Source organism: Carex rostrata, chromosome 18 (assembly GCF_964058835.1).
Source record: "Carex rostrata chromosome 18, lpCarRost1.2, whole genome shotgun sequence".
Classification (NCBI taxonomy): Eukaryota; Viridiplantae; Streptophyta; class Magnoliopsida; order Poales; family Cyperaceae; genus Carex; species Carex rostrata.
Window position 1 is genome coordinate 3807630 of NC_135935.1, and position 72089 is coordinate 3879718.

Sequence of the window (72089 nt, forward strand, 5' to 3'; positions counted from 1 at the left end):
ACGCACATCCAGTATCACGCTTTCACATAATCTGTACCGAAAAATGGAGACATTTTTTACCTCCATCCAGTATCATGCATTCACATTTCGGGATCTGCTGCGCCAGATACCAAATCCCAAACTCACATTGCAACATCTCAGTGCTATTGTCAATTTTTGCTTTGTTCTATGATTAGATTGTGGTATATATATAGCGATATGCAACGGCTCATATTTTGTCCAGTGCTGGTTGATCACATTTACTTATTTTCTTTTCTTGATACAATTTTGCTTGAGGCTTATTCTATGGATAAACATGAAGATAGGGCCCAATAGCACCAACTAAACTTTAATATCAGTATAATATTGCACCCTTCATTGATGGTCTGAAGTTTGCCTATTTCGTCCTAGATTAAAATCTGGGTATATTGGAAATGGATTTTTGGTGGATAATAAGAGGAACTGCTATATTTGCAATTCTTTGTTGAGTTAAAATTACTATATCACTACTTATGAACTGTGCTTTGACATTGTTTAATTGTGAAATTTTTGTTTCAAGCTAAGCACCGGCCTTTCTTATGCCAGAAGGAGATTTTCATTTTCATATCAACAAACAATTGCAATTACTAACTCCGGAGGATAAGCATGAAAATAGAGTTAGAAATGCATTAGAAATATTCTTCACAAATAAAAACTATTTTTCTTTTATTGAGACTACCACCAAGGTTGCAATTTCTGCTTAGGGACACTAGTTACTTAATCCCTAGTTAACATTCAACAATGCGTTGATTTGACCTGATTTAAAAATAGAATAAAATAACAATCACCACATCCCCCAAAGTACCAAGTTTTCAAAATTCGCCTCTGTAGCTAACCCCTGGTATACAAAATATGTATGAAAGCCCCCTTGCATTCCAAAATTACATCTACACCAACAAAATTACTCTCTGCAAAACACATCCCCAAAAGTACATAATCCACAGCAAGGTTCAAAGTTTGCCATAACATCCACACCATATTACATATTTGATAATAATAATAATAATAATAATACAACTGAGTCATCATGAAAGATCTCCTACGTTATCAAGAATATCCGAACATTAAACAAGATGAAAGACATAATTTAAACAATAATTTCACCAATGGTCTTAACATGGGTAAGCAACTTGTTGATTAGCCAATCAACTAATTCATTATCATTTTCAAATCTTACAATTCTAACAGTCTTGAGGAACTCCCGCTGGACAAATTTATCTCTCAGTCCATCCTGAGTCTCCTCCCCTAAAGATTCCCTGACATAACACTTCAGTAAAACAAAACAAGTTACATCTGTTTCATAGATCATATACATCCTTCTACAAGGGCTTAATTGAGGTGGCTAATATTACACGGCCTTTACTATATTGTTAACTTCCTAATCTAGTTCATTTATAGTATATCTATTGACCATAAATACTAAGGTGAGCTCCTGCTAATCTACTTCATTTACTATATTATTTAACTATATTTTTATACAAAATTGAATTTTTCGACCATCTCATTAATTGAATTTGTTTTTGTCCGCCTCTCTTAATCGAGGCATGGAAAAATAACAAGTACCAATACCGAGAGAGAGAGAGAGAGAGAGAGAGATTACAATGGAGGGTCCTAAGGTGAGTTCCTGTAGTTTAGGTGAGTGATGAAGGAAATATGGAGCAAGATCGAAGACAAAGAAACGTGAATTCAAAAGTTCCAGGCGCTTCAAGTTGTTGAAGAATGGGCAATAAGAAAAATTCTTATCTACCTATTTTCATTATAAAGTAATATTAAAACTATGTTAAAAGAACAAAAAGGAGAATCACAAAGCTAAATACCAATGACAACTTTGGATGGTTATTATAGGCTTATATCCATAGGATGTGTTTACTCTAAGAACCACAAACAAATATCATGTGCACTTAAGACTCTGAATTGTATCTGAAGTACTGTTGAAAACAAAAATAAACAGGTATTTATGACGGACAACATCAAGAACCAATTAATTTAAAACAATGCTATTTTAATATATTTATTTATTTTGCATGTGAAAAGCCCTGACGAGTTTGTAATAAATGCCCTAGTAAACGATTAGAGCTTGGATAGACATTGGAGTGCATATTAAAGGAGCAAGGTTTTGTTTAATTTCAAGTACCTAAAATAAGAACAAAGAGTACATGTAACAGCAAAAGCATCGCCAATTTTTGTATCAAATATATTGCAAAGAGAAAGTACCTTTTCCCTGGAGAAATCCAAATCAAGCCGTAAGCTTTCGACATTTGAAAGGCTATGAATAAGCTTAGGTACCCTACTAACATATTTATCCATACCATCCCAACCAGGAATATATATGGAGGCATCAACTAGCGATGACATATTTTGTAATATAATTTCCTCCATACAAATATCCAAATATAGATACAGGAGATTAGGCATGGAAATCTGTAATCTCATTCCCATATAATCACTACGAAGAACCAACTTCTTCAAAGTGCTGGAACATATCTCAATGTTGTAGATATAACAATTTTCTAGAACTAATTCTTCAAGCACCCGACACCCCAACAAAAGCTTCTGGAAAGAGTCATCACTCATTGTAAAACCATCAAGGTTAAGGGTTTTAAGGTAGGGAAGGTTTACTAAGTTGGGTTCTAAATTCAACTTTTCCGATGAACACAGTTTGATTAAGCACTCTCGAGGCTCCAACTTCATCACATCACCAATACAATTGGCAAAAGCTTGAGTCCAAGGCAAGCGAAAATCCGAATCTAACAAAAGGTGAAATCTGTTAACACATGATATCTCTCGTTTCTGCAACAAACTTCTCACAAGTAGTTCGAATTTGGTCACAAATTGTACACCCCTTTCATCATCAACAATCTCTGGCAATCCAAACTCTTTAATGTCAAATTTCAGATCCGGCACATAAGCCCATGTTTTTATCCATCTTTTGGACAAGATGCATGTCTGCACGGCCTCTCTTGTACTAAGAAACGATAGGATATGCGTATGAGCATCATTAGGTAAGCTACTGATCCTATCAATGCCAAAATTCTTATCACTACTGCATCTATTGATATTCGCCATCTTTCACCTTCACAAAAGCAACAGACTTTAGTGAGTTGCATAGAGTTAATTGCTTTTCAAATTTCAAGAATTAAGATGAACATATCTTAATTTGAAGAAAGAAGCTACAGATCTCTCAAGTGTTACAAGTACAACAGTGATCCAGCTTCCCAACGGAACAACCACAATCATAGTTACGATTTAAGAAAATATCCCAAATAAGAAAACAAAAATAATATTTGCGATCTAAGTTTGTTCTATTAGTTGCTTTTCACACCAACTATGCACTAAGCAAATTGACATTTGCAACAGCTTAGCAATAGATTGTTGGACTGCAGATATTTTTTTTTCCAGTGGCAAGTTGCAGGGTTCCAGTAATACCAGTACAAAATTGGTCAGAAATTATCAGACCACACTATGCAAATAAGTTTAATGCCTTGACAATTTTTATTGCTGATTTGAAACACAATTTATGGTCAGTTATATGGTTTGAGTCATAACCCAAAATATCCAACAAATTATTCACAACAGTACTATCCATTAACATCAGTTCACAATGTATGAAAACATTTATTGAGCATATGCATTATGCAACTAGCAAATTTGTGTTTCTAACAAATTAGAATAAAAAATACCAGCAATGGCAGAGTGAGAAAAGAAAAACAAATTAGAACAATAATACCAGCAATCAGCAGTCAAACCAGCAATGGCAGAGTGAGAAAAGAAAAACAAATTAGAATAAAAAATACCAGTATCAAGAGAATCGAGCAAAGGAAGGTCTTGATCTAGCACCTCTCCCTATGCAATACCTCGGTCCGACGACTGCACCATTCACCATTAAGTTTAGTTTTCTTTTGCGACAAAAAAAGTTTAAGAAGATTGGATGGAGAGATAAGAGTTTACCTACTAGAGAGACGCGGCACACGGGAACGGGAAGGTGAATAGAGAGAGGCGGTGAAGAGGAAGGGAGAGTTTATGGTTTAGGGTTAGAGAGAGACGGGGCAAAGAGGACCCAGGGTAGCTGCGGCGAATAGAATGGTCCTTTTCTACTATTCTATGACATTCTTCTCTGGGGAAATTTCACGTATACTCCTCAAAAACTTACAAATTACGTATGCCCCGTCTAAACTTTGAAATTACGTACTCCCCTCTAAACTTCAAAAACTCACAAATTTACTCATTTTATTAGTCTTTTATATTAAAACACATTCTAAATTTATAAAATACCCATTTTACTCTTTCATTAAACGCATAAAACGCCCATCTGACTCAAATTTGAATTTGAAGGATTACTCTATATGAACTGCTTAAAGACCCGTACCCGTTATATCAGCACGAATCTTGAAGCGAACACACAGAGATATTGAAGAAACGTGCACATATTTTAATGCAATGTGCGTGGATTGGGAATGCTTTATGATCCGTGCATACTAGATCATCACATATCTTGAAGCGAACATGTATAGATATTGAAACGATACGCACAGATCGGACGGTAGAGGAACCATTCAAATTCAAATTTGAGTCTGATGGGGCAAAGGGTAAAATGGATATTTTACAAATTTAGAATAAGTTTTAATATAAAAGACAATAAAATATGTAAATTTGTAAGTTTTTGAAGTTTAGAGTGAGGGAATACGTAATTTTAAAGTTTAGAGGAGGAAATACGTAATTTTGAAGTTTTTGAGGGGTATATGTGAAATTCGCCCTTCTTTATTTTAGCCACGAGAAATTTAGAACAATAATTGAAAAATTAATATAGAATCTAACATTAATTAACTTCTAATGTAATCTCTTTTTAGATTTATTGTTTTAATTGTAAAAACAAAAAACATATTATTTAGAAGTTAGCCTTTTTTAGATTGTTTATAAAATCATACTCATAATTTTCTCTAGCACAATTTTGAAATCAAATTAAACGATCATAATTTAAGAGAGAATATACAAAATACGTGGAATAGAGAGAGAGGCGGTGTGAATTTAAAATAGTTCGGATAAAAATAAATAATAATAAGAGGAGGATCCAATTACATCCTTTTATATATATAAAAAAAAAGTGACATACTTGACATTAAAGGAGTTCATGTTCCTAAGACCAATCTAATTAACCAAGTAATACTTATACAATTTGATTAATTGCTTTTATCAAGGTTCTAAATAGCGATTATTGCGTGTGAAATTATCTCGTCTTTATTTTAGCTACATAAAAGTTAGAACAATAATTAAAAACATCAATATAGAATCCAACATTGGTTAACTTCTAAAGTAATCTGTTTTTAGATGTCTCTTTTTAATCATAAATAGAGAAATCTAAAAACATGTTACTTTAGAAGTTAACTTGTTTTTAGATTGTTTATAGAATTAATTTTTCATGTACCCTTCAAAAATAATAACCAGCGATGTACCAGTAACGTACCAGGAACTACAAATCACCTTCTGTGTTGATTTTTTTTTGTACCAGTACCGCCGGTACCATCTGCTGACCCTTACATCGTGATATCCCACAACCTTCTATCTTGAAATATCCTCGCTGACAACCTCATGGTGATAGTACCGCCTGTCCAAAAACTCTCTCATTTTGGTGCTTCGAAAGGTGCCAACAGGTGCAACCAAATAGAGAAGTCCATTTAGAGCCTTTCATTTTGCCTTCCCTACTCGATTTATCACGTGAAGCTATCCATATTCCTTTTACCTATATGTCCGGTACAATGCACTGGTACCCAAATACTTTTGAGATCTTGCTCCATACAGAGACAGCGCAAGGAGCATAGAAAAATTAGGTGTAGTGCCCATTCTCTTAGACAATTATCAAACATGAGGCCACTCATTTTGACATTCATCCTTCTATTCTCCATAACATAACATCGTGCGTAAGAATTTTTTTCTCCAAGCAATAGGAACAAAAAAAATCCTTACTGTCGGAGGTGCCTTGCTGGTCCAGATTTCCTAAGAAGGCCAATCCAGTTTTCCACCTCCAACCGTAGTATCATAGGCTAAAACGTGAATAAATATGTTCTTTTTATGTTATCGTAACATGAAGAGATGAATTTTTGAATGTTTACCGGATTCTTGATAACTAACATGGAGGCTCGATTAACAAGAAAAGAATTTGACAATTTCCATCTCAAATATACCTGCAGTCTAGATTTGAATAGAATGTGATATTAACGTAAACCTAACAAAACAATGCAATAAATTACTGGTACCATTTGTTGCATCTATGCAAAGATAATTGAAGTACTTAACAAGTTGGGTGTTTCTGTACTTCAGGTGAAGATACATTTTTTTTTAGAGGTAATTTAAGAATCCATGACTTATTGCATGTGCCCAATGCAGAATACCATTAACGGACACAACAGAGATAAGATCATAAGAGAGTTACATTCTTAGGATATTTTCGTCCATTTCTTTTAAACCAAAATAAATTATGATTTTTTATATCATTTGACTAAAATAATTCTTTTTTATTCATATAAGGGACAAATAAGAAATAGATGGAAGAGTTGCAGGATATGTATGATATATTGAACTTAATAATTCTTTTTTATTCATACAAGGGACAAATAAGAAATAGATGGAAGAGTTGCAGGATATATATGATATATTGAACTTTAGAGGGAGAAATAAGAAAGTCAAGCTCAGTTGAGGGCAATATGAACCCTTAATTAAATGGTTAATAGCAGGGTTGTAAAAAACAGCCGTTTAGGTCGCTTAATCGACTGATTATTCATTGGCGATGATCAAACTGTCACAAATTTTCTCTACTAGTCGGCTGATTATTTTTTATTATGGCCAATTATTTCGGATTATTCTCAATTAATTGCTTGGCGATACCTTATCTATCCGTATCTGCCAATTTTTCACCATATGCAAAAATTATATGTATCTGTATCCGTTTAATCCGGATTCGGTTAATCTCCAGATATAAAGCGAATACGGAGCGGATTATCCGTATCCATTTAGACCCGTAGTTACCCATCACGTTTTATATCTCTAACGTTGGCTTTTAAGTTTTAATTCGTAATAAGCGCATAAGAAAATGGCGACGTTTGCGCACATGTAACGCGCTTCCCCTTTTTGAGAAACGATACAAATGTGATGTGTTGAAATTTGGTTTCTATAATTTGTACGTCCTTAAAAATAGCATCTAGAATAAAGATAATTTTTTTTACTATAGAAAATATAAAATATATAAAAAAACATAAAAAGAGAAAGAGTATCAACATATTTTTATGAGTAAAAAAATCAGTAGGAATTTTAGTGATTCAATTTGAATTAGTTTGAATTGGTAGGAATCAAACTAGTTATTGTTGTTGTTATTTTTTTTCATTATTAAAATATAAAAGGTTTTCTAGAAAAATAGATGAAGTCCTTAATAGAGAAATTATTATACTTTAATATAAAAAAAAAAAAAACTGATTTGGATCGAAAGAATTCTATCAATTTAAATTTTTTGATAAATAAAATTATTACCGATCCTTCTACATATAAAATATAGATAAAATTCTTACTGATCATTCTACCTATGAGAATCTATAAAAATTTGCTAGTACTCTTTTTATTTCTCGCTATTCATTTTCTAATTTTTCTATAGATAAAAAAAAATTGTGTAATAAATAGTAAACCACTTTGTGCTAACTTGATGAATTAGAATAGATTACAACATTAAACTTCGTAGTACATGCGGCTGAAATAATGGGATCGCAAGAAAACAGAAGTCATAACTTGATGAGATGCCAATGACCGTTTGTGCATATCATGTTTGTGTTATTGACTGTCCCACGTGATCGAAAATTTTCTAGTTAACACCACATAAAATAAAAATTAATTGATTATCACTCTAATGGTCGTATCTCAATTTATATCATCCATGCAAATTTAGCCGGCATACCAAATTGATTAGTGCACGGACTGAAAGCGCGCATTATTTTAGTGCGCCGATTGGAGACACGTACGGATTAGTCTGCCAACTGGGGGTGCACACCAATCTGAATTTTTTGGATTTTGTTTTGTTTGTGTTTTAGATTTTTGGAATTATGAATTTTACTTGAAATTTTAAAAAAATGTTTAAATTTTGTTTTAATTTGTTTTACAATTTTATTTGTTTTGAATGGTGAATCTTGAAAACTAAAAAAAATAATACAAATAAAACTACTAAAAATAAATCTAACATAAATTTTACTACAATAATATCATTATAACTAATAAATTATAATTGTACAGAGAAATTGGTGCGCACGTCCCGTCGGCACACCGATCCGTGTGTATCCTCAGTTTGTATGGGTGTTAACATTTCAAATATCGCTTGGTAATAATTGCTTAATTACGAATTATTAAGGTGTTAATTAAAAAAATTTTGGCCCACGTGACAATAGTGTTTTTTTTTTTTTTTCTAAAATAATAGCAGGGAGGGGCCAACATAACAATGACAGCAAGGGAATTTGTTATAATTTTGTGGTCCCAACTCCCAAGTAGACCAGAATCCAGTGAGTACGTGCTAGAGCAGTGGAGCAGCTGTGAAGTTTAATACTGTCCAGTTCCGTGTATTGTCAAATAAAAAAATTGAATGTCCCATTGTAAATGCATGCACTTGTCCCAATCAGGGGTGGCAACAAATCGAACCGAATCAAACTTATTCTGGATTTGAGTTTGGTTTGAATAAGATTCGAACTGAACCTGGTTTGATTCGTTTCGAATCAAATCAATTTCGAATTGAATTAATTGCGAAGTACACATTTTTCAAATCGAACCTGAATCGAATTACGAACTAAATTATTTTTTAGCAGCCCTAGTTATATCGGTAGCTTATACATTAATTTTTTCTTGCGGGACGAACTGCACATGGCTTCCTTTTACCGATATGAAATGAGTGTTTTTAAGTTGAAAAATTATTCATGAAAAAATACATCACAACAAATAATCGTAAAAAATGAATTAAGTACAAGAACTGAAATATGCAGTCAAACAAGTAATCGTACCTCGATTGCTCACTCGATCGAACCATCTAATGAAGTGAGAATTCAAAAAGTAGAGAAGGCAGAGGAAAGACAGTCGAAGAGTGAGAACCCAATGTGCGCTTTTCTCACGTCCCACCAAGGGCGGTTGATTATGTGCATTTTGATTAGGGAGTATAGTGCTCTTGAGTCGGTTAACGGGGCTAATTTGATAACATGCCATCATTTTTTTCTTCAACTAGAGTGCATTACAGAAATTAGTTTGTGAAAGAAATACCCAAATTTTTTATTACAATATCAAAGTATTATCTTGATTTTAAAATTTTCAATTTATACTAAAATAGTTTGTATAATGCAGATGGATTCATACTATCTTCGTTTAAGAAGTTCAAATAGTTAATATTAACCATTCAATATGATATTTATATGAAAATATATTTACTGACTAAATTTTATATTAATAAAATTATTTTACTATTTTTCAAGTGTTTTCTACCTATTTAAAAAAAAATTCAAACAAATATAAAAATGTAAAATTTAATCTACAACTACATTTTTATATAATAATCATGTTGAATGATTCAAATCAACTGTTGATCTTTGAAAATGAAAATATTATTCTTAGTGCGGATCAATCCATACATATTGCATAATACTATAACCTCAGTATATAATGTTGATTTTGTTGCACAAGAATGCAAAGGATGTGGATACTAATATATTATTATTATTCTCCTCCATTATGTATTACTTTAACGAATACGAGCATCATAAATTTGTTAAAAGTGATATTGATATGCATCCTCTTTTTTGAAAAGTCTAATCGAGACTATCAGAGCCGAGTTTTTTAAAAATATCCAAATTTATAAATATTTTATTATAAATAACTATATTTTTGTCAAAATTTTATTTTTGCCCAAACCGTGCAGATTATTTACGGTTTCAATTAAAAATTCAAACCGTAAATATTTATTACGGTTTGAATTTTTTTTTGATTTAAAAATTCGGACCGTATATATTCCTTACGGTTTGATTTTTTTTTTTAGCCCAACTTTGCACCTCTGGTTAATATATCAAAACACCTTCAAAAATCATGAAAATTTACCGACATATATTTTTGACTTCATAAAATAAGACTGTGAAGTTTCATACAAAATCTCAAAACAAATCGTGAGATATCGGCTCTCAAAAATTGTCCGAACTGCTGAAGGAGTGCTTCTGAGCCCAAATTTGCACCTCTGATTAACATATCAAAACACCTTCAAAAATCATGAAAATTTACTGACATGCATTTTTGACTTCATAAAACAAGACTGTGAAGTTTCATACAAAATTACAAAACATATCGTGAGATATAGGATCTCAAAAATTGCCCGAACTGCTAAAGGAGTGCTTCTGAGCCCAAATTTTCACCTCTGATTAATATATCAAAACACCTTCAACAATCATGAAAATTTACCGACATATATTCTTGACTTCATAGAATAAGACTGTGAAGTTTCATACAAAATCTCAAAACAGATCGTGAGATATCGACTCTCAAAAATTACCCGAACTGCTGAAGGAGTGCTTCTGAGCCCAAATTTGCACATCTGATTAACATATCACCTTCAAAAATCATGAAAATTTATTAACATGCATTCTTGACTTCATAGAACAAGACTGTGAAGCTCATACAAAATCTCAAAACAGATCGTGAGATATCGGCTCTCAAAAATTGCCCGAACTACTGAAGGAGTGCTTCTGAGCCCAAATTTGCACCTCTGATTAACATATCAAAACACCTTGAATAATTATGAAATGCAAGGTAGGCGACAGGGCCACCGTCCTCTCCGTTCCACTACTGACAAGTAGAGTCGAGGTATGTAACATTCAACCCTAATTATATTTCATTCCAATATTGAACAAGTCGTATTGTTGTTCCTAATTTTCTTGTTTTAGTGTAGTGTTTTTTTGTTGTATAAATACTTTCCAAGAACGATTACAATATATAATATAGCTCAACTCAAAGCATAATAAAATATAACGAAACTAATTGGTATCCTTGCAGGGTCCTGCCTACATGCCTCCACTCTGCCTGTCAAGCACCTTACCGATATAGCCCTTCGGATTACCATTGATAGAGAGTTTTTTTTTATAGTTTTAGTTCAGTTTAGCTATGTTATATTTTATTATGTTTGAGTTTTAGTTCAGTTTAGATATGTTATGTTTTATTATGTTTGAGTTTTAGTTCAGTTTAGCTATATTATGTTTTATTATGTTTCAGTTTTCAGTTTTGTTATGTTTCATTATCTCACGATCTGTTATGAGATATTGTATGAAACTTCACAATCTTGTTATATGAAGTCAAAAATGCATGTCAGTAAATTTTCATGATTTTTGAAGGTGTTTTGATATGTTAATCAGAGGTGCAAATTTGGGCTCATAAGTACTCCTTCAACAGTTCGGACAATTTTTGAGAGTCGATATCTCACGATCTGTTTTGAGATTTTGTATGAAACTTCACAGTCTTATTCTATGAAATCAAAATGCATGTCAGTAACTGTTCATGATTTTTGAAGGTGTTTTGATATGTTAACCAGTGGTGCAAAGTTGGGCTAAAAAAAAAAAAAAAACTCAAACCGTAAGGAATATATATGGTCCGAATTTTTAAATAAAAAAAAAATTCAAACCGGAAGGAATATTTACGGTTTGAATTTTTAACTGAAACTGTAAATAATATGTACGGTTTGGGCAAAAATAAAATTTTGACAAAAATGTGGTTATTTATAATAAAATATTTATAAATTCGGGTATTTTTTAAAAAACTCGGCTATCAGAGTGTTACAACAGTACATTCAGTCCACTGAAATTGGTAAATAACAGCAATACAACAGTACATACAGACCACTGAAATTGATATGCATCCTCATATTGTATTATCATGATATAGATGCTAATATGAATTTCATCTAATTTATTTTTGGCAGCAATAGTGATGCAATCAAATTGGTAAAAGTACAAAACTTAATTTTTAGTCTTGAATATGTTTAGTTGCAAAATAAGAATAGTTAGAAATTTTTTTTTGTCATTTATCTTATTAGAATAATTAAATCAAACTTTTTTATAAAAATATAATATTTTAATAAGACAAACAAATTGGCTTTCCTATTCTAGCTATTTAAACCCAATCAAACACAAAATATACTATTTTGAATAGTCTAACTCTAAAAAATAATCTAGTTTCAACCAACCAAACATACTGATAGAAAACAATAGAATTATAAGAACATAAATTTTCATTATCATTTCCGTTGGATTGGTTTGCCTAGTCAATAACTTTTTTTTTTTTTTTTTATTGTGAAAATGCCCGTAGGCCTTACAAGTCTTACCTGCGACATTAAAAATATTGTTAAAACAACAAGTTGAATTTTAAACTATGCATTCCTAAACATTGGATATGTAAATCCTCTGATATCCCATCCATGAATTCTTCCACTTTTTGCCAACAGATCCGCCAACTCATTGTGACTTATGTTTACATGTTTGCATGAGAATCCATTATGTTTTTTCATCAGCTGCCATGTTTGGTGCACTTCATGATAAGCCCTCCAGTCAGCTTCAAGAGGTGGTTGTGCATTTGATATCAAGTCTACAAGGTTTTTGCAATCAGAATAGAAACAACAATCTTGTATCCCCCATTCTACTGCCATTTGTACCGCCTCCTTAAGTGCCATGGACTCTGCTTGTTGAGGGCAGCATGCCTCCACAGCTTTGGACTTATAAACCAACAATTCATCACCCTTTGTGAGTATCATTCCAATTCCAGCTTGCCATCCATAAATCCAGGAACCATCAACAAAACAATCATGTGAACTAGTATTATCTGTGTCATTTGCAACAGTCTGTACCCCTTGCTTGAACTTTTGAGTCGATATAGTTGTCTCTCGTGTGATTATCTCAAGATATGTTTTAAAGTGCTCTATGCTTGGTTATTTCCCTCCATATGCCACTTCATTTCGGCATCTCCAAATGGCCCATGTTAAATTTGCAAAACTAGTCCACTGCTTCTCAGTTAGATGATCTATTACCTCTGTGAGTACCTGAGATAGAGTTCCACCAATACAATCTGACCTTATGTTTAGAGAACAAGAAAACCAACATGCCCTTGAGAAAGGACAAGTGAATAGCAGATGAGGTACCTGTTCATCCCCGAAGCCACATGTTGCACAAGTCGGGTCAATTGTATGGATTTTTGATGCAAGAATTCCTGCTAGTGGTAGAGCATTGCGCATTAATTTCCAGAGAAATATGCGCACACGTGGTACAATTGTTCCCTTCTGCCATATTAGCTCCCACACCTTCTTGAGTGACACATCAACAGTTGGACCCGTTCCTTTTAGCACATCATAAGCCTTTTTAACCGAGTAACCTCCATTCGAAGCTGGTTTAAAAATCAGCTCATCTATATAGTGGTTTGCTAACGGGTTACCCGTTAGGGGTAACGGGTAGGACGGATAAAGGGGTAGGTCGGGTACGGGTAAAACCCGTAACGGGTAGACGGGTAATTTTTCCAAAACCTCTATCCGGTCCGTTTATTACCCGTACCCGTTGCGGGTTGACGGGTACGGGTACCGCGGGTACGGATCCGGGTACGGGTCCGGTCCGCCCGTTTTTTTTTTTTTCTGTTTTTTCCCTTTTTTTCTGTTTTTTTCAAAAAATTCAAATTTTTTTGAAGTGAAACGGGTCGGGTACGGGTAACGGGTACGGGTATGCGGGTAGATGGGTACGGGTAGGCGGGTAGACAGGTACGGGTATAACAGGTTTTTTTTCAAATTAGGTTGTCCGGTCCGTTTATTACCCGTACCCGTCTACCCGTTTGTACCCGGGCAACGGGTACGGGCCGGGCAAAACGGGTTGAACCCGTTAGGAGTTTAGCAAACCACTACATCTATATATACCAGCATCTTGTCTTGGTGGCCTGACATTTGTCATTATTTGCAGACAATTAGTATGCCCCAACAGCTCTATTATTTTACTAGCATTCCATTGCCCTGTCTCTTCAACCACCAATTCTCTAACTGTTGTTAACCGGTCTTGTCGATTTAGATTAGTCATCATACTGGCTCAATAACTCGACGAGGAACAAACATGTAATAAATTACAAACAAAATTTAGAATATGTGTCTCGATCCGAACCATTCATCTTGTTCTCCATATTAATATGTGTTTGGAGATCAAATTTTACATTTTTTGAAAAATTTTTACTATTTTTTTAGATTTATTGAATATCGCTGTTTTTTATGGTCCAGATTTCTCTGAAAAACAGCGATTTTCAATAAATCTAAAAAAATAGTAAAAAATTTCCAAAAAATGTAAAATTTGGTCTCCAAGCACATATTAATATGGAGAACAAGATGAACGGTTCGGATCGACCGTTAGAATTTTGAAAAGTCGAATATTGAGCCGTAGCACGGCAGGCCTCTTAGCTACCCATAGCACCGTAGCCAAGTCCGTGTCTTTTGCATAATTATTTTGTTGACTTGGATGAAGTCACCTTAATCTATATTTTTTTGAATTGCAACGCGGTAGATTGTAATGATTGGTTGTGTTCAGTCTTTAAATAATACGTATTGTACTTATCTTCAATCTTAAATTCAAAGGATACATGATAAAAGGGAGGAAACAAATAGAAGGTAAAAAGTATGCAGATAATAACAGTTCATTAGTTGTACTAGAGAGAAAAAAGATTGACATGCCAATTATATATATACATGTCGAATTGACTTGTGTAAGAGGACAGCGACATGAAAATTGGTTGCGCACGGAACATGATGAATCTTATCAGAATTCCTCGAGTGATCGTGTATTGAAACTTTAAAGTGTAGTTTAAGTGGATTATGTGGGATGCAAAAACATTTATAAGTTAGATTAATTAGATGCGACCTTCAATAGCACTCATTTTGTATTTTTATAGCATGCTATTTAATTATTTCCTCTTTTAAGATTAAAAAAAAACCCAACAATTATATAACGCGTAAAAAAAATTGCTTGCATATGAAACCTTGTATCCTAGTGCATTGCGTATGGATCGAGCCCATAAAGCCACAAGGGTTTAAAATTATATATGTATATTTCTTTCATACGGAACCGAATTAATCATAGCATAGTGGATAAACAATGGGAGAAAAAATTGATTCGACATCAAACCTACCGTATTATTCGAGATTTGAACAAAACAAACAAATGAAAAAAAAAAAAAAAAAAAAACAAGAACCAGCGCATGGCCGCCAAATAAAATAAAACGATCGAGTACATTTAGAAGGAAACATGCCAACTTCCATTTTGTACATGTAGGTTAAATCGTATATGGGGGTTAATCTAATAACCTTCAATAAAAAGACAAATTATTTAACCATTAAACAGCATATATCCTTTTTGGTGGGATTAATTAATGTGACACATAGTTAGTTTGACAATTTCGATAATAGTTAAAAAAAAAAAGTTTTGAAATCCGATATTTGATATGTAAATTGTATTGTTTGTATATCACACAGATTAAATATTATGAAATTTAGTATAAATTTTATCGAGACCCAACACGGCCCAAAAAAGCAATTGGGCTGTATTGATTATAGCTCAAGCAGAAATCAATTTTTTAAAATATCCTTAATTTTTTTGGATTGTAAAGCGCAAGTCAATTGGATACCAACCTGATGATTCCACGCGGTGCTTAATTGGAATCGCTCTCTGTTTCATTTTTTTTTTCCTTTTTGGATTAAACGAATTACAATATTAATAAAGTTGGTAACATGGACATCTATTATTAATTTGTCAACACGTTCATGCACGTTAAACGAGAATATCTTATCTATTTGGTTCTGAAAGGAAATTCAAAGTTTCACCAATATTGTGTCTGAATTGTATTGACACATATTTATTATTTTTTTAAAGAAGAAATATTGATGGTCTGACCTTTTTTTACAGTAAAGTTTAACTGTAAAATTAGTCTGACCTTTTTTTACAGTAAAGAAATTAGTCTGACCTTTAAAAAATAAAAAATAAATTTGAGAAATTTTAGGTCCACATATAATATCTTTGTTTAACGCAGAATCGACAAAAAAAAATACTTATTTCCTTCTATAATGCACATTATTTATTGAAATGGTTAATAGCAGTGTTGTAAAAAACAGCCGTTTAGACTACTTAATCAGCTGATTAGTCGTTGACGATGATCAAACTATTACGAATTTTCCCTACTAGTCGGCTGATTATTTCCGATTATAGCCGATTATTTCGAATTATTTTCAATTATTGCTTGACGATGTCCTATCCGTTCGACGAACACATACCATTATTTACAACACAGGTAGGTTAATATACGATAATTAACTTGCAAAACTGGCATAAGCGCCCAGCCCAAAATAATTTGTCCTTGTTTTACAACCTCATATTTTCTCCTAGTAAGTAAAATATGAACTAATTACCCTCATGTATCACAACTTGCATGCAATACATTTCCAATAAAAGAATACTAATACTAGCAATAATAAACTCAAAATTCTCTTAAGTAGGTAATTTACAATATCAAGCATTCTGGAGGCAAACCATTTTTGAAACGCTTCGTGTCGGTGCAATAGTCATACAACAAGTAGTTCATCTGAACCCAGCGCAGCGTCATCCAGCTCCACCAGTCCAATTTATGCTCCATCCAATCGGTATTAATCCCGCAATCCGTTTTGCCATCATTCCAAACACAAGCATTGCTCAGGTTGAACCTTCTATAGTAAGCTGTGAATGGTGCTTTCGACCAGTCTGTTTTCACTCGACCACCTTGTGTTGCCCAATCCTCGGCATCCCAGATGCTTGCGAATACATGCACCGGTTTGCTCATGGGGAAGGCTAACCCATAATCCATATTGTTCTTGAATACCCGAATTGGAATTCCATCAACAAAGAGTCTGTATGGAATGAAAATCAGTAATTAAGCACATGAAAATGTTACCATTTGGTGCTCTGAAACTGGTAATAAGATACAAACACTTGCAGTCAGTAGTGATGTATATGTATTTATTTTCTGTAACTCAGAAATTTTATAGCTAAAAATGGTTATGATGTGTTATATACTTATATGTTCATTTTAATGTTCTCAGTCAGGTTAATAATTTTGATGTACTGACCAAAATATGATCATCTCATACAGGAAAAGATTGAGTAAAACAAATGACAAATAACAAATAACAAATGATGATTGCAAAAATGGATAATTACTGTACATTATGTTGATTGGGTTCCATAAAATGGAGTATGTGTGAAAATCCTCGGTAGGATCGAACCAGAGGAAAAATTGATGTTCCTTTGAACCGGTTCCATTGATAAAGAAGTTGGTGTGCAGTATGTAGGGCTCACCGCTCACATTACCGAGAAACTCGAAGTCAACCTCATCATGATTCATACCTCCTGTGCATATCTGCAAGTTTCCAGAATTCTCAATAAATTCTGTTTTCACAATTGCAGTTCACTATTTTATTCTAAAAACATGTGTTAATGATTTGATATTTTGATTAATTGAATGGTTGAGCAAATAATCATTGTTCAAGTTTTACCAAGAGACATTCAACTGCATGTTTGATCGATCGAAACTAGCAGAACTTAAATTTAAACAGTATAGATAACTAGAGAAGAACGGACAGAGAAGCCGTCAGTGGCCTCACAACAGTGCAAAAGGAAACAATGCTAATCATGCAGTTCGTGGTATGGAGAGAACAATACGCAAGAACTTTCACCGAAGTCACAAAGAAAACAGCCAACTGGTCCACGAGATACGTGGCAGCTGCAATTCTACTGACAAATGAGGTAGGCAGAGGTGGGATTGGCCAGCATAAAACCACCGAGACTGGTACAGGGGGAAGCGGTACCAAACTGGTACGGGACTTGTACAGGGGGGAAGCGGTACACTGACAAGAAAGTCAGGCGGTAACAGGCAGTACTGAACTGGTACTGGTAAAGGTGGGAGAAGATGGACTGGATTAAGCAAGGGACCATATACACAGACACAATAACACTGGTAAAAGAAAAAAAAAAGAAGCTGGTGGAAATGACACAAATGGATCCATACTGGACTGGTACAGCTGCCACTGGTATGAAGGAAAAGAAGACTTCAAATTTTTCGAATAGATAATTTTTCCTTTTTAACCTTCTTACTTTACTATTTCACATTTTCACATTGAATTTGATGTAGTTTCATATAATGTTTCTTTTTTCAAGGCTCGACTATTTTGAGCAAACCAGAATTTTGTAACCAGTGGATACAAACTTTGTAAGCACAATTTTAATTATCAATCAAATATGAGCAAAGACCCATATTTGTCCTCAAAAAAAGGATAACTAGAGAAGAAAGTTTCTTACATAGAATGAGGTGATGGTGCCTGCAGATTCACCCTTGGCCAGTTTTATCTGAAGATCAAATCTCCCGTAAAGATATCGCTCTTTCGATTGAATCCTTGAACCAATTTCCCGGTCAAGAGACAACTCAACGAGATGGCCTTTGTCACGAATTTGCACATTTCTATCTCCCCAAGTTGCAACAAAATCTTTGTTGAAGTCACTGCCGTGTGAGCAAACCATGAAAGAAATAAATACTATGATATGTAAAAGGTAGAATCTATTGGCTTCTCCATGAGAACATTGCATGCTTAAATTAGTAGAAAACCCCACAAGAGGTTCGAGTCAAGAGGTCCGGCCGGTTCAAAGTTTGGACTTGATATGAGAAAATCAAGCAAACTGTTGAGAATTAATTGGTAGGAATAATTTTTACTTGGTTTCAGATATATATATAGTATTCTCACATCAAATATCCACCGGATCTTATTCTAATTTTTAGTTCATGGTGAACAACTTTCATCAAAGATCTTCTGGGTCGTCAATCATTTTGAACATTTATGAGGTTATTACCAATAGAAAAAAAAAAAAAAAAAAAAACCTAGAGGATGCTTTACACTTTTAATAATCTACCCACCCTTTTTTAAATCCTTTTATTATTAAACAAATATTTAGATGAGCTGAGACACGTCTTGCAAAAAAGAAATTTTATTATAATAACAGTAGTAGAAATTTAAAAAAAATGCTAGAGATATCAGGGATCATATTAATAGTTCCAACGAGGGCAACAGCCAACATGCAATAACCACATGAATGTAACAGAAAATCAAAAGGCCCTGAGAAATCAAAGCTTGCATTTGAATTTGGAGGATGAATTAAATATACGATCGTTCAAATCTTGTCTGCACCGAACAATCCCTCCTTAGTAGAGCTTAAATCCTTAAGGTGCTTGGCACGATTAGATATTTTGACCGAATTTTGTTTGCCGAGTGATTACTAATTAAATGTTTGAATATACATGTTCATGAATAATTAGTAGATATTCGATTACAAAAACTTCAATGTATATGGTTCACCCTGTTTCCTTGTACATGCAGATTTAATAATTTAGATATTGAATGAAACTCAAATTAAAATCAAAGAGTATCCTTAATTTATCAAACAAATTAGCCGACCAACATGACCTTAGTACATGCAGATTAAAAATTTAGATACCAAATGAAACTCAAATTAAAATCAAAGAGTATCCTTAATTTATCTCAAATTAGCCGACCAACATGACCATATGTTTCTTACATATAAATAATTAAGTTAAATCAGCCCAGCTCCTTTTTGCCAATCAATCATCCATTGAAACCACACAATTTAAACAAGCAAGAGAAGTACATTGCATGGTTAAATTCTTAGGAAAGAAAAATTAAAACGAGCGAAATTCAAATATATATATATCGGTGTATATATATGTATATATACAAATCAGTAGTAACTCCGAGCAACTACCGGTAATTTTCTTTCACAGTGACACTTCTCTCCTATATGGAAACGTTATGCCACTCATATTAATACATTTTCCCACCTTAATTTCTTCTCTGTGATCTTATTTTGTTTCTTGTTTTCCAATAAATCCTTCTGGATCAAATTCGGAAACTAATTCAAGGCAGCTTGCACTCCAAAGGCAGGCCTTTCGGGAAACGGTTGACATCATCACAGTAATTGTAGATCATGAACTTCCTCTGGATTGCTCTCATCTGGCGGTAACTATTGCCGGTCACATTGTAATTCCACCAAGGCTTACTGTTACAGTTCGACTTGCCACCTGACGAACTACACACATCAACTTTGTAATTTCTGTACATGGCAACAAATGGCGCTTTGCTCCAGTCAGTCTTGACCCGTCCGCCTTGTGTTGCCCAGGCTTCACCATTCCATAAGCTCCCATACATTCTTAATGGCTGAGATGATGGGAACAACACGCCTTTCTTCTCATTGTTTTTGAAATCTCTTATCGGGATCCCGTCCACAAAAATGCTAAGAAAAAAGAGAGAAAATATAAAATGAAGAAACATTATATATTTTGCATTCATAAAAGAAAGAAGAAAATTATTATTAATGGTTAATTATTGGGTTTAATTGAAAAAAAAAAACAGCCATGAGATTTGAAAATTATGATATTAGTATTACTCTGTTGATTGTTATTTTTTCTTTTATAGCTGAACCAATTCTAATTTTTTTCTATGGCCATTGTAGAACTTAGTAATAATTTCAGTAAAATTAAATGAAAACAACTTGAAGAAGACAAAACGGAGTCTTTACTTTTGAACTATATCATCTTTCTATGGCAATCGTGATCAAAATGATAGCATCTTCCTTAATTGCTAGGAACTTGCTCAACAATGCATAGATCGTGGTATTTCAGGATAAGTAATAACAGAGAAATTGGCAAAAAAATATTGGGACAATGTGCTTGGGCTTACATGACATGCTGTGCACTCCAGAGGATGGTGTAATTGTGGAAATCCTTTGTTGGATCAAACCAAAGATTGTATTGCATCTCTCTGTTGCCTTCTGCTTGAGTAAACAGATTTGTATGAAGAGTATATGGACTTCCACTGACATTCCCTAGAAACTCTAAATCAATTTCGTCGTGTTTCGGCTGCATTGATCTAATCTGCAAAAATAGCCCAAGAATATAAATCATCACTGTGTTATTATAGATTGATTAATTAGAACAAACATGAAAAAAAGAAAACTCTTGCTGATACGTTTAGGGATCGTAGGTTGGTTATTTACACATCTTTGAAACTCAATTAGCTATGTCCCAGGAAGCTTACATAAAAGGTAGTCACTGTGCCAGCAGAGTTGCCCGGTACGAGCTTAATTTGCATATCAAATTTTCCATAAAGGTGCTCTTTTTTGGACTGGAAACCAGAACCAGAAGACTTATCTAGGCTCAATGATATCAAATTTCCATTTTCAAGAATCTTTCCTCTACCATCTCCCCATGTAATATCAACATCTTGGTAGAAATTGTCTCCATGTACAAAAGATAACAATGAAGAGATAGATACAATATACAACAAAAATGATACTTTGAAGAAATCCATGATTTTGGTAATTAATGCTGATGGACCTTGGGAAATTTAAGGAAGCTCAAATAAGGATACTTTCAAATCCTGATTTGAATTTTCTTTTTTTGGTGGGTGAGAACAATTTTTGTCCGTAGAGATGTATTCTTTTAATAGTGTTATATGGTCAAAACGAACTGTTTTGCAGCGAACAGTTACCGGTAATATATTAACAAAAAACTGGTATGGAAATTAATCCCTTCAAACTAATCAGTTTGAGGTGCACGTGCTAGCAATGTTTTGATTAGTTTAGATAAAAGATTTGCGAATGGAAGTGTAGGTCTAATAGTTCGGTTTGCTGTTGTTTTATTTCAATCACACGTTTCCCTTCAAACCACTGTCGTTTGAATAGACAACAACCTTGTTATATGCTTCTAATATCGTTGCTTTGTTGCATTCGTGTGATGAGGAACCGCAGTTAAATTAGTAACTAAAAGGGAAAATAATAGAAGTAGGACAACCATGCATAACTAAATATAATCAAGACAGGTTTAGGAGTTAATCTTAATCACCTTATTGAAATTCATAGTGTATTAATCGACTCTTCTTGAAAGGCCTCTTCATGTCTCCAAATTAAAATGGTTCGTTGGATTCGCATGCATCAACAATTGTGCAGTCATATCAAACGATTGAGATATGATCAAGTTACAACCTGACCTTGTTTATCTAAACCTGGCAGACTGGCACTGGTACGTAATATTAGTACAAACTTCAAACCTGTATACATTGTTCATGAGACATACCAGACAACAAACAAAACTCGCTCAAGTAGCCCAGATTGCTGAATGGGCTCGAATAGACCTGGCTCAGACCATTGAAATATCAAAGAACCAAATATTAATGAACCATGCATGTGCCAAAGGATTCGGTACTCATTCTGTGTTCTGGGTATTCATTTGAGAATGAACAACTAAGCCCGTGAATGCATGCTTGCTGAATCCAGGGGTCCAGGATATATAAAAAGATAGCTAAAATACTTCATTTTCCTTCCCAGCACTCCGCAAATTAGAGTAGAATTAGTATTTTTAAGTTCATCAAATATATCATATTGAATTGATATTAAATGACGAATTTAAATCGTCGAAATTGATTTACTTTACGAGTAGTGAGTATAATTTAATATAAAGTAAAGATGATAAAACTGAATAAAATGTATTAAATATATTCATAAACCTTTTTATTTGACTGCTTAATTTTATACTAAATTAGTTGCAAAATTTATAATTTTTTGTATATAAAATTATTACTTGTGAAGTAAATTAGTTTTAATGATTTAATTTTATCATTTGATGTCAGTATGATAAATTTTGAATATTTTGAACAGGAACATAACAAAAGGATTCTTATTATTTGATTGTGAATGCATTGCATCAGTTAAGTGTGCTTTCTGATAGTGTGACAAAGTTTGGTATTTCTTAATGTAATTGTTTGTCACATGAGCTCATTAACAGCTCGAGGCTATATTATTTTACTGATGAAAGACGCAGCTTTGAAATTTTATTAAAATTATATATACTGTATCACAACTCACAAGTCTTTTACGCAAAAGAAAATTAACATACTCTCTAGCACAACTTTCAAAAAAAAAAATGTTTTTGGAACAGGAACTGCTACAATTTTGAATTTGCTTCAACAGGGGTGCGATTCGGACCAGAGCTCTAACGACTTAGGTTGGCAGAGTGTCTGGCTGCGAAAAATAAAAATTAAAATCAATTAAGCCGGGTGAGGTAATGTATTGGGCTTCAACTGAGACAGCAAATATATTTTTTTTCAGAAAAAGCCCGATAACACAAGGACTATACTTTTATTTTTTCAAAATTTAGGAGTAGATACTGGATCCATTTCCGACACTTCAACAAAATTAAAGTATTTTTCGGTTCCTCAAATTTAACAAATTGAATTGGTAATTCAAATCGTCGAAATTGATCTATTTCACGATAGGCTTCAGACTATTGAGAACTATGAGGTAAGTCATCGTGAGGGGTTATCCTTGGACATGCTTCCACGACTGCCCAAAATCAAAGTTCCACACGAGCTCTCGTTTTGTGGCGTGATGGCAGGACTGGAGCGTTTTTTTTGTTCAACAATAAGATCGTAAAGTGATGAATTTACATACAAAATATATAAATTTTTGATTAATTTAGTATAGAATCATATAGTAAAAAAAATTATAAATAAATTTATCGAATTAGTTTCAAATAACGAATTCAAATCATTAACACTAACTCATAAATGATACATTTATATGCAAAATTTGAATTAATTTAATTTTAAGTGAACCTGACAAAAATAATATTAAAAAGATGCATTAAAATTATTTATAATTTATTTTATTATTTAACTTTATAATAAATTAATTTACATGTAAACTCATCACTTATGAAATTGATCGATTTTCATGATTTGAATTTCCTTTATTAGATTTTATGAACTTAAAATTGACTATTCTTCTTAACAACATTCTTATATGTTCAATGTAAAGCAGCAATATTTATTAATTTTACTTATTTAATTTAAAAAAATTAGCATGTACTAACCTCTTTATAGTTCTAAGTATTTTTTGAACTCGCATGATAGCGACCACAAGAGAATTTCTGCAGACTGCTGCGTACGTTTGTCGTTTGTATGATTGTATCTTTTGCTGCCAAAGCAGTTTATTTATGCATAGTTGCATATGGCCGTATTAGACATTAAATTAAAAAAAAGTGCGAATTTATGGTTTTTGTTTTCTTGTATCATATCCTTCCTGACGCAGAAAAGCGGTGAAGAGTACGAACAAAAGATGTTAATATCGAAATAGGAGAAGGATAAGCGAGAAATACGGGATCATGTCGAATTTTGTCATCTTTTGATCGATCAAAGCTTGAAGCTTCTCTCCGGTCTCCACTTCCTTAATCTGCCATTATGTTAATTAAATACAATAATAGGTCTAATACTAATACGATTGTTCCGCAAAATAATACATCTACCCTTTTATCAACCCCTAAATTTTTACCTTTTTGACAGCTTGCCGCACCAATATGTATGCTAGCTGTCCAGATTTACATAATTTTTTTGAATTTTAAAATGAAAAATATTATGCAGATATATTGGTGTTTGACCTGTTGTCGATATTGCTATCAAATGGTTTCATTAAGCAATATTGTAAATAAATAAGAAAGTATAACTTTTGGAGAACTTTTCATCAAGTAAATGATCTTAACCAATTACGCGGTGCTTTCCCAAACTTTTAGTGCTAATAATAATATTTTAGTTTAAGTCTGCATATTTTGTTGTTAAATTTAAAAGTTATTTGATCTATCTTCATCAGTGTTATAAATAACGGTATGCTGATTAGACGGATGAAAAAAGTGATTAATTGGTATGTGGCTGATTAATTAACATTTTACTGACAAATTTGCTTTTTTTTATTAAAATTATGTCCATGTACGCATAATTTAAGAAAAATAATTAATTTAACTGGTCAAACTTATTAAATAAATTTATTTTAACTTAATTTTTCTTGTTAATTAATAAAGTTTCGTAAAATTATCATTTAAAAGAGATCCAAATAAGACAAGACAAAGTAATGAAGTATAGTGCATATAAGAAATAAATGTAACAAAAATAATAATATGATGGACTAATCGGCCATATAAACGGAAAACGGACGATTAATCAAATTCTTTAGACGGAAAACAAACAAATAATTGAACAAATCGGCCAATTAGTCGATCTCATCCGCAAGCAGTCTTCTCTTGACGGTTTGATCACCAGTCGCCTACTAGTCGGTCAATTAATCGGACTAAATTAACAACCATTTTTTTACAACACTGATCTCCATTATTCTCTATTTAGAAATGTGAGAAACTGATTCAGAGTCATTTCATTATTTCTAAAGAGAGAAAATACATTAAGAAAAACATCACTTATAGTTAATTCTACTTAATTTGTAAAGAGAACAGATAAATGTATGCCTGAGATATTAAGATTGTGATTCCGTGTTGTGAATTATATGAAATTAATTTTAGTAATGAAAATCTATTAGTGAGACTTTAAGAAAACATCCATAAATGTCAGGACTATGAACAAATTCAAACAGTAAAAATAGTAATATGATAATGAAGTTCATGTTTCATTACGTTACAATTTAATTTATAGGTTCGTTTTTCAGTTGAAATTAGACTGTTAACCTATAAACAATTACCAGTCCTCTTTGCTTGCATACTTTAGTTCTTCTTTGGTTACACTTATACCTAAATACCCCTGATATGATTTCTTGGAGGTGGACCAATACTATATTCATTCATTATACAAATGGATTGAGTATAGTGGCATACCAAATCATACATATATGTGACCAAATTTGGGCAGCCCCGGCCCTTAAAATTAAAGTGTTTGTATGGCTGGTTAGACAAAATAAAATACTTAGGGCGTGTTCGGATGACTGGAAAAAAAGTTGGAATTAGTAGGATTTCTAACTAATTGGGAAGACAATCCAAATCACCGTTCGGATGTTAGGTTTGTTTCTATTTCTATTCATTTTAATTCCTGTCTCGAGACCTGTGTCAGTTCAATTTGATGGGAAAAAAAAACATCTTCTCAGACTTCATTTTTTTTTCCCAATCACACTCTCTCGGAGTCTCCTCCTCTATCTCCCAATTATTGAATTTTTAATTATATATTTCTATCTTCTCTTTCCTCCATCGTGTCTTAACAATCAAAGGCCAATATATAAATACTTCCCCTTCAATTAAATTTCAATTATGGGACTAAGTGATGACCTTAAAATCTGGACAACAACAACACTTTTTTTTTATTAACAAATTAAATTGGGATGTTATTTTATTATTAATTATAACAATAGAAATACTTATTTAGCAGCCCACTTTTGTTCAATTTCTTCGTAAAGTCCATTTTAACAAATTCAATTCCATACAAATAAAATAACAATTTTCTTGTTATTGTAGAAAGTAAATGCTTCTTTTCAGCACATTTAATTATTTCTCAATTAAGATCAAACGAAAATACATTCTAGTTTAGTTAAATTTTCTATCCTTTGTATTCTTCTCGTTCCTTTTTGTTATTTCTTAAATTAATTGGAGTGTCTGTCACTAAACATGATCTACTCTTGAATTAAGCTAACTTTATATTAAGCTAACTTTAACTTAATTGGTTAAAATCAATACAGAACAGAACGCTATACTATTCAAAAATAATAATTAAATTAAAATCATTTATAACTAAACTAAACTAAAACAATTAAATAAATATGCATATTTTAAAATAAATAAAGATTTCTCATAATTAATCCCATGATACAAACGAACACTCATTTTCTCATATTCCCATAATTAATTCCGTGCATTCCGTACCCGTGGGTTCCCACGTTTTCAAAAGTGAATTCTCATTCCTATTCTCATTCTCATTCCCATTCCGTAATCCCGTGACATCCAAACACGCCCTTACTAAAAATAACTTACTGAAAAAAAGTAGAAAGGGAATCCTTCCTATCCTTTCTGTGACCAATTAGAAACCACTAACCACCTCTTTGTCACTTGTCATCTAATATCTTATATATAGGAATGGATAATCTAACATTATAATTTTTACTTTAATTGTACAACTGTGTCTGAGTTATGAAATTTTGATGCTTGGATTCCCTTATAAGATACAGCTCTAGTAGAACTCATTCGAGCTGCTACTTTATGGGTGGTGTGGTTAGCATGAAACCAGACTTGTTTCAACCAATCTCTTATCCCAACACTTAGTATTGTAGGTTCTAAAATTCTAACATTAACTACTTATTGGTGTAAAACTAAGATTGATAATTTCTTTTTTAAACCATTTTTAATTATTCATATGAATGTTATCTATTTGAATCAGGCATGTTTCCTAATCATACTGTCAGACTTATCTATTTGAATTAGCCTATGTCTGTTTTATGTGCTTTTTTGTTGTTGTTGTTTTGTTATATTGTATGTGATATTCAGCGCATAACCTGCTCTTGCTTAGAAGAGTTTGTAGTTATAAGGCTATCTTCTTATAACATTTAATTAGTTTCTTATCTGTTATGGTTTACTTTTATGTTTAAACTTAGTGATATATGTTGATCACTAATTAATTAATTGTAAACAAATTATTTCAGTTTAGTAATTAAATACGTGGGATTATTCACTTTTGTCCAAAAAATAAACAATTACTGGTTGTTTTATCCAAATTTGATACGCAAAAAATTAAAAAATTGCAGGAACTCTTAATTTTGCCCAAATTAAGGTATGACAAAACTTTTTTAAATTTTATTTAGTAAGCAAAAATAAATAAGGGAAGCATCATATATTGTCAATCTAAACTTTCTGTTATGATAGTATCAATAAATCATAAGACTGTTGTATACGTAATATGGTACAATAAACTATGGGTCACCGCGTAACTCTATTTAAATGCATATCTTCTAGCCATTAAAATTTGGTAGCAGAATTTCTCGGTTGGCATCATTTACTGTTTCCGCGCATGCGTAACGAATAGGAACAAAGATCCGTCCACTGTCAATATCCAGTTTCCTGTTACCACTAAGGACCTGTTCGGCTGCTCCTCACAAAATACTGTTCACTTGAGAAAAATAAAATTCACTTAAGGCCTGTTCGGATGTAATCCCGAAAATACTGTTCATGTGGAAAAAAAAAATTCACTCAGACTGAATTTTTTTTTTCCCACGTGAACAGTAAATTTTAGTTCAAACTTTTTCTATTCCCGTTCCTATTTCCATTTCCACTGTGCAGCCGAACAGGGCCTTAGACTGAATTTTTTTTTCCCGCGTGAACAGTAATACATTTCCTCAAAAAAAAAAACTGCATTCATTTGATCTGTTGTGGCGTTTTATTGTATCAAATCATGTAATCCATAAATCCGTATGTGGTGACTAGTGATCTTATTAAAAGTTGTGCACTTGATTGATGATAACAGAGATTGGATAATATGATCGAGGAGGCCTGATTAAGTACTTTGAAATTAAGGTATGAGGGATCTTAAATTCCTATTAACACATTGTACGTCAATAAAATTAAATAAAACGGTCGTGCATGGCCTATATATTTTGGTCACAACAAAGTTCTTTCTTAATCGTTGACAATAGAGTTTATTTCAAGGGTGTGAAATAAATTGTGTTCATCATCATTTTGAGAATGCAGATTTTTTATCTAATGTTGTTGAGAATTTTCAATGAATTAAAAGGTTTGATTTAGTTTGAACACGTAAAACTCACTAGAGATGTATATAAAATCAGAATACTCGCTAGAGGTGTTAAATATAAAGGAATGATCCGGAGATTGTAACTGTTCTTTTATTTATCAATAAAAGCTTGATTGAATTCAGGCACCATTTGTTATTTTTTTACTCTTATGCTGCTCAAATTTGGTATAGATATATGCACGTAGGGGCGGAGTCATACTTTAAGACTATAAGGGTCAAGTATATAAAATTTTTCTATTATGAATAAGGGTCAATTTTGTACTATCCATAATATTTTAGTTTAAACTATATTAAAATAGAGTATAAATACAAAAAAAAATTAAAAATGAATGGGGTCAGTTGACCCCCATTCGTTACATATGAATTCGCCTCTGGATGCACGTCAGTATTTATATTAATAAGAGGATTTTTATTGAACAAGAGTGGATCTACATACACATTAGAGGTGTTTAGTCAACTCCACACTGCAAAAACATATCACTATTTGCGAAGATAACAAGTGACTATTGTTGAGGGTACACTAATAAAAATTGTTATTTCTGAGCGTATCGCTATTATCGACAGGAGTACGTATCCGCAACGATACCTTCACTAATAAACACTTTTACTCTCACGTACACGATCTTAAAAAAATTAATTTTTTTAATTATGTATATTGAATTTTTATTTTTATTTTTAAATTTTTACATAGTTATGTCGCCTCATAAATTGTTAAATGTGTTTTTATAACTAAGTAGTTAGATTTCTAATTAGTAGTTGTGAAGACTTGAGTTGAAATTTCAGTGTGTTCAACATCAATCCTATCCGCCATATTATTGAAGATATAGTGAGTTATGCATTATCATTAGAATAAAAATTTAAAAAGAAAAATACTTTTTCCACAGTAACAAATGCAGTATGTCTGTTAGTGTATATAAAAATGATGTATAAAATATGAGAAATATTGAACTATATTTCTCAAATACAAATATGAAAATAAATTAATATATGAGGAGGGATCAAGTTACAACAATTTTTGAGTTACAACAAGTTACCACAACTATTTTTTACATTTTTAAAGTCCAAATCGTCGATCCAAACCGTTAGATGTGATCTCCACAATAAAATGTGCTTGGAGACCAAATTTTACATTTTTTGGAATTTTTACACTATTTATTAAATGGGTACAAAAACTAGTCAAATTCAGACCATTGAATTTTGTACCCATCTTAATAAATAGTAAAAAAATTCCAAAAAATGTAAAATTTGATATGGAAGCACATTTTATTGTGGAGATCACGTTGAACGGTTTGGGTCGATGATTTGGACTTTGAAAATGTAGAAAATGGTTGTGATAATTTGTTGTAACTCAAAAATTGTTGTAACTTGATCCCTCCTCTAAATATATATATATATATATATGAGGAGGGATCCAATTACACCCTTTTTTGGTGACACTGGATTACACCCTATGTTTACAAAGTCTAAATAGTCAATCAAAACCGTTCAACATGATGGATATGTTAAAATGTGCTTGCAGATCAAATTTTACATTTTTCTGAATTTTTACTATTTATTAAGATGGGTACAAAAATTCAATGGTCTGAATATAACAATTTTGTTAAATACTTAATAAATAGTAAAAAAAATTCCAAAAAATGTAAAATTTGACCTGCAAGCACATTTTAACATATCCATCATGTTGAACGGTTTGGATCGACTGATTGGAATTTGAAAACTTTAAAAATGGAGAGTGTAATTCGGTGTCACCAAAAAAGGGTGTAATTGGATTCCTCATCTATATATATATATATATAGAGAGAGAGATGGGCTATGGTGAGTTGCGAAGTAAAGCGACTATTTTACTTCACGCTCATATATTGCGATTTTAAAGTTCAAAAGGACGATCCAACCGTTCATCTTGTTCTCCATATTGAAATGTGCTTGGAGACCAAATTTTACATTTTTTGGAATTTTTTTACTATTTATTAAGCAATTTTGAAAGTCGCTGATCTGATGATCCACAAAATTTTACTGTTTTTTACTGTTCACAGCAAAACAGCAATTTTAAAAAATGCTTAATAAATAGTAAAAAAATTCCAAAAAATTATAAAATTTGGTCTCCAATCACATTTAAATATGGATTAAACATCTAACGGTTCGGATTGGTCGTTTGAACTTTCAAAATAAAAATACGGCGTGAAGTAGAAACGCGTTTTACTTCGCAACTCACCATAGCCCATATCTCTCTCTCTATATATATATATATAGTTCTATTAATAAAAAATGTTATTTCTAAGTATATCAGTATTACCGATAAGTATATGTGAAGATACTATTCACAAAGGATCAGTGTTATCAGAACCGGACCGGACCGGTGGTTTAACCAGAAAAAACCAGGAACCGATCACCTATTTGGTTCGGTTCTATAATTGGATCGTTTCTGGTAATGAACCGGTCAAAAACGGTTAAACCGCCCAATTTTCATAAAAAAACGCTGATTTAAACCGTTCGGTTCAAAATAGGTTTTTTAGATCTCACGTTATCGTTTTTATCTTTCCTTCTCAACCAAATCTATTCTCCTCCGATCAAGAACTGTATAAAGATTTTCTTCCAAATCTTTCCTTCTTGACATTTTAAAATCGATTTTTCTTCCAATCCCCTCTCTATAAAAGATGGAAACCAATTATTTTTTAAATCTCTTTGAAATCTTCTTCTATTTCAATCTCCTCTCTATAGATAATTTGATTGTGGGTCAATTTCATTTCCTCTCTGGTACAGGGACCTTCTGGTATGAGAAGCTCCAGAGGTCTCTCGTTTCAAATTTCACAACTTCAACTGCTTCCTTTAACTCATTTAATCTTTATGGTCTAATTTTCCCTTTTTACTTTATTTCATTTATTTTTTATACTTGTTTTGAGCATTTTTACTGTGACCATACGCTTCAGATTTAATTTCATCACTGCATTGTGTAATTATGATGACTAAAAACATACTGTATAAATTAGATGTTTTGGATACGATGAAAATTTTAATTTCTAATAATAAGTTATGTATATTTTAAAAAAACCAGTAATTGAACCGGTTGAACCACCGATCCGACCAGTGAACCGTTGAACCAAAGCTTTAGCGGCTCAATGTCCGGTCCGATTTTGATAACATTGCAAAGGATAGTGATACATTTTTGTAGTTCAAGTTTCGCTAAACTTTGGCAGAAAACACTGGTACCGTTGCTATTGGCCCTTAATGAAGTCGATCTGGATATGTCGAGTTCAGTGTAAATAGTATACAGAAGTTTTTATTAATTAATGATTTCGTGTTGGCCGGAAATAAATTAGAGAACTGAAAATAGTGCTATTCTGATTGGTATCAGTTGGGTACAGTTTTGAGTAGTGTTTTGTGTTGGATGAATTTTCCGATGACATAAAAATTAAGGATATAAAGTTTATTATTGTACATCCAAATTTGAAACCATTCATTTGGGATGCAGCTTGGATATGTAAAACAGCTACTTTTGAATGCGATTGTCTGTAGCTGACGCAAAAGTATTTATCTTTCTTTGTTTTCAGTTTGGGATAGGTTAAGAACTTAAGATCCGTTTTGTTAATGGTACGTGTTTTGCTTTTGATTGAATTGTATTTGATAGTTTCAGTAATGAAATGGGTTTCTCTTTTTGAACGCTGAGTAGCTTTTAACGATCTGAAAGTTTTACCACATGGAAGAGGCAGAAAATTAGCGTTCAATTTCTCATCCGAAAATTAGCGTAAGAGGAAGAAAAAATCATAATAGCAGGAGGAAATATATAAGAAGGTCGCAAAGACTGTTACATCCAATAGTTCTAATTAATATTACTATTTTTTTCCTCGAAATCTGCAGCTCTTTTTGAAATATAAATCCCAAAAAGTATGTACAACTACAACCTCAATCACGGCCTCACGGGTCCCAAATTCGAACCGCATTAGACACGCCTCTCTCTGCTTTTTTAAATTCCCGCATTTAAGCGTTCAGCGGGAACTCCGCTATATCATTTTCTCGATCGACAAAAGCCATAATTTCCATCTTTACCCCTTTCTAATCCGCACAGCTTTTATATTTTAAAATCCCTAGAGGAGTAAATCCAGCTACATTCCCTGCCCAAAACAGTCATTCCAGCACCCCACGCTCTTTTAATTCCAGCTATCATGGGACCTCTTTCCTCTAATCAAAAGTCACGTCATCTAAGACAGCCGCATATAATTAAATACATACAACTTATCAGAACCTGAGAAGGTAATAGGCCCATTACAGTACATCATGACAAGTACGAATTTACACCAGGCCTAGACAAAACATAACCCCACGTCGGTGCCGGGGCTTTGCCGTTACCTGTTTACGTAACTGTGAAAAATGTATTTTAAAAAGTAAACAATCTCGTTTCCCATCCAAGGAATTACTTCGAATTAAAATATTATAATCCAGCATTCCAGCATACTGTAATAACTTGCGGAGTACCTAGGTCCACCGCACTCTCTCTCTCTCTCTCTCTCTCTCCTCATTTTGTCCTTTTCCTCGACCGCTTTCTCCTACTGAGCTACTCTAAAAGCGAAGGACTGTTTCCCAACCCAAAGTCTCACACCAATCCCCCAGTGGAATCGAAGTACCAAATGTACCCCACTCTGTTTCACCACCTCCTCTCCACCACCGCAGATGGTATTCTCTCAGCATCACCGCCTCTCGCTCCCCCACCTCCCATGGAGATTCATCAGCCTCCGTTCTCCACATTCCGGCCTAGCATAGCTGTCATAGTTGGCATACTCACCACCTTGTTCTCACTGACTTTTCTCCTGCTCCTCTACGCCAAGCACTGTAAGAGATCCGAGTCTACTTACAGCCCTGAGAGCACCGCCACCTATGGCTTCCCTTCCGCTACTGAACTTCGTCGTCATTCCGGAGTGGGTCGGGTGGTGGTGGAATCTCTACCCGTGATCCGGTTTGCTGTCTTAAAAGGGGAGAAAGAAGGGTTGGAATGTGCAGTCTGTCTCGGCCGGTTCGAACCGACGGAACTGCTTCGGATTCTACCTAAATGCAGGCATGGATTTCATGTGGAGTGTGTGGACACCTGGCTTGATGCGCATTCCACCTGCCCTCTTTGCCGGGTTCGGGTCGAGCCAGAGGATATCTTAATTTCAGTAGATGCTGATCCTAGTCCTAACTTGAACCCGAAACAAAACCATAATTCAAGCCTGAAGGATTTTAACACAGATACTAATAGTGTTCAGGCTGCGAGGAGAGTATCAGGCCGGTACTCAACCGGTTCGCTACATGTCGGGCATACCAGGCCTGGCTCGAATCGGCGATCAGTTGATTCTGTTGGGTGCTTTGACATAGGAAAGATACGAAAGGACCGAGTACTATTACCCGAACCCGCTCAGCAAGATAGGGAGGCCTTCGAGCGGCGGTTCAGCCACCGAATCGTGGTAGGAGATGGTGAATGCACTGTGGTCGAGCGCTGGAGCGATTTAAGACCGTCAGATTTGGTGTTTCTACGGTCAGGGAGGCTATCGCGATGTGGTGGCAGGGACGACATAAATGGAAGATCGCTGTCGGAAATTGCTGGTCTGAGCCGGCTCGATCCGAGCCGGTTTGGTCCCGTTCAGAGCCGGATTGAAGAGGAGAGAAGGCTGAGAAATTGGCTCGGGTTAGCGGCTGAGCGTACAGCTAAATGGCTTAAGGGCCCTCCAAGCGATAACGGGCCTAGTTTGTAGACTTGGGCACTGGTTTTAATAGGACGGGAGTACCCACGGATCTGGCGTAGAATTACTAGTGAATGCCATCAACGCTTTGTAGTTTTCCAAATTTGGAGAGGAAGGGTCGTACTACGGGCATACGGGGAAAGAACGGTGAAAGGTCACGTAATTTGTTCTCTTCTCCAGTTTAGATAAACCGGATACCCCTTTCTGACTGGATTAAGAGAGCATTGATATTTTGCTGTTCTCGGTCAAAATGGAGAGGTGGATGGGAACTATTTTTTTTTTAAGAAACACCCGTAGGATTGGGATCAGAAAATGATGCATTATAATTTGTAAGCGGGAAAGAAATAAAAGGAAATGTAATTTGAAATTCGTGCGGTGGTGTGCGTGGACGGCATGGATTGATCACAGGAAAGTGTGCAGAGGCTGCAGACAGACTACTCCTCTGATCCTCTCTGGCGCTGGCGCTGGCGAGGCCTTTACTTTGATTCGCAAGATACTCTGCTGCTTAATTACGTGGCCTTGGGCGATCCTTGATCTACCAACCAACTCATGCAGTCATGCTAACAAAACAAAGTATAGGAGGGTTGATATGAAGTGGAAATCTTGATTAGCTGGATTCTTATGTAATTATTATTTTTGCTCCAAAACATGTGCATTCATTTATGTGTATGATTATTGTTCTTCTGCGGTGGTTCCCAATTTATGATGTACACAGTTGGTATAATTCACTGAAAGTACATTTTTCTCCTCTGCGTATGGATTGTGGTGCCCAGGAGGCCTAGACTGCACATGTCTGCTGTGTACAGTAAAATGCGCGGGAGTATCTAATTTTTTGTAGTGCTACTTCACTTATTACTACGCCTCGTGACAGATAAAGCAATAGTGTGTATTAACTGAAGTAGTTGTGACAAGTATTTGATAATAATTTAATGTATAAAAAAGAAGTATTTTAATGTACTTTATGATGGAGTTAAGCTTTAACATCTTTAGTGATAAAATAAAATTTAAATTTCAAATTTCTTAAATTTTGACACTTTGTTATTGCTATTTCACTTGTTAATATAATATCCAAGAGCAATTTAATATTCATATACAATATTACTTAATTAAATTACTTTTGAATACTTTTGAATTCGTTCGAACTGAAATAAGTAAATTCGAAGATTGCAGATTCACACAGACAGAGTGACAAGGATTTTTTTTTAAATCATTGCCAAATCATTAAAAATTCTGAGACCAACTTGATTATAATTTTTTTTACAAAAATCATGACCACCGGACTTCATATTCGGTATTGAATTATGGAAACCAAATATCATTCTCAGTACCGAATGCTACACAATTTTTCACAAACCCAATCCGTCCCAATTTTTTTTAAAAAAAGAAGAAAACTGAACGCTGTGTTCGGTTTTGTTTTTGTTTTACTTTTTGTTTAAATCAAATTTAAGTTCGTTTTTTTTTTGGCAAAGGCTTCTATGGACATAAGGACCTATTTGTAAAATGAACATATTTTTATTTTCAAAGTTCAACAAGTCGATCCGAATCATTCATCTTGTTCTCCATATTAATATGTGCTTGGAGACCAAAGTTTACATTTTTCTGAATTTTTTTACTATTTATTAAGATTGGTACAAAAAATATCAAATTCAGACCATTGAATTTTGTACCCATCTTAATAAATAGTAAAAAAATTCAGAAAAATGTAAAATTTGGTCTCCAAGCACATATTAATATGGAGAACAAGATAAACGGTTCGGATCGACTGTTTGAACTTTGAAAATAAAAATATATTCATTTTACAAATAGGTCCTTATGTCCTCTTTTTTTTTAATCTAACATGAGTTGGTCTCACTTCAAGGTCCCTTCGTTGTCATATTTTGTCACTACTTTTACACGTGGCTGCATCTAATTTGTCAATTTTGGTAGGAACTAATTTGTCGTTATTTTATATTCCACTGAGATGTATACCAATTAGTGTCGAAAATAAAACAACCATTTTTTTGGCAAACCGAAATTGATGTCCGGTTTTGACTATAACCAAACCGGATATCATATTATTATTATTATTATTTTTGGAAAACCGATTTCTTTTTTTGACAAACCGAATTTGATGTCTGATTTTGACTACGACTAAATCGAACTTCATATCTAGTTTTGATTCTCTCCAATTAATTTATTTAAATGAAAGTGGAGATTTTCTGTGGTATTGTATGAGAAGAATGAGGTAAAATGGGTTCAAACTCGATACAGAAAATGAAGTTCGATTTTTAAAATTCCATACCAAATATCAAGTCCGATGTTGATGGTTTTTGTAATAAAAATTGTAATTAAGTTGGTTTCAAAATTTCTAATAATTTAGTGATGGTTTTAAAAAAATTATTCAGTGACAAGGTGAGTTTTGTGTTAAATATCAATATCACAGCGTCTAGATTAGGGATGGCAACAAGCTGACTCAGTCTAAGCTAGGTCCTACCTTGACTTGTTAATTCTGAATTGAGTTACAGCTGAGCGAGCAAGATCTAGAGCATCTGAGCTAAAACCTTAGTTTGAACTATTGACAATCCAGTTCAAGTTAGCTGACAAACTGACTCACTGGATCTGACTGAATCTTATTTTAAGAAGAAATAAATTATACAAACTTTTTGGATCGAACTGAACCGAACTAGACATAATAAAATGCATACAAATTCACTAATTGATGCCTAGCCGAGTTAGCGAGCAAGCTAGGTTCCAGCTTGAACTCGTTAATTTTGGACCGAGCTAGTAGCGAACTTGCTCGTTAACAGCTCAGTCCAATAACGAACAAGCTAAAAACGAACGAATCAGGTGCAAGTCACGATCAAACCACGAGCTACGAGCTTTTTTTTTTCCACCCCTAGTCTAAATGGTCATCATTTCTCTTGGATTTTCTTTTTTGTGCTCGGAGCCTCGGATCCTTTATTCCTTTATCACTATTATAAATATGGAGTAAATAGAGCGGATAATTCTGACGTACCAGGGGTTTGTAGCCTTTTTCTGAAGGGACCGTGGCCCATGAGGCCTATCAAAACTCAACAATGCCCCATGCCCCCGAAAATATATCCTCTCCAATACCTGATAAGGGAATCTTTTACAATTACTAGATCTGAACCGTACTTTTTAACTTGGCACGAATCTCAAAGCCCAAAAATGGGGCCCCCTACAGTGACCCGAATCCCAAGCCGGTTGAGATTTAATCTCAAACCGTTAAGTAAGTCATCCTCTGCAATAATTGTGCAATACCTGAGAGGATACGGGTTCCCATGCACCCATTTTTTTTCCTTAGAACCATTCTCCTTTATACTCAATATAAAAGATTAAGAAAAAATATTCCAAACTGAACTAGTAATGAAACACAGATTCTCAAACTCAGTTACTACTTTGACAACGAGTTGCGATATCAGCATCGAATTCAATATGATAGGGGTGGTGGATCTATTATAGCACAGGGGGAGGCAGCCGCCCCTCCCTGGATTTCGAGTTTTAGTGGTGATTTATTGGTACCGATTGACTTTGCCCCTCCCTGGAAATTTTTTTGCCCCCCTCTAGATCTTTGATTTGTAATTCGGGTTAATTTAGTGTTAAAATCAAAATAAATTTATTGAATTACGATTGGTAATATTAATTATAAGTTATAGGATCATAAATTACAAATCAGTGTATTGAAAAATATAAGTCAAAATATTTTTTTTTATCGAATACCCAATTAGTTAATGGGTTTAAATCCGATAAACTATTTAAACTCGATTCGATATTTTATATAATCTTAAACTTAATTAATCTCATTTTTTGATTAATTGAATAAATATGTGAGTTATTAGATTTTTAGATGGTAATTATGTAATTATAGAAATTTGGATGATAAATATGTAATTTCACAGTTTTTGAGTGGTATATATCATATATGAAATTCTCCCTAAATAGTAACAATTAGTTTTAAAACAGTATTAGTTGTTTTTAACATATAATTATGAAAATGTGACCTTGTGATTATGTATCTTTTTCAATATTAAGCGAGTTATATTTGATTTTTTTTTTATTAAAATTATTATTCTTTGTTAACATCTACTGATCTTTTTAATATATTTTTTTTTCTGATAATACATATAGTTACACTCTCAGGCTTGAATGATGATGATTAAAAAGTCCCATGAATAGTCACCGTTACATCTTCGTATCATTACGTACTTATAAATAAATAAATATATAAAGAGTATGACTAAGTACATTTTCGGTATCATTTCAGTTTGTATGTTTTCGATTAAAAAATAAGTTATTTACAGCAGGTCTACTTGTGTCTCTCTGTATTGTTATTCAATATTAAAAGATAATAATTTTTTTTAAAAATAATAATTAAATACTTGTGTATACGACACATCCGGGGAAAAAAAAAAATTAAACATTAGACTCAGACTTATTTCACTAGGAGACTAGGAGTCTGTAAGAGATATTTAAAATTTTCAGTTTTTGTAAAGTCCGATCAAAAAAATTTCGGTGTCAATTTAAAATGTAGAAATCAGTATTATTGGGTTTTGATATTCACGTAGAAAGAATTTGAACAGTTCGAATTTATCATATATTAAATCAAAGATTGAGGGACCGAGTTTTTTAAAAATATCCAAATTTATAAATAACCACATTTTTGTCAAAATTTTATTTTTGCCCAAACCATACAGATTATTTACGGTTTCAATTAAAAATTCAAAGCATAAATATTCCTTATGGTTTGAATTTTTTTTTTTTGATTTAAAAATTCGGACCATATATATTCCTTACGGTTTGAGTTTTTTTTTTTTAGCCCAACTTTGCATCTCTGATTAACATATCAAAACACCTTCAAAAATCATAAAAATTTACCGACATGCATTTTTAACTTCATAGAATAAGACTGTGAAGTTTCATACAAAATCTCAAAACAGATCGTGAGATATCGGCTCTCAAAAATTGCCCGAACTGCTGAAGGAGTGCTTCTGAGCCCAAATTTGCACCTCTGATTAACATATCAAAACACCTTCAAAAATCATGAAATGCAAGATAGGCGACAGGGCCACCGTCCTCTCCGTTCCACTACTAACAGGTAGAGTCGAGGTATGTAGCATTCAACCCTGATTATATTTCATTCCAATATTGAACAAGTCGTATTGTTGTTCCTAATTTTCTTGTTTTAGTGTAGTGTTTTTTTATTGTATAAATACTTTCCAAGAACGATTACAATATATAACATAGCTCAACTCAAAGCATAATAAAATATAACGAAACTAATTGGTATCCTTGCAGGGTCCTGCCTACATGCCTCCACTCTGCCTGTCAAGCACCTAACCGATATAGCCCTTCGGATTACCATTGATAGAGAGTTTTTTTTTTTTTTTATAGTTTTAGTTCAGTTTAGCTATGTTATATTTTATTATGTTTGAGTTTTAGTTTAGTTTAGATATGTTATGTTTTATTATGTTTGAGTTTTAGTTCAATTTAGCTATATTATGTTTTATTATGTTTGAGTTTTCAGTTTTGTTATGTTTCATTATCTCACGATCTGTTTTGAGATATTGTATGAAACTTCACAGTCTTGTTCTATGAAGTCAAGAACGTATGTCAGTAAATTTTCATGATTTTTGAAGGTGTTTTGATATGTTAATTAGAGGTGCAAATTTGGGCTCAGAAGCACTCCTTCAGCAGTTCGGGCAATTTTTGAGAGCCGATATCTCACGATCTATTTTGAGATTTTGTATGAAACTTCACAGTCTTATTCTATCAAGTCAAAATACATGTCGGTAAATTTTCATAATTTTTGAAGATGTTTTGATATCTTAACCAGAGGTGCAAAGTTGGGCTAAAAAAAAAAACTCAAACCGTAAGGAATATATACTGTCCGAATTTTTAAATAAAAAAAAATTTCTAACCGTAAGGAATATTTACAGTTTGAATTTTTAATTGAAACCATAAATAATTTGTACGGTTTGGGTAAAAATAAAATTTTGACAAAAATGTAGTTATTTATAATAAAATATTTATAAATTTGAGTATTTTTAAAAAACTCGGATTGAGGGATCTCATTCTCATAGGATGCGAAATCTTTCAAAATGATTTGGTTGGTAGATTTAAACCGCCTGCTCCACCTTGACCGGCTCAAAGCCTCAAATCAAGCCTGTTTGTGCAGCAAGGACACTCTGCGAATAGTTGTACAATCATGCTGATTGAGATTGCCGAATTAAAGACGGAAAAAGTAGATATGACAAAAGAATTGTAATAAAATATGTACAATTAGAGAACAGATCATTCTATCCCTAGGTGCCTTCCCTTCATACGTCTCAACTTTTTGTATTCATCGAGATTTATACGTTAATGAATTTCAAATATATATAAATGAAGGACTTCAATTTGTACGAGGTACTTGTAATTAGCAACTAATTTGAACAAATTTCCAAAACTTCTCGGACCCTTTTTTTTCTTCTTTTATCTCTCTTTTTTATTTTAATTTTCGTTTAAATCTGTTGAACTTCAGAACTCAAAAAGCATTAAGTCTTTGACTCTTTCAGGCAAAAGTGTAGAAAAGAAAAAAAAAAAAGTAATGTTCGGCAATGGTTAGAAAGAGCAAGAGTATATTAGGGAAATTGCCGAAATTTTTATTATATCATAAAGAAAAAAATTAATTCCAAAGTTGCCCTCATATATATATATATATATATATATTATTTTTAAAACTACCCCTACTGATGACTTTTCACAAGACAACCATTGAAAAAGTCGCTGGAAATGTCAACAGATTTTTTTTTTTTTTGTTAAATAAAAGAAGATGTCAAACCCATATTTTATTAATATCGATGTTTTTAGTAGACAAATTTGAAAAGAAAAAAAAACTACAAGGATGGACGGGACAATTAGACAAATTTAGTTTATTTTCTTTTCAATCTGTTGAACTTCAGAACTCATAAGCATGAGGTCTTTGAGTCGTTCTTAATCAGGCAAAAGTGTGAAAGAGAAAAAGGTAATGATCAGTAATGGTTAGAAAGAGCAGAGTATGGTAGGGAACTTGCACCATTATATATCTGATTTATTCATTTCATTGTGCAAGCTGAAAGTTCCTGAAAAATGATAAATATACGAGGGAGCCTAGGTAGGAGTGTATGCTTGGGATCAATTGTCTTTCTTTGAAAGGATGATAATAACAAATAAACTGAAATATCATAATTAATCATGAAGCACTTTTGTTAATTTTGGGGAATACTTTTCCGATATTGCTTACAGGGATACTTAATTTTCATAAAAATTGTTCATTTTTCGTTGTCTAATCTGGTCCATCCATTTCACTCAGATCTGAAACTTGGATCATTTGTTATTTGATTTCACCGTTCTTCATCGATCTCAGCCAATGGCTTGTATTATCGTGTAATCTGGCCTGTTGAATCTTTAATTCATTCATTCGTGGGTCTCAGATTTTTTTTCATCAGCTTTGCTATCTTCTCTCTCTCTTTTTGAAATTATTGGCAGCGACTTCAAATATATTGTTAAGTTAAAAATAAAAATTACATTTATTAAAGCCGGTTTGAAACCCGACATCTATGTTTTATAAAAAAAAAAATAGCAACAATGTACACAATATTCAAAACACAACACAGAGAACAAACAATTTTAACTACTCGTGTTAGGACATCAACATAACATGGAAATTGTCAAACAACCAACGATCATTAGCATTAAAACAAGCTCATTGAACATGATCAGATCCCTACACAATCGTCAATAATGAACAATCATTCACAACGTCAGATTCAATGGAAATAGACCTACTGTATTATCCAGCACAGTATTCATTTTTCTTATTTTACTTGAAAGTCACTAGATCTCGTTAATCTATTTTTTGTTCGCGTTGAACTATTAATAATCACATGTGACAGAGGACAATCACATGGACACCAATCAAGCCATGAACCGATTTGAGAATCCTAACCAGACAAAAATCATGTTTAATTGCTTCATTTTGCTAGTTTTCTTTAGTATACATTAAATGATCGATATCTGTTAATATGATAGTGTCATCTCATTTTCTCCTGTTACTGGTATATGTCAGTGATTTACAATAACTTTTTAAACTCCTATACTATCTCAGTGAACAAAGCTCTGTGTACTTTTTTTATTGATGATATACAGATCCAATGTTCACGTGAGCATTTAAAACATTCAATGTTCTCATTAATTTAATGTCATGGCTTCAGCATGTATGCTCTGTCCACTGACCTACATAACTATTCTTCTGTATTTCCTTTATTTACAATGTGGCTTTTTGAATAGCTAGGTGGTGGTGACCACCAGTTTCAATCATTAAATTAAATGAAACTCGACAGCATAAGTTGAGATTATCTGAAACATTGACTCTGGAATTAATAAACCCAACAGCTTTTGGTCTCATCTATATATACAACCGTATTCTTATCTAGATACTAAATCCTATCAGTACCATGTCTATTTGTACAAATCAGTGTATAAAATGAAATATGTTAGGACGTTGTGGTTCTTTCATTCAAAAGAGATATTTTCGTGTAATCACATATTTGTTGAAATATTCCCTGTAATGCGATAACATATCAAGGAGGCAGACTGGCAGAGCGCAAATTCTTTTTTTTTTTTTCCGATTTTCTGGGGCATTAATGGGCCAATTTTTTGGGGGCCGACTTAAACCGTGTTAAGTGCGTAATCCCAGACCCGATATTTATCTCGGCTCAGTAACGGAGACATATTTTTTTTTTTTTGAAAAAGTGGGTTTTCCCACCGATTTCATTAGAAATCATATAGTCTTACTGTAACCAGCTCCAAAAATCTAGAACTAGCACAGTTTACACAGTAACGGAGACATATAAAAATGTGTCGCATTCTTATATTTTATTGGGCCTAATAGGCCCAAAGACTGGGACGAAATTCAAGCTTCAGATAATGCGCGTTTTAAAAGGCAGGCCCAAAAACATAATGAACAGAATATTAGTTAGGAAAATTAAATTGGAAAACCTTCTCTTGTAAATATTTCCAGTAAAATATATATCAAGTTCTCTGGGGATACTCACGGACATATAGGCTGTTACTGGCGGTTGCATATGGTGTTAATTAATCTCATTTATTTTCCAAATTTTTATAATTATATATATAGTTCTCTAAATAATTTAGAGCAAAATATTATTAATCACAAAAATTGATTTTCATATATAATCTGAAAATTTTATATGATTAACTCCATTCATGTTTTACTCCCGTAACTTCCTGTAAACTCAGAGCTGGTAATTTTCATATTTGACCAACAGTATATTTTAGTTACCATCTTAATATTTCAAAATTCTGACCTTACCATCACTCTTTCAAAAATTCTGATCTAAGTTATGCATGTGCAACTCAGAGCTGGTAAATTTGTTATTTTTGTTGATTTTGTAAATTACCAGGCTGGTAAATTTGTTAATTTTTTAGAGATTATTAATACAAATTTTGTCTAATTTGGTGTAATTTCAAACAATTCATGTCCAATTTAGTTCAAATTGCCAATTTGAACTAAATTGGACATGAATTGTTTGAAATTATACCAAATTAGACCAAATTTGTATCAATAATCTCTAAAAAAATAGCAAATTTGCCAGCCTAGTAATTTCCATATTTGACCAACCGTAGATTAAATTGGACCTGAATTGTCTAAAATTGTATCAAATTTGTACCAATAATCTCTACAAAAATAACAAAACTTATCATCTTGATAATTTACCAAAACAACCGTAGACTAAATAAACCTGAATTGTTTGAAATTGTACCAATAATCTCTAAAAAATAACAGCATTTACATGAAAATTTCCCATATTTGACCAACCGTAGACCAAATCGAACCTAATTAGACCTGAATTGTCTGAAATTGTAATAAATTAGACCAAATTAGTACCGGTACCAAGTTTGTATTAAAAACAAATGCTAGCAAAAAATTTAGTATGACATCAGGTACAAAGTACACCCCATATTAGACGGCTCGCTCAGACTTGGACGGGGAGCTGACTCGGTCTCTGTTCCTTTGCCATGTCCCTGTTCCTCGTATGACAAAGGAATTATTGGCGTAAACACATTTATTTTTACAACTTGGTAGTCTCTATCAAGTATTTCAAAAAAATAAAAAATAAGACAAAGGAAGTATTGAGCTCCTTTTCCTGACCAAGGACACAAGATCATCAACGCATATGTAAAGTTTAAATTTGATTTAATTAGATTAAAGTTTGTTTTGAATATGTAACTAACTAACATTGTCTTTTATTTTAAATTTAATATTGTTGGACATCATCACTCAGGCACGGAATAACCATACGGACATCAAATACGACACCAAGTTGGCATCGGTTTTGCAAAAGATGGGTCTGTTGTCTGCTTAACTTTATAAATCAGAAACTTTGTATATTTTTTGTTAACTATGAGGTCTGCATAATTTAGAGTTTGTGTGAAGTTGACTGTCTATGTATAGCATTTAAATATGAATCGATATATATGTTTGCTGTGACGAACCATGTGCAACTTTTTATACTAATTGCGAATTTCGTTTAAATTTTTAGATATTTGTAAATCTGAGTCTTCCACGCATTCAAATCAATATTAATGCATCAAAATTCATGATTAGAAGCTTAGATATGTCTGACTATTTCACGCATCAAAATTGTTATTAGGCCACAAATCCAAATCCTTTCCGGTAAACATCCGGCACATATAACTCTTACTATAAATCATTAATGTATGACAGTATGAGTCGTAATTCTTGGGTCTTTTACATAATAAACCGAAATTTTTATTAATATCCAAAAATAATAATTAATTTCAAAATCTACATCCCTCTGACTGAAAATTCGATATTTTGTTCTAACCGAAAAAAAAATATTGCAATTCCATGTTAACTTTCCGCAAATTTTATTTCCGGTTCTGAAACCTCCGAAACCGGATATTAAATTTTGAGTTTCTAGAACCTGAAAAAAAATTCCTGGTAAGTCACGCAAAAGTTGAGATATCTCAAAGAATACGTTAAAAGTGAATGATATCGTTATTATCAGCTGCGCACCCCCTCTTTAATTTTTTTTCTCTTTCAAAAGCAAATAAGAAAACCGGTGGATCCCACGTGAGTCAAGTTTTATTAGCTATTAGGATTTGGCTAATATGCTATGGGTAGCTAAGAGGCCAGGGACCGTGGGGCTTAGTTGCGGTCTATGGTGACCGTGGGGCTTATTAAATTTTGATAGCAAGGACGGCCAGCGACCGTGGGGCTTAGTTGCGGTCTATGGTGACCCAAGTAGAAGTCTAAATATGAAAATTTGGGAAGAGATTGAGGAGTTCGTTGAGCAATGTGATGGGCATGCATGCCTCTGTGGTGATTTCAACGCTATTTTGTCCACTAATGAAAAAAGTGGTGGTTCACAAGATTTGGGGTATCAAAACAGGTTGTTTAGTGAATGGGTTCGAAACATGGGATTGTTGGATCTAGGTTACCATGGTCCAGCATTCACTTGGTCTAATAGTCAAGGAGGTGCGGCAAATATTTCACAAAGATTGGATAGAGCTATGTCAACGGTTTCTTGGACTATGACATATCCAGAGACAGCGGTTTTTCACTTGCCTCGTTTTAATAGTGATCATTTGCCTATCCTTATTCGTACCAAACCGAAACCAATTCGCTATAAAAGAACCTTCAGGTGTGAGAGTTGGTGGGGTTTGAAGAACGGGTTTACTGGTGTATGTCAAAGGGCGGGCTCTCTAGGGAACTCGAATTGGCATAGCACTAAAAGACACTTCAAATCTGAGGTCAGAGAATGGTTAGGTAAGAGTCCTACACCTGATGCTATGTTGACCAAGATAGAAGAGGAAATGAAGTTCTCAAACAGTGAGCAGCCCACGGTTTTAGTAGTACAAAAAGAAAATGAATTGCAATTGGAGCACCAACAAGTCCTTTTAATGCAGGAAAGATATTGGCATCAACGAGCTCGGTTAAACTGGGCTTTATTTGGAGACAATAATACAAAGTTCTTCCATGCAACGGCAATGACAAGAAGGCGAAGGAATTTGATTAGAACTCTTGAAGATAAAGATGGGAATTGGGTTTCTGAAGAGAAAGGGATCCGCACTCTTTTTATAAATCACTTCAAAGAAATTTATAAGAAAGCCAACACCAAGCCATTATTTGAAGTTTTTTCCCCTGATGTTTTCTCTAATGTCACTGGAATCCCCACCTCAGCGCACAACTTCCTGGATTCAATGCCTTCTGATCAGGAAATTTATCGGGCCTTAATGACACTGGGTTCGGATAAAGCAGTAGGCCCAGATGGTTTCAATGCAGGTACTATTCAAGGAAACTGGTCTGATTTCGGACCCTCAGTTTTGAGTGAGGTTCGGAAATTTTTTGAATCGGGTCAAATGTCTCCAGATATAGCTCGCTCCAATATGGTGCTCATACCGAAAAAGGAAGAATCAGTCCAAGTTACTGATTTTCGCCCAATCTCGGTTTGTAATGTTTTATATAAGTTAATTTCTAAAATTCTAACTTTGAGGTTGAAGCCGTATATTGGGCTGTGCATATCCAGGGCTCAAAGTGCTTTCCTGCCGGGCCGTGAGATATCGGAAAATGTCATTTTGTTAAGAGAGGTGCTCCACTCTTTTGGCCTATCAAACTACAGAAACAAGGAATTCTGTCTCAAGGTGGATTTATCCAAAGCTTTCGATCGAATGGATTGGGAGTTCATTAAATCGTTGATGCCGGTCTATAATTTCCCACCACAGTTTGCAAATTGGATTATGGGGTGCATTACCTCGGCTCGGTTCACTATCGTTTTAAACGGTAAAGGTGACGGGTTTCTAAGACCCGAGAGTGGTTTGAGACAAGGGTGTTCTTTATCTCCATATATGTTCATTTTGGGGATGGATGTGCTTTCTAGGAGTCTTGCCCATCGTGTGAGATCAGGGGGATTGCGAGGAGTTTGCATTGCTCCCTCGGCGGAACCACTAACCGATTGTTTGTATGCAGATGATTTACTTATTTTTGGTGCGGCAAATATGACAGAGGCGCGGAGGATCATGCTCACTGTTCAGAACTTCTCAGAGGTATCTGGCCAAATAGTGGGGCCTCAAAAAAGCTCTATTTGGTTCAGCTCTCCTACATTGCAAGATGAAAAGGATGCTATTTCAAACTTTCTGGGTGTGCCGAATTCAAGCTGCTGCACATCCTATCTTGGCGCACCTATTGATACAAATAAGCAAGCATTTGATTTTTTAATTGAGAAGTTTTCAAATAGGCTTCAGATGTGGAAGAGTAAAATGTTATCTCATGCTGGGCGGTTGGTTTTGATTAGAGCAGTTTTGCAATCTCTACCTATCTATTACATGGCAACATCTCATATCCCAAGATCGGTTCTGAATGAAATTACCTCAATTATTCGACGTTTTTTCTGGGGTAAAATGGATAAGCAAAGGTACTTAGCCTATATTGCATGGGATAAAATCACAATGCCATTGGAAGTAGGAGGGCTTGGCTTAAGGGATTTGATTACCATGAATGAAGCGCTTCTCATGAAATTTCTATGGAGGCTCGCGGCGGGTTCTGACGCTTTGTGGGCTAAGGTGGTCAAAGCTAAATACATGCCTAGAAGCAATTTATGGCATAGTAAAAGGGATTACCGGTGTACTCTGTTTTGGAAAAGCATGATGAAACTTAGAGATCCGTTAAAGCCTTGGGTTCAGTGGAAGTTGGGAAATGGCGAGCTATGCTCAGCTTTTGCTCAACCATGGTTTCAAGGAGCTTTGGAGTGCATTCCGATTGGAGAGGAACAAAAAAATATGCGAACAAATGAACTTCTAGACTCGCAAACTGGTAACTGGAATTTAGAGTTGCTCATTCAAAATTTTGGCTACAGTAATTGCATGGAGATTTTGGTGAATGTACAACCACCGGTTCCTGGGGCATCCGGTGATCAGTTGATTTTCAAGAAGGCTAGCAATGGGAAATTCTCGGTTAAAGAAGGCTATAATATCCTTAAGGTGATAGGTAATGGGGTAATCACAGGGAGCAAGGAGCTATGGGAGATGATTTGGCATAGAGGTGAGGTGCTTCCAAGAATTAGAATTTTTTTGTGGAAGTTAATGCACAGAGGCTTGCCTCTAGCTATGGTACTTCACCGTAGATTCTCTTCTCATAACCCGTTGTGTTTAACCTGTGGCGGTCAAGATGAAGATGTGTTACATCTAGCACACCTCTGCCCTTTCTCAAGAGCGTGCTTCTTGGCAGGTCCTCTGGGCCTGAAAACAGAGGAATTAAATGGGAATTTTGCACAGCTGCTTCAGGAAATTTCTGATAAACTAGATGACGACCAGTGGTTGGTTTATGTAAATTCGCTTTGGGCGCTATGGAGATGCATAAATGACTGTGCGTATTCTGGTAAGATGCCGGACTTCCAATTATTCTTGAAATATTTAAACTCGGCTAATAGGGAGTCGAGAACGGGGGCAGCACGCAGGTTCTGTGCCATGACGGGTAGGGCACAACCCTCGGCCTCTTTGGTTAATTTTCAAAACGACTATGTCTGTTTCTCGGATGGGTCTTGGATGGACGGGTGGAACGGGGGAATTGGAGTGGTGGTGTGGTTTAAAGAAGAATTGATTTTATACAAATCAAAAGCTGTTAAGGGTTGCTGCCCTTTGCAAATTGAAGCTTTGGCACTTAAAGAGGCTGTTCTGATTGTTACTGGTTTGGGGATTGAGGTATGTTCTTTCCACTCGGATTGCTTGGAGCTAGTTACAATTTGCTCAAGTAGGCAACCACCATTGAATGCGGACTGGAGTGCTTTTGATGAAATTTTGGAAGTTTGGCAATTGATGCAGGAAAATAAGTTGTTTAATTGTGTTCATGTTCAAAGAAGCCAAAATGATATGGCGGATAACTTAGCGAAAAATGGGAGGATTTATGGATGGGATTATGTGGGACACACCTTTCCTTGTTTTAAACTTTAAGATATTTGAAATAGAAGGGTAGATATCAGGTTTAGATAAAAACAATTATGAATTTCCTGATGTAATTGTAACTGCGCCTACGGGCTTTTGATAAGATTGTAATCCCATCCATAAATCCTCCCATTTTTCGCTAAGTTATCCGCCATAAATTCTAATTCTTGGAAGCACCTCACCTCTATGCCAAATCATCTCCCATAGCTCCTTGCTCCCTGTGATTACCCCATTACCTATCACCTTAAGGATATTATAGCCTTCTTTAACCGAGAATTTCCCATTGCTAGCCTTCTTGAAAATCAACTGATCACCGGATGCCCCAGGAACCGGTGGTTGTACATTCACCAAAATCTCCATGCAATTACTGTAGCCAAAATTTTGAATGAGCAACTCTAAATTCCAGTTACCAGTTTGCGAGTCTAGAAGTTCATTTGTTCGCATATTTTTTTGTTCCTCTCCAATCGGAATGCACTCCAAAGCTCCTTGAAACCATGGTTGAGCAAAAGCTGAGCATAGCTCGCCATTTCCCAACTTCCACTGAACCCAAGGCTTTAACGGATCTCTAAGTTTCATCATGCTTTTCCAAAACAGAGTACACCGGTAATCCCTTTTACTATGCCATAAATTGCTTCTAGGCATGTATTTAGCTTTGACCACCTTAGCCCACAAAGCGTCAGAACCCGCCGCGAGCCTCCATAGAAATTTCATGAGAAGCGCTTCATTCATGGTAATCAAATCCCTTAAGCCAAGCCCTCCTACTTCCAATGGCATTGTGATTTTATCCCATGCAATATAGGCTAAGTACCTTTGCTTATCCATTTTACCCCAGAAAAAACGTCGAATAATTGAGGTAATTTCATTCAGAACCGATCTTGGGATATGAGATGTTGCCATGTAATAGATAGGTAGAGATTGCAAAACTGCTCTAATCAAAACCAACCGCCCAGCATGAGATAACATTTTACTCTTCCACATCTGAAGCCTATTTGAAAACTTCTCAATTAAAAAATCAAATGCTTGCTTATTTGTATCAATAGGTGCGCCAAGATAGGATGTGCAGCAGCTTGAATTCGGCACACCCAGAAAGTTTGAAATAGCATCCTTTTCATCTTGCAATGTAGGAGAGCTGAACCAAATAGAGCTTTTTTGAGGCCCCACTATTTGGCCAGATACCTCTGAGAAGTTCTGAATAGTGAGCATGATCCTCCGCGCCTCTGTCATATTTGCCGCACCAAAAATAAGTAAATCATCTGCATACAAACAATCGGTTAGTGGTTCCGCCGAGGGAGCAATGCGAACTCCTCGCAATCCCCCTGATCTCACACGATGGGCCAGACTCCTAGAAAGCACATCCATCCCCAAAATGAACATATATGGAGATAAAGAACACCCTTGTCTCAAACCACTCTCGGGTCTTAGAAACCCGTCACCTTTACCGTTTAAAACGATAGTGAACCGAGCCGAGGTAATGCACCCCATAATCCAATTTGCAAACTGTGGTGGGAAATTATAGACCGGCATCAACGATTTAATGAACTCCCAATCCATTCGATCGAAAGCTTTGGATAAATCCACCTTGAGACAGAATTCCTTGTTTCTGTAGTTTGATAGGCCAAAAGAGTGGAGCACCTCTCTTAACAAAATGACATTTTCCGATATCTCACGGCCCGGCAGGAAAGCACTTTGAGCCCTGGATATGCACAGCCCAATATACGGCTTCAACCTCAAAGTTAGAATTTTAGAAATTAACTTATATAAAACATTACAAACCGAGATTGGGCGAAAATCAGTAACTTGGACTGATTCTTCCTTTTTCGGTATGAGCACCATATTGGAGCGAGCTATATCTGGAGACATTTGACCCGATTCAAAAAATTTCCGAACCTCACTCAAAACTGAGGGTCCGAAATCAGACCAGTTTCCTTGAATAGTACCTGCATTGAAACCATCTGGGCCTACTGCTTTATCCGAACCCAGTGTCATTAAGGCCCGATAAATTTCCTGATCAGAAGGCATTGAATCCAGGAAGTTGTGCGCTGAGGTGGGGATTCCAGTGACATTAGAGAAAACATCAGGGGAAAAAACTTCAAATAATGGCTTGGTGTTGGCTTTCTTATAAATTTCTTTGAAGTGATTTATAAAAAGAGTGCGGATCCCTTTCTCATCAGAAACCCAATTCCCATCTTTATCTTCAAGAGTTCTAATCAAATTCCTTCGCCTTCTTGTCATTGCCGTTGCATGGAAGAACTCTGTATTATTGTCTCCAAATAAAGCCCAGTTTAACCGAGCTCGTTGATGCCAATATCTTTCCTGCATTAAAAGGACTTGTTGGTGCTCCAATTGCAATTCCTTTTCTTTTTGTACTACTAAAATCGTGGGCTGCTCACTGTTTGAGAACTTCATTTCCTCTTCTATCTTGGTCAACATAGCATCAGGTGTAGGACTCTTACCTAACCATTCTCTGACCTCAGATTTGAAGTGTCTTTTAGTGCTATGCCATTTCGAGTTCCCTAGAGAGCCCGCCCTTTGACATACACCAGTAAACCCGTTCTTCAAACCCCACCAACTCTCACACCTGAAGGTTCTTTTATAGCGAATCAGTTTCGGTTTGGTACGAATAAGGATAGGCAAATGATCACTATTAAAACGAGGCAAGTGAAAAACCGCTGTCTCTGGATATGTCATAGTCCAAGAAACCGTTGACATAGCTCTATCCAATCTTTGTGAAATATTTGCCGCACCTCCTTGACTATTAGACCAAGTGAATGCTGGACCATGGTAACCTAGATCCAACAATCCCATGATTCGAACCCATTCACTAAACAACCTATTTTGATACCCCAAACCTTGTGAACCACCACTTTTTTCATTAGTGGACAAAATAGCGTTGAAATCACCACAGAGACATGCATGCCCATCACATTGCTGAACGAACTCCTCAATCTCTTCCCAAATTTTCATATTTAGACTTCTACTGGGGTCACCATAGACCGCAACTAAGCCCCACGGTCGCTGGCCGTCCTTGCTATCAAAATTGTATCAAATTTGTACCAACTAATGCTATGGTCTGGTGGCAATTACCAATACCCCCTAAAATAAGGATCTTCATGTGGTTAGTAACCCACAATCTAATTCTGACCAAAGATAACCTTACTAAAAAGGGTTGGACAGGTAACACTCGGTGCCATATATGTGGTCAGCCTGAAACAGTAGATCATTTATTCTTACAATGTGATTTAGCTCAACAGGTTTGGTTTTGGTTAGGAAAAAGTCAAGAGGTAATGCACCTCTGGCACAACTGGGATAGTTTGATTCAGTTTGCTTACTCCCTTACTCTTGTGAATCGAACAGGTTTTCTAATTGTTTTAAGTGCTGTTACATGGTCTCTTTGGAAAAATAGAAATGAAATGTGTTTTAATAATACTCCAGTTAAAACAGCTAGAACAATGATTATGATGATAAAATCTTTATGCTTGTATTGGATAGGTATGCTGAAGAAGTCCAAAGAATCGGTTGAAGAGTGGCTCCCCATCGTTGAAGATGTCATTCCAATTAGTCAGTTCATGCCTCTATCCATGGTGGTACACCAACCTCCTGCTGAGGGCTCTGAGGCTACTTGATGGTAGATGAAGAAAGATTCACCATTTTGCTCTACTTATCTAGTTTACCTTAGCTCCATCATGAGTGGCTTAGTATTAGCTAATCTGAACTATTTTTGGACTTTAGTTCTAGTTTTATTATGGTTGTTGTATGAACTATTTGCTGTTTTTGTGGCTTGATACTATCTACTCTCAGTTGCAGTGTTTCCTGTTGGAGGGCTCACTAAGACTAATTTTATAATTATCCAATTTCAGTAATATGAAATGAACTTCTGCTTTTAAAAAAAAAAAAAATCGATAGTTCGAATGTAAACTCAAAATTTAAGTTACTTTAGGTTATATGAATTCGGATCCGGGATAGCTCAATCACAATATAACTGTTGACGTTGAAGCTGAAACTCAAATGGGCTTCGGCCCATTAAGACATAAGTAATTTTCACGGAAATAACTTCTGTATAGGAAATGAAACGGATAGAGAGAAAAAGAGAGAGCGATATTGAACACTAAGCAAGTAAGCTGTGACATCTTTTCTTTTCCTATCTCATTTTGGAATTTCTTGCTCTCTTGATTCAATCCAACAAAATACATTAGGAAATTTTAAATTAGTGTATGAACATAGACTTGCAAGAGAGTGTTAGAATGAGTGTTAATGGTTTGATTATTTTCTTATTATTTGTAAAGATTTTTTAATATAGTGAAATTGTGTCGTGTGCTCGGTGATTTTCTTTCGAAAAAATTTTCACGTAAAATCTTATCTCTCTTTTATTTTATTGTACTTGATTGCTTGTTTGTGTTGGCTTTTTGTTTGACTTTCATATTTTTCTATTTAGTCAGTTATTGGTGCAAACTCGCAATATATTCGACAAAATTACTCCTAAAACACTTCCGTGACCATTCTCAACAACAATCTATTCTTGATAATGTTAAAGTAAGATGAATCTTCTTTTGACGAGAATTGTGTGGTTCTCCTCGTTAGCAAGTTGTATTATGTCATGATGTTGTGGTTTGTTCTTTCAGGATGCATTTGAATCTTTCAAAGATAGTACTAGATTAGGTTTTTTTTTTTTATATGTTAGATTAGAATACCATTAGAATATTGTTTCAAATTATGTTTAAATTTACACATCTACTGAAATATATCATATTACTCGAAATATAATTTTATCTAATTTGATACGTGCAATGATAAGCTGTATAAATTTATGTGACCATTAATTTATAAAAGTTATAATAGACTAACTGCATATTTCTTTAAAATCGACGAGAGTATTTAGTTCCCTTAAATGTCTGTACACAATTATTTTAGCAGATACATTCATGTAGAGATAAAATTAAAGTGGTTAATGTTCGGCACCATTGAATGAAAATGAATATGCATACAGCCTAATATAACATGTAAAGCTCTCCTAAAGGATAATCCGATCAAATTTGGTCTAAGCACGTTTGAGGGGACAGGATAAAATTTTCAAATTTATGGGCATGAATATGTTGCAACAGTTCCTGTAATTAGTTAAGACTTAAGATAAATCACAGTAGAGGGTATAGTTACAAAATTTGTAAATAATTCATGAATAATTTATTTTTTTATGATCGTGAATCAAACACTGAATTATTCGCGAATAATTAATTCGTGATTTTTTCTCGATTTTTCTTTTGGGGGGTTTTTTGGAACTTTTTTTTTTTTTACTTTCTTATGGGACTAAGATTTCTGATATGGATAATTCAGAATTATTCCTGAATTACACTCGAACTTTTGAACGCACTCAACCTAACCTGAATAATTCATTTGCCACTATGGTACAGGGAAATCATTAACTAAACAAGCCTCAACAAATTTTCCTACACGAGAATTTTAACAGAAGACCAAAGAAAATGGCTTTCTTGGCAACGGGCCTTTGGCGTAGATCTTCTCATAACTCGTAAGAACGACACATTTTTTTTTTTTTTGATAAATCGGATTCTCCAGTCTCCATAAATATGAATATATGATTGTGTATCGTGCGACGAGTCGCTGACAAACTGTGTGTGTTTTTTTTTTTTTTTTTTCAAACCTGAACAATTCAAAACTTAATTAGTACAAAAATTTAGAGCGACAGGTATTAGGTATAGACGTATAGTGTAGTGATAAGAATTCCGCCTGGAGAGAAGTCATATGTTTTAATTTAACTTTTTTTAATGAAAATATTAGAATGTACCGATATTCTTTAATTTTCTCAAATATTCTAATTCATTGTTAAGAAAGGTATTCTAATTGATATTTTATTTTATTATGCCAATTGCGCTGTTGCGTCTCTTGCTTTCCATTCATTTTATAATATATTACGTGGCAAAAAATGTCTTTTATATTGCACAATTTATATATTTCTTTTTAAACTTAGTGAAGTATCGACATCTGGCATCGGAGCTAGTGCAACGTGTGAGAATTTCGGCTCCCGTCAACGCTTCCAAAAATATTGAAATCTTGTACAAATTATTTTAATATTAACTTTTAAAATATATATTGATTTCTGGGTTAAAAAAAGTGTATCACAATTGTAAATACGATTGCAACTTACATGTATAATAAATATTTTTAATTAATTCGAAAGTTATTTTCGATGATTAAACAAATAAACATTAATAATTAAAAGTTATACCTAAAATAATATACAATATTTTCACAACTATATATTATAGCAACTAAAAAGAATGCATCAAGTTATGTACAAACAGTGGGATGGAGTACTATCACAGTTAGTTAGGAAAAAATATTCTAAAATTATAGTTTCTCAAAGATCGAGAATTCGAATCCCGCTCACGACTTAGGTCGTGCTCCAGACGAAGGGAGACGGAAGAAAGGGAGGGGAAAATCACTGTGGAAGGGAGACGCTCACCTCAGACCGTTTCTGCCAGAAGATTTTCCTTGCTCCAGAAGAGAAAAATCGGAGAGGGAGAGGAGGTGAAGAACTACTGTTCGGAGGGGAGAGCGGTGCCGCGTAGTCTTGAATTTCTCCGAATTTTGTCACCCCCAAATCGGGATGTAGAAATTACTGTTCCGAGGGTAGCCTCCCCTCTCGTCCTCTCCCCTTCCTTTCCTTTAATGAGGGTTTCCCCTTCGTTACTGGAGCACAGCCTTAGCAACTTTTGTAAAACTTTTTGCAAAACTTTTCACAAAAAAGAAATATATGCAAACAAAAGTAATTGAAATGCATTTACAACAAATAAACGTGTATATTAGTTCGCTTCGAGTAACTATGAACACATTGCAAATGATTAAATCTCCAAAATTGTCTATTATGTACACTTCAAATTATATCTAAATTTGCACAAATTATTATGAGAACAGATTCGAAAGAATATATCCTTTTTAATGTCAAATATAGGTGTCATATAACATTATTCTAAATTGCATGCATAATGGAAATTTTCGATTAATTCTGATAACATTTGATGTAATAAAATAACCAAAATTGACAGCTATACTACAAGTATTATCTGATTAATACTTGCTCAAATATTTATCAAAGTAATTTTGAAAAAATACATCAAGGTTTGCACATTTAAAAGCTATAGTAATAAATTAATTTATTGCCACATTACATGCATATTATTATTTTCGGATTAATTAGTTCGGGATACATTTAAAACGCCAAAAGAGGCTCTTAGTCTCCAAATAATATCTAAAACTAGAAAAAAAAATTAGAGTAATTCCAAAAAAATATATTAATTTTTGTGTCAAACAAATATATTAATTTTTGTGTCAAACAAACCCATATTGACAGCATATATAGATATGGATATTTTAGATATATTTTCTTTCTCTTTTTTTTGTTGTTTTAATAAATATCGGGTGAAGTATGAACTGAGACTAAAGATAAATAACGTTGAGTCAGGGACATAAAGAAATCAAAATGCATGTTTAAGAGAAAATAATGCGGATTTTTTTTTCTTTTTTCTTGTCAGGGAAAATTGAAGCATCATTTGTGGAAATGAAGAAAAATAATACATCTGTTAATGCTGTAAAAAGTGCGTGGCTTTGTGCTTATATATATATGACTATTTTTTTTCAACATAACTAGTAAATTGAATGAAGGAGAATAATTGATACTTATTACCCATGTTTGGTTAGAGCATAGCGTTATGGTTAAGCAAGCATAATTTTTTCATATAAAATTATGTTACCATAAATTATTTTTATTTGGTTGACCAAGTGGGACAATGAGAAGATGACAGCATTCATGATAATATATTGAAAATATTAACAATGAAAATTTTGATAGCAATAGCAATAATGATGATGAAGATGATTTTCATATAATTTAAATAACAATAATAACAGTAACATTGATAATAAGATAATTATAATAATATTAGATTAAAAATAATATGATTATAATAATGATTCAAAATCATGATTAAATAGTAATTTAGTACTAACCGAGAATTTATATTCAAATAATTGTAAGTAAAGAATAATAATGAAATTATGATAATTAACAATGATAATTATGACAATGAAAATAATATAATAATAGTTAATTAAACACTTATTAAATATCAATAATTAAAGGATAATCACGATGTAGATGATAAAGCTACAATGAAAATACTATAATATAATATAGTGGTAGAAGCAATAATAGTAATAGTAAAAATAAAAAGCAATAGTAATAGTGAAAATAATAGTAAATATAAAAGTAACAACTGTAACAATAACAGTAGTAGTAACAGTAACAACACTAGTAACAACAATAATACTACTACTACTGCTGAGCCTCCACTTAGGGAGGCTCCACAAATTATGGAGCCACAAGTCGCCTGTATTCTTATGCATATTTAAGTCATTATGTTAGACTCTATAATAACCTTATTCACCATTTATGCTGCAACTAATTAAACAAGAACATATAAGAGAATGGCCTGATAAACTTTCAAAATGTATGAGAACACTTGAAGTCGGGTGACAATTGACAAATATAGAATAATCTTTATTGGCTAAGCGAATAAAAAGAAGGATAAAATATTAAATTGAATAAATTGAAAAGACGGTGATATGTTAATGGTCAACGGGCTCAGCGAATATAATAATCAATACCACCACTTTTATAGTCATCAATCCAACAAACAATGGAATTTAAAGAGTCAAAAGAATAACAAATAAACAAGGAGTAATTATTTCAATGTAGCTCAGATTCGTGAGTGCGTATCCTCTGAGATATCTCGTATTTTGCGTGACCGACGTGTCCGGTGCCTATTTGGGATAGTGCAGGGGCCAGTATTATTTGGGCTTTCAGATTCGTGCAGAATGTATTTGAACGGTTGAGATTCTCCAAAAAGTCACGCAAAATATGAGATATCTCAGAGGATGTGAATTCCAGATATGTGGAAGTCATGCCATAAACTTGAAAGAATTTAGTTCTGTTGTGTTCTATGTAGTATAAACTAATACATTTAATATATCGCATAGAGGGTTATCACACTCATTGTGTACTGGGTCGTTTTTCAGACTTTACCTCAAGAACATAAACATTTATTAAAAGTAAATTTTAATTTAAATCTAGACGGGTACTATCAAATTATATACAACACTAAAATATACACAAAAATTTCAATATAAGATCACATACTATAAGTATCAAATTATAGTGGAGTCAAAGGAAAATCATGTCACAACAGCAAGGCCGGCTGTGGGATGTAGTCTTTGCGGCGGGGTGCTGGACATTGTGGCGAGAACGAAACAGGAGACTGTTTACATGGCAAGGAAAGACAATCTTGGCTCTCATCGACCAAGGTAGTTGAGATCTCCAACTGGCAACAATTACTATGGACTAGCCCAACTATTCAGTGGTTCGGCCTCGGGGTGGAGATGGTTTTTATTTTTGTAAACACTGTAAATATTTTGGGATTTTGTAAATAACTCTTTTTTTAATCAACGAAAATGTCAATATAACTGACCTTCAAAAAAAAAAAGTATCAAATTATATATTAAATTTGGTGGACCTCACATTATAATAATGAAGTCCATCAAATGAAATTTTTTATAAAATATCTCACTTCTCAAAAAGTTCAATCAAAATATCCTCCCTCTAATTTTTTTTGACAAAATACTCCTGTGGGACCCCACATTAACCCCTTCTAACCCTCTCCTCTTTACTTTCACTGTTTTGACTTTTGAATCAGAAATTTTCTTTTTACCCCCGCCGTTGTTATTTCACTTATTTCAGTTTGTTGGTTTCGTCCTTTTTTTCATCACTTTGTTCATATTCTCAGATGTGTGAATTGTATTTGGTGATTGCTTAAAAGAACTATATGTTTCTGAAATTGGCTATGATCGGAAGTAATGATGAAGGTGAAATGAACCCAAATTAGTTGACTTCATTGACAAGAAGAACAAAATTAGTTGAGTTCAACGATAAAGGAGAAATTAATAGAAATAATTTTGATTTAAAAATGTTTAATCGGATCCATTATATTAACGAGATTAATTCATTGACGAGGAGAAAAATATCATCCATATTTTCATCAAATTTACAAATTTTACCATCAAAATTTGCACCCGAATTACAAAAAATTTAACTGAATGTAAAGAATTAGCGCATAGAGTTCGGTTCTAAAGCTCTTATTATTTTGGGATCATTGCATAGGTGGAAGAATTTACAAAGGCAGTGAAGCAAGAATCAGAGGATCAGATTTATGGTAGAAGCACCAAAAAGGCCCCTAAAGTTGCAGCAGATCTTGTCAAGGCCATAGCTGCCGATGCATACAAGGACAGTAATTTCAACCTTAATGTGATGTGGAAGGTCCTTATCTCTTACCCTCTGGCCTCTGATTGTTTTTTTTTTGTTTTTCTTTTTTCTGTTGACGCTAGTATGGTTCTCATCCTTATATGTTGCTTTTGAATTTTCTTAGAACTTATTTATCTTCGAATTATCACTCTCTGTTTTTTTTTTTTTTTTTAAGATTGATGGGGCTGTTAAGGATCGTATTGATCAATATATCTCTCTTGTTCTTTTTTTTTGTGTCGATCCGTGGAGGTGAAAAATTTACTTGTTGGGATTGGGTACTGATCAGTGTTGTAAAAAATATCTGTTTAGACTGATTAATCGTTGGCGGTGACCAAATCGTCATGGATTTTTTTTCAACTAATCAACCAATTATTTCTTATTATGGCCGAATATTCCCGATTAATCGCTTTGCGGTACCATATCCATCAGACGACCGCATACCGTTATTTACAACACTGGTACTGATCATGCATGTTAAATAGAGCTCAGGTCATGCCAGACTTGGTTACATATTTAATTCTTTTTCTTGTTTGGGGTGGTTAATTTTAGGTCAAATTTAAATCTTTGAACCAGTGAATTTCTATATGTTAGATGGATGGCATTTATGTATCTTTACATTGTTTTGTATGTGAATATAATTTTTACTTTATTTAATTGTTATTCAAAGCAATCACTCTAATGCATAGAGAAGTCTACATATTGTTAACCTCCTAAATGAACGAAGTATTAAAAAAAAGAAGAAGAAACCAACAAATTGAAATAGGTGAATTAATAGAGCTAACGACGGGGGTAAAAAGAAATTTTTTTAGTTAAAAGTCAAAACACTGAAAGTAAAGAGGAGGGAGGGTTAGGAGGGGTTAATGTGGGGTCCCACGAGGGTATTTTGTCAAAAAATTTAAAGGGAGGATATTTTGATTGAACTTTTTGAGAAGTGGGATATTTCATAAAATTTCCCCCATCAAATCATTGAATCCATTATATCGTGTAATCCGACAAAAAATATGGACAGTTTGGGCCCGTTCAGCAATCCAGTAGGGAATAGGAATGGGTGTGGGAATCAAAAAATTTGAACTGAATTTTACTGTTCACCGTGGGAATAAAAACATAGCTCTAAGCAAAAAAAATTTCCCACGGTGAACAATTGTTCACCGAACGGACCCTTAAATTGTACAAATCAACATATAAACTAATGATCACATAAAGAAAAATACATGCAATGTGATATAGTTAAGGATATAAAAAAAATAGAGGAGGGTTCAAACATCTTATCATGTCTTTCATGTTTCATTATGACACACACTATATGTCTCCGTTTTTTAAGTTAAGATTGTCGATCCGAACCGCTCAATATAATCTTCATATTAAAATATGTTTGAGGGCAAAATCTTATATTTGTATTGAAATTTATTTACTATTTTTTAATATAGATACAAAATTATCGTTTCTAGACCATCGAAAATTAACAATTCCATACTTATCTAAAAAAATAGTAAAATTATTCTTAAAGTTACAAAATTTGGTCTTTATGCATATTTTAATATGAATATCATATTGAGCTATTCGGTTCGACAATTTCAAATTTAAAAACAAAAATATATAATATGTGGCAAGTGGAGACATTTAAACCCTCATATATATAAATATATAGAGAGGGGGGGGGGGGGGGGTCACTTACACTCTTTTTTTATGACACCGAATTAAACTCTACATTTTCAAAGTCCAAACAGTCGATTCAAATCGGTCAACATGATGAATATATTAAAATGTGTTTGCAGATCAAATTTTACATTTTTACTTTTTGTTACTATTTATTAAGATAGGTACAAAAATTCAATGGTCTAAAAACAACGAAAAATTCAAAAAAATGTAAAATTTGATCTGTAAACACATTTTAATATATCTATCATGTTGAATGATTTGGATTGATTATCTGGACTTTAAAATTTTTGAAAATATCGAGTGTAATTCGGTGTCACAAAAAAAGAATGTAAGTGGATCCCTCCTCATATACACACACAAAAAGTAACTAAAATTGAACTGATAACTCTTTTATATAACTTTATGGGTAAGGCTACGGTGCTATGGGTTGCATAGAGGACTATAATAAAGTTAGGGTAACGCGTTTTACTTCGCAACTATGCAACTCATATCACCGTAGTCCTCTATGCAACCCATATCACCGTAGCCTTACCCTAACTTTATTATAGTCCAATATCATTTTAGTATAATTTTTTTTTTACGAGATTTAGTATACAAAGTTAATTGCTTGATTGCTTCTAACTTAGACTCATTGAGAATAATTCCCTATTTGACACACGCACCCAAAGGCTGATATACAGTATTAGAATGGGGATCAATTCATGACCCCCATTTTTTGTTCCAATTTTTTTTAGAGTAAAGATGTTGTTCCCCTTGAATCTGTCTCTTATCTGTCTCCCTAACAATTTTCCTTTTTTGTTCCCCCACGTGGTCAAAACCCACCCTCTTCAATTCTCTTAGAAAGAAAAAAAATTCAACACAACTCAAAACCCACCCTGTTCTTCTCCTCTGCTGCTCGCCACCAGCTACCCACGCCGACAGTTGTGATGGAGGTCGAGACCCGGCGAGGGGAGCGTGGTGCACCGTCGAGATCCGGCGAGGAGAGCGTGGTGCACTGTCGAGATCCGACGAGGAGAGCATGATGCACCGTCGAGATCCGACGAGGAGAGAGTGGTGCACCGTCAAGATTCGGCGGTGAGAGCGTGGTGCACCATTTGAGGGGGTCCATGCTAGCCCAGCGAAGGTTGTCACAGTGGAACATATGAATATTTTATTAGTTAGATATGAATACTTTATTTGTTAGATATGCATACTTCATGTTAGATATGAATGCTTCTTGGAAGAGGTGGGGTGAGAGAGATGAATCTGACTTTTGAATGTTGAATTGTATAAATTATTTCAAACATGTATGAATACTTCATTTGTTAGATATGAATACTTCGTTTGTTAGATATGCATTCATGTTATTAGATATTAATATTTCTTAGAAGAGGTGTTCAAGAAGAAATGTCTGACTTTGAATTGTATAAATTATTTCAAACATATATAAATACTTCATTAGTTAGATATGAATACTTTATTTGTTAGATATGAATATTTCTTAGAAGTGGTGTTCAAGAAAAAGGGTCTAACTTTGAATTTTGAATTGTATAAATTATTTCAAACATGTATGAATGCTTCGTAATCGTCAGTATGAATACTTCATTTGTTTAGATATGAATACTTCTTTAGTTAGATATGAATAATACATAGATTCGCTATAGTGGTCCCCAATCTTGGCAAATATCGCTTTCAGACGGTTGCGGTCCCCAATCCAGGCTGTCACAAGACGTCAACGGTCCCCCTGGTCGTTACTGGTCCCCTCCAGCTTGTGTTTACATATGACGAATGGTTCTGATAATAAGTATGAATACTATACATTCGTAGGTATGAATACTATACGTTTTGACTATTAACTCAGAGTATAAATACCCCCATATCAGATGTTGGAGTCAGTTAGTGGTCCCCTGTTGAAAGTTGTTTGTCTTTTAGTACGGGGACGTTTAGGGGACTGATATGGGGTACTGTTAGTCGTTCCCTTTTTTTATTTACAACTTATTTTTTATATAATTTATAATAAAATATTACGATTAGTGTAAAGTGACTCCATTCGTAGCAATAAATTTTTTTATAATTGATCTCTATTCACGTTTGACCCCGTAACTTGAAAGTATGGCTCCGGTCTGCACGCACCTGATTATTAAAGTTCTTATGTTGCCATCTTGATACCAAGATTCTGACCTTTAGATACTAACTAAAAAAAACTTTAATTCCTGAAAATTTGCTATATTATTATAATAGTATATATATTTATGACCCAACTTAAGACATGTATTAATTACTGAAGGTATCGTCTAGAACAAGATATAAGATGAACTCTAATATAAAATTTAGGTTATAACCGGTCTGTTTCCCTCTGTTTTGCAGTCAACCTTCCCCACATCCCCCCTCCCTTTCACCTTTTCCTCTCTCTAATATCTGAGCATCTGGCTCCATTTTTCTAACGCATCTCCAAGGACCTAAGCAAATCATTTGTTCAATTTTCCATATGGGTTCAGCTCCAGGTACACACGATCTTTCTCTCATACACAACTCTCCACAGAAAATATATAGAAATATATATAATTAGGTGTTCTATTTTCAATTTCATTTATGGTTAAAGGCAAAGCATATTATCTCAACATTTTTCTTCACAGAATATATAGGAAAAGCAATTAATTAACAAAAACTTTCCTGTGCTTCCAAATAACAGATGAAATCCGACAACAACTACTAGTTGACATAGAAACTGGCACCGATAACCTGCCGGATGGCGTAGGAAGAACGACAAAAATCCATGTGAACAGGCTGACCAAAAAATCTGACAGTAACGGAGACCAAACAATACTGAAGGAAGTAAGTCTGGATGTGCCGGCGGGCGTGATAATGGGGATAATTGGGCCGAGCGGAAGCGGGAAATCAACTCTTCTCAGGGCACTGAATCGGCTCTGGGAGCCGTCGCCCGGATCAGTGTTTTTGGATGGAGAGGATATATGCCAGCTCGATGTGTTGAGCTTGCGACGAAAGGTTGGCATGCTCTTTCAACTCCCGGCCATGTTTGATGGTTAGTTTTCCATTTCATATTTTTGCCTCTCAGGGACTTGATAGGAAAATTGAAGTATACAAAATATTGCTATTTGCATAATTACATCAATATTATGCATCAATAAAAATGAGGACATTTTGATTAAATGATCATACTGACAAAAATATAGAAATGATGAAAGTCATAAGATGATCACAGCAACTGAGTTAATTTTATATTTTGTTTGACATTCATCACAAGCTATAAAATTTTATTTATTTGATTGATGGCTAAGTGCATGTTAAATCTGACTCAAATTTGATACATGTCCTATCTAAATAATTTGAGAAGATCATTATAATTTTTATTTTTAATTTAAATAATATTTTTCAAATATATATACCATAAACGTTGAATATACGGTAGAATTATCCTTTAAAAAAATATACTTACAATTGTTCTACCATTTGTATTTTCAACACATGTTTGTACAAATTTCCAATTTTATACGGCATTATTAAATATATGACATAGCGGATATTCAATATGCAGTACTAGAACATACTGTTAGTGCTCAGACTAAAAATATGACAATACGAGCGTCTAATTTTCAAACTGACTAGTATTTTTTTTTGGTCCAAAACATAAATACTGACAGTACCGTACTTTTAATTAATTATTTTTTATTGCCATAAAAAATCGGTACAAATTGCACCGGAGAATATGGAAACAAATCTGCTGTGATTCTTGAGAATCACAGCACCCTGCTTTTCCAAATCTATCCATTAATTTGTTTTGAGATTTGTGCATAAAAACAACAGATTTTGAGATTTGTGCATTGAAAAAAATGGAGGAGTGGATTTGGAAAAGCAGGGTCCTGTTTTTCCAAATCTATCCATTCATTTGTTTTGAGATTTGTGCATAAAAACAACAGATTTTGAGATTTGTGCATTGAAAAAAATGGAGGAGTGGATTTGGAAAAGCAGGGTCCTGTGATTCTTTTGAGAATCACAGCAGATTTATTTCCGGAGAATATTGGAGCTAGCTTGCAAAAACAAAGAAAGGATTGTTTGTATCGTGGGAAGGTCATATCTAGTTGAGGTCGTACGTCGTGCTGGACTGACCTACCTCTAGTGCCGTAGTGCGCTTCTCATCGGATTTGTCCTTTTCTTAACCGACCTTATGTCCCAACTGTCACTAGTTGTCTATTTCCCATTTGAACCTTTCCTCAACTAGATTAAACCTTTCCTCAGCTAGCTAGATTCTATAAGTAAACCAATTAAACCTTTCCTTTTCTTAAAGAGTATAAACAGCACACTGTCAAAAAAGAATTTCTATTAGCCCCATGAAAGTATGAGACCAGACATGATATTGGTTATGTGACCAAGTTCATTTATGTCCAATTTAATAACGTATATATAATTATTACTAAGTTTTACTTAAATGTAACCTGGTTACTATGTGATCAGAAGAGGTACAATGTTGAATAAAGATAGAAGTGTTGAATTATTATTCACCTGATCTCATCACACGACGGGTGGTAAATTAAATTTCTTTTGTTTGTTTCATTTGGATTTATTTAACAGGAACAGTGGCAGACAACGTGAGATTTGGACCTCATTTAAGAGGTAAAAAGCTGACAGATGCTGAGGTGCTGAAGCTTCTGAGCTTATCAGATTTAGATCCATCTCTCGCTGATCGGCCCGCCTCTGAGCTTTCTGTGGGCCAGGCACAACGTGTGGCCCTGGCCCGCACGCTTGCCAATAACCCTGAGGTACATATCTGTACAATTACATAAACTTTTGTAAATACAAGTTACAAAAAAAGGTTGGTATAATATAACCACATATTGTATTCAAGTAATAAAGTGATTTCTTTGTGGATGTAAAGCCTGCACTCTTGTGACTCTGACCAAAATTTTCCGAATTACAGGTGCTACTATTAGACGAGCCAACAAGTGCATTGGATCCGATCTCGACTCAAAATATCGAGGAGGCGATCGTAAGGTTGAAAAAAACCCAGGGGCTGACAACAATAATGGTTTCACACAGTGTGAAGCAGATACAGCGTATTGCAGATGTTGTATGTCTTTTGGTTGATGGAGAACTGGTGGAGGTGCTCGAGGCGTCCTGCTTGTCAGAAGCAAAGCACCCCATGGCCCGTCGGTATTTGGAACTTAGTTGATTGTAGTTCAGTTCAATTCGATTTTTTAAGTTCATATTTGTTCAATTATTGCAACAGTGAGTTTTTCTCTGTCTAATTTGTCCGAGTGTGGCAATTGTAAGAAATTGTATTCTATGGTTAAAGATGCTGATAGTATTAATAGGCCTATAAAACAACATCGTACTTTTTTGTATGTTTGGTTCAATCGTTAAAATGGAAATGTGGTTGTAGCAATAGCCAGTTATTCGCGCACTTTATATGTGTTTATTTATTTGTTTTTTATACAACATTGGTAGGAGATATTTGATTGCCTTTTAACTTAATTAATAACAGAAAAAACATAATTGTTCTAATTTAAAAAGTTATAATTTGATAGGTCTTATGCTAAATTTGGTGCAATTTGAAACTGATTTGGAGTCGATCAAAGACGGATAATTCAACCCATAGATTTGAAATCGTTGGAGGCTGATTAATTAGTTTTCATGATGCACCATATTTGATATGCTATCTTTATTTATAATTTTAAACGTTGGCATATTTAGATGTCTATTGATACTCTGGTCAAATTTGCTATTCTTAAAAAAAAAAATATGATATCTTGAACATGCTAAGCTGGTGTTAATCTTAAGCGATCAAATGAATGATAGCTCGGCTGCTCAGCTTGATATAGAGCAGTTCCTCTTGGACAATTATATGAAAATTGTAAAGATTGGTTGTATCAAATATCAATCCTGAAACCTTTTTAATTGCTGCTTTGGAACTGAAAGAAAATGCAACCATGATAGTAATCCAGGCCTCTTGTGGGATAGGGATGCAGTTCAGATATTAGATGTTAATTACGAATAGGACATGAAGCAGGATATTTGGACCAAATTTGCCATTATAAAGAAGTGAACTCAGGCAGGTCCCACTTTCGACCAGGCTTGTAATTGTAAATAAACACAGTGGTCCATGATAAATTACAGCCTAATTATGAATAATTAAATAAGACAATATGCAAGAACCCTGGTCTTTAATTTTAATGAATATTGGGCTCTCCACCAAAGCCCATTAGGCCCACCCACATGTATTATTGAAACCGTGTGAATTGTTAGTTGAAACTTCAATATTAATTTGCTATTATTGTCGTTCCACGGAAACATATTATAAAGAGAACAAAAAAAAAAAAACTCATACACAATAACATATTTTCATAAAAAAAAAATAGATTAAATGACAAAAAAATTCTTAAATAACATATTAAGTGACATATATGTTTTTATCTTTTTGATATATTTTCATAAAAAAAATCTCAAACAAAATATCATATTAAATGACAAATAACATTCCTTAAATTATAGAAAAATATAAAAAGAAGTGAAAACATGACCAATCAATTATCAATCCATTTAAAAGTTCCTTAAATGATGTTTATAAAATAGAAAGAAACCATAACCAATCAGAAATATGATATAATTTGTGAGTAGAACTATAGTGTTCTTAAGCTCACCAAGTTGTTTGGTGGGCTTAACTCCAAAACCTATTAGATTAGCTTCAAACAATAAATCCAAACCGTTGAAACCGATTTACTTCACGAATGATGAACTTTACATGTAAAGTTTTTAGAATTTCAAATTAATTTGTATAAAATCAAGTGGCCAAAAAGTGTTAAAAAATGAGTGTACTAAAATTAATTTATAAACCTTCTAATTTTGACCGCTTGATTTTATACTAAAATAATTAGAAAACTTAAAATCTTTGCATGTAAATTTTTCACTTGTGAAGTAGATGGATTTCAACGGCTTAGATTTGTCGTTTGAAACCGATATAATATATTTTGGAGTTAAGACACCTTGGTGAGCTTAAGAACACCCTAGTTTTACTCTACAATTTGTATGTGAAATGTATGTGTGACGAATACGTATCTAAATAAATTTAGACTTCTACACATAAAATAGATGTATAAAATCATATTATTTGATCGAAGGGTTGATATTCAGTCTGAAATTTCATCTTTTAATCAAAGTTGTTGGCGAATCAACAATCTACGTGCTTAATATAAGAATGGAGAGTATGATCTAAACAAATTAATTGACGGATGGAACATTAATTGGTTCAAACAAATTAGTTTGTATATTGCAATAAACTATTTACGGCTAATTGGTAAGTAATTTTAACTTTTCTTTCGTTCATATATATTTATCACTGATTGCTGATTTCTTTCAATTTAAAACCGGTTTATTAACTTTTCTTGTCGTAACATGATTAATTAGAATTTAGAAACAAAGGATACAAAGGTATTTAAGAAAGGTAAAAAATAGCTGAACATTTGTGCTTTGAAAATAGTGGCCTCCTTCTGATTCATATTCGTCTTAATTAGAAAATAAGCCGTATATAGATTCTAAAATCATAATGAAATTTTGATAAAATAAAAAGGTTAAGGTAAGATCGATATTGAAATAGATATATATTTGGTCATTGATTTCTTTCAACTTATAACCGATTATTAACTATTCTAATTATAACAGAATTTAATATGAAAGGCAAAAGATAGTTGAATTTGTGCTTTGAAAATATGTGGCAGCCTCTTCTATAATAAGGTAACCTTGCTGCCACCTCCTATAAACACCAACCCGGTCGCCTCTCTGATTCGCATTCATTAGTTAGCAATTACTTGAGAATTCTATTTAATCTCATCAATCTTCAGCAAAGGAATTTCTAAGTCCTAAACCAATTTTTGTCCTTGTGTTATCTATTTTCAACCAACAAAAAGGTTTGTTTTTTATTTTATTTTTCTGGATATATATCCACTGCCAGCATGCAGGAACACACAACTTTTTTTTTTTCTCTCAAATATATCTTTGTGTGCTATAATATTCAATATCACAAATTGTTCATAATATTACAAAAAAAAAATCTGTTGGCTTTTCACAATTTGTGCTAAAAAAACTTAACAATTAACACCCTGTTCAATGATGATTAAGAAATTAAATTCATAGAGTTAGTATATATGTTGTCATGGTACTTAATTGTTTATTTTCCCATTGTAAATTATAAACCAACTTACAGTAACAGGCGTACAACACGCAAACTTGCTAGCTAGCCATGACTTGTTGGTCGGACTTGGCATATGATGTGCTGGAATGCATTACCAGCTTCCTGCCTCTCACAGATCATCACCGGTTCAGCGCCGTGTGCAAAAATTGGAGATTAGTAGCAAAGCAAAAGCGGCACCCTCCAGCTACTCACCTGCCGTGGTTGGTACTCGGAGATGAATCTGGCACCGGTAAACGTAAATTTTACAACTTGTCAGAAGATAGGCACTATGCCATTGACATTCCAGAGTTGTACGGTCGTTACATCTGTGGATCTTCACACGGATGGCTTGTTGGCATTGATATAAAACTCACGGGTATCCTCATAAACCCTTTCACTCGCGAGTTTTATGAGCTACCACCCTTTCCTCAGTATGACATTGGCAATTGGAAAAAGCGAAATCCATTTAAGAATGTGCCCATTGATTATAGAGATGGGCCTGGAGAATACACTTTTGAAAGGTTGCAGATTTCAGTTGTACACAAGGTCGTCTTATCTCATGATCCAAAGGAGAGATCTGATTTCACAGTAATGATCTTGGCTGGTGAGTATTGGATACCTGCTTTTTGGAAGCCTGGTGATTCATCTTGGACGGTAATAAGAGTTTTGAAAAAAACATTCACTGACTTCATATATTCCAATGAACATGAACAATTCGTTTTTGTTACCGCGTACAACGAAATTTTAGCCCTGGATTTTGAACCTGATCCTAAACTGTATGAAATTGATCCTCGTGTATGGCCAACACGTCCCTCTGTAGGGAATTACATAGTGGACTACTCTGGAGATATACTAATTGTTGAGAGGGTGCAATGGTTTATTAATAATAGACATACGAAGACTAAATTATTTAACGTGCTTCGACCTGATTATGAGGAAGAAGAAATGTACCACTGTTCTGGTATTGGTGAGTATGCATTATTCTTGGGAAGAAATGATTTTATAGTTATTGATCCAACTAAATTAATTCTAGGCTGCAAATGCAAAACCAACAGCATCTATTTTACAGATTTAACTGATATATTCTTCAATGAAGTTGACAGCTGCAACGATTTGGGTATCTTCAACATGGGTGACAAAACATTTGACACGTTTTATTCTCCTGAAATACATCACACTTTTGTAGGTGCACCCATTTGGTTTACCCCAAATCCATGGTAGCTACTTAATTTAGATTCAATTTTTTTTAAGAAGATTATTCTCTGTAATATTTTTATTAGTAGGAATGATTTTTATAGTCTCTCTTAGTGAAGATTGAAGGTCAAATCTTGAATTTTTTATTTAAAAAAAAATTGGAAATGTCAGACAATAGCAAGGATCGAATCAGATCTAGCTGTGTGCTGACTGACAATTTTCGGTCCTTGTTATCAGCTCAATTTACTTATTTCAAGCCTCAATACAATACCTACTTACAAGCTGTAAGGCCTAATTCTGAACTATTGAAGTGTTTCCTAATATTACCTTTCTAGTTATTTATAAAATATCTAATTCAGTCGATATCAAATATTATTTTAAAGGAAGGTTATAAATTGATTGATACGTTCTCAGATTTTCCAAATTTTGCCAAATATTCGTTGATTATTTATTTCCAACATTAATAGATTCTATTTAGGAATGATAAACTATTTAGAGAATTTTAGTTATAACCCCATCAAAACTTGTCTTTTTAGATATATCCCATCACAATTCTAAATTTAGTTATATCCCATCAAAACTCCACTGTTTTATTTATAACTCATTTCTTGATTTAACCATTTAAAATTTAAGATTAATATTATTAAAAAACTTAAGAGACGGTTTTGCCCCTAAGCAATTACTATGTTAATCCCTTCCTTTTTCTCTTCATCGACCTTAAACAAACGTCAAAATTTTCCTAAAGTTGGTGTCAGTTCCGCTACTGTCCTTTGGTACGGGTTTTAGTTCTTTCTTTTTCACTCATGACATTGTTTTCATTATAGTCTTTCATTGACATTGTTCTCATGATGTAAAGACTAGAGATCAGAAAAGAAGACCATGATGAGAGACTGACAATGAAGATAAACTTATATATTGTTTGAAATTTACTATACCAGATACTGGTATACACAATAAATACTTGGAATAAATTGCTCTTTTAACTTGACCTGTTGGAGATGAATGAGTTGGACAAAGACTGACAGCTATGATATGTGAAAATTACAAACAAGACCCTGTAATTTTTTATTTTTATGTAAGAAACAAAATCAAACCTTTATATAAATTTTATAACTTCTTAGATGGACAAGGACTGACTGTTGTCATGCGGGTGCAGCACCAAACCAATAATAATCACGTCATTATAGCATATATCGGTACTCCTAAGCCTGTGTAGAAAAACTGTTTCAGAAATAAACAATAATTAAAAAGGGTCATTAAACT

General features: G+C 33.8%; 6 protein-coding genes across 7 annotated transcripts; 3 read left to right on the top strand and 3 right to left on the bottom strand.

Moving 5' to 3' along the window:
- Nucleotides 1-1021: 1021 nt before the first annotated feature.
- Nucleotides 1022-4084, bottom strand: LOC144569410 (F-box protein At3g59000-like). Of its 2 annotated transcripts, XM_078319756.1 has the most exons (5): nucleotides 3967-4084; nucleotides 3813-3885; nucleotides 2233-3091; nucleotides 1619-1765; nucleotides 1022-1285 (listed from the first exon to the last, which is right to left on the bottom strand). In XM_078319756.1, exons 3-5 carry the CDS (start codon nucleotides 3082-3084, stop codon nucleotides 1106-1108), a joined length of 1179 nt encoding a protein of 392 aa, XP_078175882.1. In that variant the 5' UTR covers nucleotides 3085-3091; nucleotides 3813-3885; nucleotides 3967-4084; the 3' UTR covers nucleotides 1022-1105. The 2 variants fall into 2 exon arrangements, with proteins under 2 accessions (XP_078175882.1, XP_078175881.1); XM_078319755.1 differs by lacking the exon at nucleotides 3813-3885 and having other exon boundaries at nucleotides 3967-4073.
- A 12406-nt stretch (nucleotides 4085-16490) lies between these two features.
- Nucleotides 16491-18742, bottom strand: LOC144569806 (putative xyloglucan endotransglucosylase/hydrolase protein 23). Its single transcript, XM_078320281.1, has 3 exons — nucleotides 18405-18742; nucleotides 17273-17466; nucleotides 16491-16957 (listed from the first exon to the last, which is right to left on the bottom strand). Exons 1-3 carry the CDS (start codon nucleotides 18687-18689, stop codon nucleotides 16576-16578), a joined length of 861 nt encoding a protein of 286 aa, XP_078176407.1. The 5' UTR covers nucleotides 18690-18742; the 3' UTR covers nucleotides 16491-16575.
- Nucleotides 18743-19630: 888 nt separating this feature from the next.
- Nucleotides 19631-21603, bottom strand: LOC144569276 (putative xyloglucan endotransglucosylase/hydrolase protein 25). The gene is made up of 3 exons (XM_078319543.1): nucleotides 21209-21603; nucleotides 20852-21045; nucleotides 19631-20405 (listed from the first exon to the last, which is right to left on the bottom strand). The coding sequence occupies exons 1-3, from the start codon at nucleotides 21479-21481 to the stop codon at nucleotides 20030-20032; spliced, it is 843 nt and encodes a 280-aa protein (XP_078175669.1). The 5' UTR covers nucleotides 21482-21603; the 3' UTR covers nucleotides 19631-20029.
- Nucleotides 21604-32779: 11176 nt separating this feature from the next.
- On the top strand, nucleotides 32780-34703 carry ATL43 (RING/U-box superfamily protein). Its single transcript, XM_078319905.1, has one exon. It carries the CDS (start codon nucleotides 33355-33357, stop codon nucleotides 34453-34455), a length of 1101 nt encoding a protein of 366 aa, XP_078176031.1. The 5' UTR covers nucleotides 32780-33354; the 3' UTR covers nucleotides 34456-34703.
- A 29079-nt stretch (nucleotides 34704-63782) lies between these two features.
- Nucleotides 63783-66864, top strand: ABCI17 (non-intrinsic ABC protein 3). Its single transcript, XM_078320130.1, has 4 exons — nucleotides 63783-63954; nucleotides 64143-64493; nucleotides 66041-66228; nucleotides 66387-66864. Exons 1-4 carry the CDS (start codon nucleotides 63939-63941, stop codon nucleotides 66636-66638), a joined length of 807 nt encoding a protein of 268 aa, XP_078176256.1. The 5' UTR covers nucleotides 63783-63938; the 3' UTR covers nucleotides 66639-66864.
- A 2837-nt stretch (nucleotides 66865-69701) lies between these two features.
- Nucleotides 69702-70853, top strand: LOC144569793 (F-box protein At1g10110-like). Its single transcript, XM_078320267.1, has one exon. It carries the CDS (start codon nucleotides 69702-69704, stop codon nucleotides 70851-70853), a length of 1152 nt encoding a protein of 383 aa, XP_078176393.1.
- Nucleotides 70854-72089: the final 1236 nt, after the last annotated feature.

Bases quoted from the DNA above. Each gene is read 5' to 3' on its own strand.
- ABCI17 (XM_078320130.1), top strand. The intron at 64,494-66,040 runs GTTAGTTTTCCA...TTTATTTAACAG, and splicing joins ACTCCCGGCCATGTTTGATG to GAACAGTGGCAGACAACGTG. The intron at 66,229-66,386 runs GTACATATCTGT...TCCGAATTACAG, and splicing joins CGCTTGCCAATAACCCTGAG to GTGCTACTATTAGACGAGCC.
- LOC144569806 (XM_078320281.1), bottom strand. From the start codon at position 18,689: ATGCAATGTTCTCATGGAGAAGCCAATAGATTCTACCTTTTACATATC. The intron at 17,467-18,404 runs GTAAGAAACTTT...GGAAACTTGCAG, and splicing joins GCACCATCACCTCATTCTAT to ATATGCACAGGAGGTATGAA. The intron at 16,958-17,272 runs GTACAGTAATTA...CATTCCATACAG, and splicing joins TGGAACCCAATCAACATAAT to ACTCTTTGTTGATGGAATTC.
- LOC144569793 (XM_078320267.1), top strand. From the start codon at position 69,702: ATGACTTGTTGGTCGGACTTGGCATATGATGTGCTGGAATGCATTACC.
- ATL43 (XM_078319905.1), top strand. From the start codon at position 33,355: ATGTACCCCACTCTGTTTCACCACCTCCTCTCCACCACCGCAGATGGT.
- LOC144569276 (XM_078319543.1), bottom strand. From the start codon at position 21,481: ATGGATTTCTTCAAAGTATCATTTTTGTTGTATATTGTATCTATCTCT. The intron at 21,046-21,208 runs GTAAGCTTCCTG...CTATTTTTGCAG, and splicing joins GCACAGTGACTACCTTTTAT to ATTAGATCAATGCAGCCGAA. The intron at 20,406-20,851 runs GTAAGCCCAAGC...CTTTTTTCTTAG, and splicing joins TGGAGTGCACAGCATGTCAT to CATTTTTGTGGACGGGATCC.
- LOC144569410 (XM_078319756.1), bottom strand. From the start codon at position 3,084: ATGGCGAATATCAATAGATGCAGTAGTGATAAGAATTTTGGCATTGAT. The intron at 1,766-2,232 runs GTACTTTCTCTT...TAATGAAAATAG, and splicing joins TGGATTTCTCCAGGGAAAAG to GTAGATAAGAATTTTTCTTA. The intron at 1,286-1,618 runs GTAATCTCTCTC...GTTTTACTGAAG, and splicing joins TCACCTTAGGACCCTCCATT to TGTTATGTCAGGGAATCTTT.